This window comes from Phaenicophaeus curvirostris, chromosome 29 (assembly GCF_032191515.1).
Source record: "Phaenicophaeus curvirostris isolate KB17595 chromosome 29, BPBGC_Pcur_1.0, whole genome shotgun sequence".
In the NCBI taxonomy this organism is placed as follows: Eukaryota; Metazoa; Chordata; class Aves; order Cuculiformes; family Cuculidae; genus Phaenicophaeus; species Phaenicophaeus curvirostris.
The window spans coordinates 2,393,505-2,461,310 of record NC_091420.1 but is presented as its reverse complement, the minus strand read 5'-3'; the positions used below and the strand labels follow the sequence as shown (position 1 = coordinate 2,461,310).

Here is a 67,806-nt window from a genome sequence, read left to right as displayed (position 1 = left end):
CCCCGACCCTCCTCCTGGGTGCAGACACCCCCGTGCTGCTCCGTCTTCCCCTCCAGCTCCAAGAGAGGGTGCAGAATCGATGTCTTAGTGGAGGGCAGGAGGTTCCCAACCCAGAACACACACAGGGAGACCGAGGAGCCCATCACCAGCTCAGCCGTGAGCTGCTCCCCGTTTCTGGCTGGCAAAGAGGAGCTTGGTCGCTCGTGCAAGGCAAGGAGGGCTTTAATTTAAACCAGACGAGCTGGGAAGACAGGCTGGGCTCTGCACCTCCCAGCCCTGCTGCAGCGCCGTGCAGCCCAGGGCACGGAGCGATGCTCCAGCCCCTGGATTTGGGTTCCTGCGGGTGCCACGAGCACTCGGGGAGCAGGAGCAGCGCCCAGGATGCTGCAGCGGAGCAAGGAGGACGGGCGAGGGGTGACGGCTGGAGCTGGGTGGCTCGAGGAGAGGTTCTCAGCTCAGGCTGCCTTGCCCTCAGTGTGACTCAGAAGGCAGAAAGTCACTTCCCTGGAATTTCGAGAGCTTTTCAGCCTCCAAAACCTTTTGGCCTGCAAGAAAAAGCCACAAAAAGCCTGGAAACACTGGGTGCCTCCAAACGCCGCAACGCAAAGTCGCATGCGTGGGCAGCGATGGAAGCGCAGCTGCTCTAGGGGTCAGGGGCTGCGAGAGGAGCTGCAGCTCCAGGGACCTTCACCCAGCACGGAGGGACAGGGGAAGGGGACGTGTCCTAGATGGGAACCCGGCAGGCTGCTCTTCAAATGGCTTTTCAGCTCGTTTGGGCTCTTTGCAAGGAGCACGGGGTTCACTTTCCAGGCTGGGCACGGATTTTGTTACCTGCCTTTGCAAGCACTGAGCGATCTAGGACTGAGCCACCTCGATCCAAGTGCTCTTCCCAAGAAACGCGCTCCCCTCACTCCTGGCCCCACCTTGGGGCTGTTTCTCCAGCTATTTCCTTTCCCAGAGCTGACACGCTCCATCTCCAAGTGGGGATTTTCCTTTGCCAACCCACTCTTGTGGCCAAAAAGACATAGAAATGTTAACACTACATCCTCAACCACCCTACTGCCGGGACGAGAAGATCCCAGCCCTCAAGTTTTTTTCCTATCTGATCCCAGAGAGCTGCACTCCCTGATCCAGAGCCCCTCCCCAGCTTTCCTGGAGCCCCTTTCAGCACTGGAAGCTGCTCTAAGGTCTCCTCGGAGCCTTCTCTTCTCCAGGCTGAACAACCCCAACTCTCCCAGTGCAGCTCCAGCCCTTGGACCATCTCCGTGGCCTCCTCTGGGCTCGCTCCAACAGATTCTGCATCCCAACCCATCACATCGCCCCATGCCTCACGCTGACCTGCAAGGTCCTGACTCTGATGGGCTTCCAGTCCCCCCCGCTCCCCCCAACAATCTGTGCACATAAGGGGCTTGGGGGGTGTGTGTATAGAGGAGTTTTAATTAGCTAATAATCTTTAATAGGCTTTAATTGCCTTGTTATAAAAGGTAATTACAGCGATACATCAATTAGAGCTGTAAAATTAATAGATTTACCAGTTGTATTTATTGAGAGAGATGAAACTTGCAGCCTGGGCAGCGCTTGGTGGGTGTGATCTGCTCCACCAGCAGCAGAGATGAGAGAAGCTACGAAGCCAAATCATCATGAATCCTGCTCAAGCTCCTCTCCCCAAACCAGCCCAGAAACCACGAGCACCTGCGAGCACCTGAGATCATAGAATCATAGAATCACCAGGTTGGAAAAGACCCTCAGGATCATGGAGTCCAACCATTCCCATCAATCACTAACCCATGTCCCTCAGCACCTCGTCCACCCGGCCCTTAATCCCCTCCAGGGAAGGGGACTCAACCCCCTCCCTGGGCAGCCTGTTAATGTGTGGACAGATGGACTTCTCAAACATGAGGATGAGGCTCCATGATGCTCACAAAGTCCCTGTCGTGTCCCTCTGGGACACTGGAACAACTCAGCTCTTCAGTTTGGGTTGGAAGGGACCTTAAAGTTCATCTAGTTCCAACCCCCTGCCACGGGCAGGGACTTCCCATGGATCAGGGGCTCCGAGCCCCATCCAACCTGGCCTTGAACCCCTCCAGGGATGGGGCAAACACAAATTCTCTGGGAAACCTGTTCCAGTGTCTCACCACTCTCATGGTGAAGAAATTCTTCCTAATGTCTAGCCTAAATCTCCAGTTTATCCCCATTGCCCCTCGTCCTGTCACCACAAGACTGTATGAACAGTCCCTCCCAGCTTTCTTGTAGCCCCTTCAGGCACTGGAAGGTTGATATAAGGTCTCCTTGTCTTCTCCAGGCTGAACAACCCCAACTCTCTCAGCCTGTCCTCCTATGGGAGGTTCTCCAGCCCTCACATCATCCTTGCAGCCTCCTCTGGACCCGCTCCAACAGCTCCATCTCCTACTTAAGTTGAGGATCCCAGCACTGGACACAAAACTCCAGATGAGGTCTCTCAAGAGAGGAACAGAGGGGCAGAATCCCCTCCCTCACCCTGCTGGCCTCCGTATCCCCCTAGAACAAGACAGAACAGGGACCCTCATCTAGTGGGAGGTGTCCCTGCCCGTGTCAGGGGGTTGGAACTGGATGATCTTTGAGGTCTCTTCCAACCCAAACCATTCCACGAGTCTATGACCCCAGGGTGCAGGACCCCATGGGTGCATCCAGAGGGCTGGGACTGGGTGCGGGGGGAGCAGCGAGCTCCGTGCTCCCCAAACTCTCGCCAAACCCAAGAAAGTTGATGCTGCAGTTGGGCTGCCAAGTCACAAGCTGTCCCCGCTCCAACCAGCCCAGTGGAAAAAAGCATCTCATGGCTTCCCCACAAGGGGAGGGCTTTAAAGGAAAAGCTGGTTTGATGTCCCGTTGCTTTGCGTCCTGTTATCCAACGCACCCACGGAGCACGTTGAGTGGACGGGATGCTGAGCCCTCCTGCCTTGCTGCGAGTCGCTCGGTGGCGCAGGATCTATCAAGTCAGTGGATCACACATCCAGCCACCCCAAAATATCCCATTTCAGCGAAAGGAGCAAGTTTCTGGGGGTAAAATCCTGAGCAAGCCAGATTTCTGCTCCCCATCACCCCCCGGCGCTGCCGGCTTGGGGGTCACGATGCATTTTAATGATCGTTTTTTCCCTAAGCAGCGAGCTTGGAGCGTGAAGGAAAAGCAAAAACAATGGGCTGGCACCAACCCAGGCTGGTGTGGGGTAGAGGACAGAGACACAGCCTGGGATGTGCCCCGTTCAATGCCACCTCGGCAATGACCCCCATGGCAGGAGCCTGGGTCCCTCCCATCGATCTGGAGGCTTGAAGGGGTTAAAAATCTCTTTGGGTTTTGCCCAGACACCTGGGGTAAATTAGGGGAACCTCAACGGGGCTGGAAATGAATCTCTTCTTCCCACAGAGGCAGCAGCGGAGTCATCTCTGGGATGAGCTGGGGGATCTCCCGCGGTGGTTGCTCTCCGTACACACGTGATGCCACCAGGCAGGGCAGAGCTGGGGGGGCCAAAAAAGAAGAGCTGCTTGTGGTGATTCCTGGCCATAAAAGTGCTATAAAAAGGTCTAAAGAAGCCCTGTCCCTTACGATTCTCCTGGGCAGGGATGTTGTGGTTGCAACCAGGCTGCGTCCATGCACGGGGGCTCCATCCTGACCCCCTGGCCACAGTTCGAGCTGGGTTGAGGGTCAATCTGTGGTGTTGCCTCTCGCCCAGCCTGCAGCACCGTTGGGGATGCTCAAGCAGGGATGTGGTTTGCAGGGTTCTGAAGGTTTTCCTCCCACGCGATCGGTGCCAGCTCGCCCTGGCACGCAAAATATTGGAGCCTCCAAGCCCCGGAGCCTCCAAGCCCTGGAGCCTCCAAGCCCTGGAGCCTCCAAGCCCTGGAGTCTCCAAGACCTGGATTCTCCAAGCCCCAGAGCCTCCAAGCTCTGGATCCTCCAAGCCCTGGAGCCTCCAAGCCCTGGAGTCTCCAAGACCTGGATTCTCCAAGCCCTGGAGCCTCCAAGCCCTGGTAGATCCTGCAGCCAACACTATGTGCAGGATGCGGATCTGCCTGCCCTCATCCCAAGCCAGAGAAATCCCTGGCTGTGTTGACAGGGCAGCAGCTCTCCAGCATCCTCCCAGGGCAGTGGAGGTGCCAAAGGGGATGTTTGTGCAGGATGGAGCTGGAGAAGATCCAGGATGCTCGCGGGGCTCAGCCTGTCCCGGTTGCCAACCTAAAGCCCTGCAGGAAAGGTGGAGAAAAGTCTTTCTGCCTCCAGGCCCCGTTGAGTCAACCCAGCATCCTTCAACCCAGCCCCAAACTTGGCCTCAGAGCAAATGTCCCCAGGCTGGTGGTGACCCGACACCTTTCCTTGATCCCCAGGGAAGCCCCACGGTGCTTGCAAGGTCCTTGCACCCAAGGATGTGGGAGCAAGGAATTGCAGCCAGGAGCTGCTGCTACATCATGTGCTCAAAGGTCCCTATGGCTTGGGGCTTTCAGCAACCCATGAGATAAATATCTCCAGGGATGGGTTCAGGATGAGCTAATCCTGCCTCTAAGGTGACATCAGGCTGCTCAAGGCTCCATCCAGCCTGGCCTTGGACACCTCCAGGGATGGAGCAGCCACGATTTCCCTGGGCAACCTGTTCCAGGGCTTCACCACTCTCATAGTGAAGAAATTCTTCCTCATATCAAGCCTAAATCTGCTCCTCTCCAGTTTATATCCATTGCTCCTCGTCCTATCACTGCAAGCCTTTGTGAATAGTCCCTCTCCAGCTTTCTTGGAGCCCCTTTCAAGTACTGGAAGGTCACTGTAAGATCTCCAAGGTTGCTATAAGATCTCCAAGGTTGCTATAAGATCTCCAAGGTTGCTCTAAGATCTCCAAGGTCCCTATAAGATCTCCAAGGTTGCTCTAAGATCTCCAAGGTTGCTCTAAGATCTCCAAGGTCACTATAAGATCCTCTGGGTTCCTCCTGCAGCAGCGAACGGCTCGGAGCATCACGATTCTTCACGCTGGGGAGCGAATCCCCTTTCTTGCAGCACCACTGGGCTCTGGGAAGGGAGCCGAGCGTCTGGGTGGTGGGAGCTGCCCCGTTAGCAGCCGAACCCTCCCCTCCTCCTTGAATAGTTGGATGCGATCTACGAGGTCTCTTCCAACCTAGTGGTTCTACGATTCCTCCGCACCCCGTTGTATTTCCTGGAGACGAACCATCGCTCCCCGTAACCCATCAACGGGGGAAGCCAAACACTACGAAGCCAGACGGGTGCGTCAGGAGTCGCCTTTCATTCATTTCCCTTTACAGAATTTTCTGCAACGGGGGTGTTTTCCTGCTATTTACAACCACCCTTCCCTCCCGCCCCGCTCAGCGTTTCTCTTGGGGCAGGATGGGAGCTTGGCTGGCTTCAGCGTGATTCAATGCTGCAAAACAAGTGAAATAAAGAAAAGAAAAAAAAAAAAAACCACCCAAAAATAGTGCAGAACGGAAACGCTGGGGGAGTCCCGCAGATTAAAGGAGAAAAAGAAACAGGCTCCGTTGCAGAAATGAGAGCGGGACCTCGTACGAAGGTGTGGGCAGAGCATGGCGCAGATCGACCAGGGGAGGGGGATGAGGGATTCCTCACGTTCATAGAATCGTGGAATGGGTTGGGTTGGAATGGACCTTAAAGCCCATCCAGGCCACCTCCCACTGCATCAGGGGCTCCGAGCCCCATCCAACCTGGCCTGGAACCCCTCCAGGGATGGGGCAGCCACCCCTGCAGAAGAACATTTCTCCCCAAGATCTCATCTCAATCTCCCCTCTTGCAGCTCAAAATCATTTCCCCTTGTCCTCACCCTGCACCCCCTGATCCAGAGCCCCTCCCCAGCTTTCCTGGAGCCCCTTGCAGCACTGGAAGCTGCTCTAAGGTCTCCATGGAGCCTTCTCTTCTCCAGGCTGAACAACCCCAACTCTCCCAGCCTGCCCTCCTACGAGAGGTGCTCTAACCCTTGCATCATCTCCGTGACCTCCTCTGAACTTGTTCCACTGGTTCCATGTCCTTCTTACGTTGAGGACTCCGGAACTGGACCCAGGGCTCCAGGTGGGTCTCACCTGAGGGGCAGAATCCCCTCCCTCCCTGCTGGTCACGCTTCTCTTGACGCAGCCCAGGACACGGTTGGTTTCTGGGCTTCGAGCACACTTTGCTGGCTCATGTTGAGCTTCTCTTTCCCCAGCACCCCCAAGTCCTTCTCCTCAGGGCTGCTCCCAATCCATTCTCCACTCAGCCTGCGTTTGCGCTCGTTAGAGCAACCCTGAGGCTGCTAGGGGTGAAAAAAGATCTTTCTCCATATCAGAGCAAATAAATGTGCACCAGGAGGGGAAGCTCTGCAGGCTGGTTGCAGAGAAGGGACCAGAGCCCCCCAAAGGACCGTGGTTTGCAAGGGGAAGCCACAAATCAGCAACGTGGGGTGAAGCCCGAGCACCCACGTGGCGCTGGTTTTGCTGGCGCTGCTAATCTGAGCCGATCCCGCAGCAGCTCCGGGTCCGTGGGCGGAGGAGCAAAGGGAGGTTTCTTAATGGGGTTTGGACGTCAGAAGCAGAGGAGGCTGGAAACGACTAGATGAACATCAAAGGCAAAATGTGATGTCAAAGCGCCTCATCTCGGTTTTGTCCCTGGCAGGAGGGGCCAAGCAGCCTTTCTATCCTCACAATTAATTACGGGCTGCGCTGTGACGAAGCCCAGCGGCCGAGCTCAGCAACTGGTTGTTTGTTTGCCTGTTGCCAAGAGCCCCGTGGCCGCTGGTCAGGATTTGCAAGCCCTGTGGTTCAGCCACTTGGACTTGTAGAAGGGGTTTGGGATGGGGAAGCCAGGGAGATCCCGGCCTTTGAGGTGATGGAAGAGCTGAAACCAGAGGGCTGGGTTGGACCAGGCAGGATGGAGCCTGGAAAAGGGTCTGTGGTGGCCCTGCTGGCACTGCTGGAGATCCCAGTTGCTGCAGAGAATCATGAGGATGGAGGTAATGCACCATCAGCCAAACCAGCTCAACTGGGAGAATCCAGGGTCATAGAATCATTGAATGGTTTGAGTCAGACGGGACCTTAAAGATCATCTAATTCCAACCCCCCTGCCATGGGCAGGGACATCTCCCACTGGATCAGGGGCTCCAAGCCCCATCCAACCTGGCCTTGAACCCCTCCAGGGATGGGATCTGGGGGTTCTGGTTGATGTCAAGTGAAAATCATGGAACTATGAGATGGTTTGGGTTGGAAGGGACCTCAAAGAGCATCCAGTCCCACCCCTGCCATGGGCAGGGACACCTCCCGTTGCATCAGGGCTCCAAGGAATTCCTCTTAATGTCTAGTCTAAGGTCCCCGAGGTCTGTCAAGGTCCCCAAGAACCATTGCTCATGACGGGCTGGAGGTCAGACCACACCAGGAATGACTCACGGACAGTCAGGAAACACCCTTGGCTCTGATAACAAAGGCAAAGAAAACTAAACTGTCCTCCTGTTCCCATGCCGAAGGTGAGTTTCCCATTCCAGTTGCCTCCGCTTCTACCTTGCTCCGTGCAAAGCCTGTTCCCCCACCCCAACCAGATCTGCCACTCCAGGACTGCAGTGCTGAGCCCACCCCATAAAACATCCCTTCCACCTTCTAGTGAACCACGGAGCCCTCCAAGCTCACCTATCCATGATGCACAGGTCCGTGCCTCAGTTTCTCCACTTGCCAGACCGCGTTAAGCACCTTCTTCCGGGCTTTTCCCATCTTCGCTCTTCACCTGGGAGTCTCTCAGGATAGCGATGGTCTCTTTAAGCACAAAGAAACGTGGAATCACAGAATAGTTGGAAGGTACCTTTAAAGCCCATCCCCATCCACAGCAACATCTCCAACTCCGTCAGGTTACTCAGAATCCCATCCAACTTGACCTGGAAGGGATGAGGAATCTCCCACCTCTCCAGACCACCTGCACCAGGGCCTCATAGGAAAACAATTTTTCCTAAGATCCAGTCTGAATCTCTCCTCTTTTAGTTTAAAACCGTTCCCTTGTGTCCTGTCACTTCAGGCCCTGCTAAAAAGTCTGTCCCCATCTTCCTTATCAGCCCACCAGAGGCTTCTCTTCTCCAGGCTGAGCCACCCCAACTCTCAGTGTGTCCTCAGAGCAGAGGTTCTCCAGCCCTTGGATCATCTCCGTGGCCTCCTCTGGCCTCGCTCCAACAGCTCCAGGTCCTTCTTGCGCTGAGGACTCCAGAGCTGGACCCAGGGCTCCAGGTGGGTCTCACCTGAGGGGCAGAATCCCCTCCCTCCCTGCTGCTCCCACTGCTCTGGACGCAGCCCAGGACACGCTTGGCTTCTGGTTTCTGAGAGGAGCTGCCAGCTCTCCAAGAAGCAGTGTCACACACTCCAAAGGCGACGCTGGCTTTGTCCCCAGGAGGGGTTGTGCCCAGCAGCAATGTGCCCTCCCAGCTGGATAAGGTCTAAAGCTCAGCTCAGCACAGCTCGGTTTCCCAGGCAGGGAAGAGGAGCGAACGGCAGCACCATCTCGTGTCTGGTGTGTGCAATACAGAAGTGAGTCCAGTCTTGGGACTCCACCTCCCACAGCAGCTCCTTGCTCCACCTCATAGAATCACAGAATCACCAGGTTGGAAGAGACCCCCAGGATCATCGAGTCCAACCATTCCCATCAGTCACTAACCCATGTCCCTCAGCACCTTGTCCACCCGGCCCTTAAACCCCTCCAGGGAAGGGGACTCAACCCCCTCCCTGGGCAGCCTCGGACACTGCCCAGTCACCCTTTCCGGGAAATATTTTTTCCTAATGTCCAGCCTGACCCTCCCCTGGAGGAGCTTGAGGCCATTCCCTCTCGTCCTGTCCCCTGGCCCTTGGGAGAAGAGCCCAGCTCCCTCCTCTCCACAACCTCCTCTCAGGGAGTTGCAGAGAGCAATGAGGTCTCCCCTCAGCCTCCTCTTCTCCAGGCTAAACCCCCCCAGCTCTCTCAGCCGCTCCTCTTCTTCTCCAGCCCCCTCCCCAGCTTCGTTGCTCTTCTCTGGACTCGCTCCAGAGCCTCAACATCCTTCTTGTGGGGAGGGGCCCACAACTGACCCCAGGATTCGAGGAGCGGTCTCCCCAGGGCCGAGGCCAGAGGGAGAAGAACCTCCCTGGCCCTGCTGGCCACGCCGGGTCTGATCCAAGCCAAGATGCCCTTGGCCTTCTTGGCCCCCTGGGCCCCTGCTGGCTCCTGTTCAACCAACCCCCCCAGGTCCTTCTCCTCCAGGCAGCTTTAATGATGATCTTAATGGTCCTTTCCAACCTTGTGATTCTATGATTCTGTAGGGATGGAGTTGAACACGGCGCCCAGTGCAGGTAAGAACTCACAGCACTGGATCAAAAAAACAACGTATGGTTCTTTGGAGACTCCTGCATCCCGGCTTCTCTGCACAGAGGACACGGAGCTGAGCTTAGAATCATAGAATCATGGAATATTTTGGGTTGGAAGGGACCTCCAAGCCCACCCAGTCCCACCCCTGCCATGGGCAGGGACACCTCCCACTGCATCAGGGGCTCCAAGCCCCATCCAACCTGGCCTTGAACCCCTCCAGGGATGGAGCAACCTGTGCCAGGGCCTCCTCACCCTCACAGCAGAATGTTTCTTCCTAAGATCTCACCTCAACCTCCCCTCTTCCAGCTGAAAACCGTCCCCCTCGCCCTCTCCTGCCCTCCCTGATCCAGAGCCCCTCCGCAGCTTTCCCAGAGCCTCTTGCCGTAGGGGAAAGAAGCTTTCTGGCTCCCTGGGATGACTCCCAGTGCCCTCCCAGCGCAGCTGCACAGCCCCAGCATCCTCCCCCGAGCACAAAACCCTCCTCGGCTCCTGCGGGCACATCGCTGGCGCCGGGATCTCGTTGCTCTCGAGGCAAAGAGCCAAGAAGAGAGCTGGATGGGAAGAGCGAGCAGGCTGACAGCCGGGCTGAGCTGCAGGTGTTGGGCTGACAGCAGCACCTCCCTGCTGCTCGGGGAGGTGACAGGGGGGGCTGCGCCAAAGCTTCTCCAGTTTCCAGAAACAAGATCTCCAGGGAAGGCCGCGCGGCGCAGGCACCAACTGGCAGACGTGGCAAACGCGGCGCTGGGGACGGGTCGGCAGGGAGGTGCTGCTCGGCTGTGCCACGACCCGCCCTGGAAAAGGCTTTTTGGGGGCTGCCTGCAGGTCATAGAATCATAGAGATGTTAGGGTTGGAAGGGACCTCCAAGCCCATCCAGTCCCACCCCTGCCATGGGCAGGGACACCTCCCACTGCATCAGGGGCTCCAAACCCCATCCAACCTGGCCTTGAACCCCTCCAGGGATGGAGCAGCCACCACTGCTCTGGACAACCTGTTCCAGGGCCTCCTCACCCTCATAGTGAAGAAATTCTTCCTTATATCAAGCCTAAATCTGCTGCTCCCCAGTTTATCCCCACTGCCCCTCATCCTATCACCACAAGCCTTTACGAATAGTCCCTCCCCAGCTTTCTTGTAGCCCCTTCCGGTACTAGAAGGTCACTATAAGATCTCCTCAGAGCCTTCTCTTCTCCAGGCTGAACAACCCCAACTCTCCCAGCCTGTCCTCATACGGAAGGTTCTCCAGACATCAAATCATCTTTGTAGCCTCCTCTGGACCCGTTCCAACAGCTCCATCTCCTTCTTACACTGAGGATTCCAGGTCCTCAACCTCAAGCCCAACTCTGCCTCGAGCACCCACCCCAGTGACACTGATTTTGCAGCTTCTCTAAGCGAGGCAATCACAGAATCATAGAATCACCAGGTTGGAAGAGACTCATCGGATCATCGAGTCCAACCATTCCCATCAATCACTAACCCATGTCCCTCAGCACCTCGTCCACCCGGCCCTTAAACCCCTCCAGGGAAGGGGACTCAACCCCCTCCCTGGGCAGCCTCGGACACTGCCCAATGGCCCTTTCCATGAAAAAATTTTTTCCTGATGTTCAGCCTGACCCTCCCCTGGTGGAGCTTGAGGCCATAAATGGGTCAGGCATGACCCAGGGAGCCCAGTGCATCTCGGCTGGGGCCCCACATCTCCTGTGTGAAGAGGAACCAGGAGCTCCTGAGGGCCAGGAGGACATTCCCCCAGCATTTCACAGAGCATCCAAGCTGCCTGCAACTCCAGTTTGGATTTACACCAGGTGTAAATTTACACCCTTTGCCGCTTGCAGCGGATCTGGCCCCTTGGCAGGCTCTGAAATGATCCCAAGCCCCCCCTTGCTTTGTTATTAAATCAAATCCATCTGGCTTCCACCACGAAGGGTTGTTATTCGAGATCCCTCTCCAAGCGGAGCTGGGATTAGCTGCTGGGCATGGGGGGATTCTCCCTCCCTCTCTCCCACCCTCTCCCAGCCCCTCCTGCTCTTCTCTTTTGTGTTTCTCCACTTCTCCGAGGAGCAAGGGGGAGGCGCGGGCTCTTAAAGCTGCTTTTGTGCAGCGTGGAGCTGCCCGGGTGTCCCCATGGGACCACGATGCCACCACGCTCCCAGCAGGTCCCGTCTAGACAGGGTTTCCTGCACCTGAGAAGCCAGAGCACCCCAAATCCTGGGGACACCAACAAAGAGGGTGACACCATTTCTGACCCTGAGCAACCGCGGTTCCCCGTAGAATCACGGAGTTGTTAAGGTTGGAAAAGTCCTCGCAGCTCATCCAGTCAACCCATCAGCCCAACCCCACCGTGCCGACCAAACCATGGCCCCAAGTGCCATGGCCACAGAGTTTTTGAGCCCTCCCAGGGATGGAGACTCCCCTCTGCCCTGGGCAGCCTCTGCCAGGGCTTCACCACTCTGTAAAGACATTTTTCCCAATATCCAATCAATCCGTCCCCTGGCACAACTTGAGGCTGTTTCCTCTCATCCCATCACTCACTCCTTGGGAGAAGAGCCCAGCACCCACTTGGCTCCAACCTCCTTTCCAGGAGCTGCAGAGAGCAATGAGGTCTCCCCTCAGCCTCCTCTTCTCCAGGCTAAACACCCCCAGGTCCCTCAGCTGCTCCCACAACCCCTGGGTTCCCCAGTTGTCCGGACGCCCTCCAGCACCTCAATGTCCTTCTTGGAGTGAGGGGTCCAAAACTGAACCCAGGATTCAGGTCCAGGAGTACGAGCCCATCCTGATCCAAGCCACGAGGCTGTATCTGAAGTTTTACTGGGAGCTGCCACCTGGAGAAGAGGAGGCTGAGGGGAGACCTCATTGCTCTCTGCAACTCCCTGAGAGGAGGTTGTGGAGAGGAGGGAGCTGGGCTCTTCTCCCAAGGGACAGGGGACAGGACTGGATTCATAGAACCATAGAATCATAGAATAACCAGGTTGGAAGAGACCCACCGGATCATCAGGTCCAACCATTCCTATCAAACACTAAACCACGTCCCTTGAGGAATTATCTCTGTCACCTCCATGAAGATGACCAAGTCCCACAGCTTGGACAACACAGAAAGTGGTGGGGAAATGGGATTGCTGGTGAGCTGCCAGTGCGATACGTTGGCTGCGGACCCACTCGGTGTGGGGACACACTCCTGGTGCCACCCTCGGGGCCAGCAGATGCCCGCTCGCCGTAGCCACCTCCAGGGAGCAGGGATGAGGCGACGGCGCGTCTCGCTCCAGCCCCACAGGGACCCATCAGGTTGGGCGGCCACGGTCCCCACAGGCTCCTCAGCACCGGGTCCTGTATTGAGGTTGCCAGACAAGGTGGTAATTAGTGCACCAGCTCGTTTGGTAGAATGCCAGAATGGTGAGGGTTGGAAGGGCTCAGTGGAGCTGCTGGGGACCAGCGCTGAGGTACGTGGTTTCCAGGTTGAGCACACTCCAGTCCCCCAGAAGCTGTGGTGTCAGGCGCATCATAGAATCATAGAATCACCAGGTTGGAAAGGACCCACCGGATCATCGAGTCCAACCATTCCCATCAATCACTAACCCATGTCCCTCAGCACCTTGTCCACCCGGCCCTTAAACCCCTCCAGGGAAGGGGACTCAACCCCCTCCCTGGGCAGCCTCGGACACTGCCCAATCACCCTTTCCGGGAAACATTTTTCCCTAATGTCCATCCTGAACCTCCCCTGGTGGAGCTTGAGGCCATTCCCTCTCGTCCTGTCCCCTGGCCCTTGGGAGAAGAGCCCAGCTCCCTCCTCTCCACAACCTCCTCTCAGGGAGTTGCAGAGAGCAATGAGGTCTCCCCTCAGCCTCCTCTTCTCCAGGCTAAACCCCCCCAGCTCTCTCAGCCGCTCCTCTTCTTCTCCAGCCCCCTCCCCAGCTTCGTTGCTCTTCTCTGCACTCGCTCCAGAGCCTCAACATCCTTCTTGTGGGGAGGGGCCCACAACTGACCCCAGGATTCGAGGAGCGGTCTCCCCAGGGCTGACTCCCGAGGGAGAAGAACCTCCCTGGCCCTGCTGGCCACACCGTGTCTGATCCAAGCCAAGATGCCCTTGGCCTTCTTGGCCACCTGGCCATCCTTGCTGGGATGATCTCCCTTCACACGAGATGAATGATCACAGCAAAGGATCGAGTAAAGGCAGCTGGATACGGTGTGAGCAGGACTGGGCAAGTCCTAGAACCATAAAATCACAGAAGGGTTTGGGTTGGAAGGGACCTCCAAGCCCATCCAGTTCTACCTCTGCTGTGAGCAGGGACACCTCCCAATGGATGATGATGCTCCAAGCCCCATCCAACCTGGTCTTGAACCCCTCCAGGTGCCTTCACTCCTGGGTCACACACACAGACAAACGTTATTGCACCAGCTCTGCTCTCTTAGAGGATCCTCAACATTTAGGTGCACCCAGCAGGAACTTTTTCATGACCTTTCAGTGACAGAGATGGTGCTGCCACCTTCTCTGGATGGTCCTGCTGGTCCCGTTCCACATGGGGATCCCAGCACAGCTCCAGGGGAGCCCCAGCTCCCTCCCAGGCCGCTCCACCCCGTGCCGAGCTCTCAGCCCGTTTTGGGAACGTGTCCACTTGACGTGCCTGAAAAGCAGCACACATTTTCCCGTTGCCATGGAAACCCTTCTTTTAAAGCCAATGAATAATAATAATTAACATGATCCATTAAATAATAGTAATAAAGGCATTAGTAATGACTCCTAATTGGGAAAGCGCTCTTAATAATACACGCTCGCTCCGAGATCTCCTCCCGGTGCAGGAATCGGGGCTGGGGGCAGGATCTCCCACCCCAAGGGGAGTCCCAGGTTAGGGACTTCAGCGCCGTAAAGGCAGGAGCTTAGCGGGATTCAGGGAGGGATCAGACACTTATCTGGATAATGAGGATGTCTAGACTGATAAGAAGAAGGGTTAAATTGGCTCAGGGCCCGATTCTGCTTCAGAATCACAGAATGGTTTCAGTTGGAAAAGACCTTCAAGATCATCGAGTCCAACCATCGATGTAGCCCTACTAGATCCACCACCAAACCACGTCCCCACCTCATCTTTCAAACCCCTCCAGGGACAGTGACTCCACCACCTCCCTGGGCAGCTTCTTCCAATGCTTAACAACTTTTCCAGTAAAGAAATTCCTCCTGGAGAGGCATCATCCAACTTCAAACCATCCCCAAAATGTGCAAAACGTGGGGTCTCCTCCAAACACAACGTGCAGGATGCTGAGGTGGTGGCAACACACCTGGGTGGCTCAGCCTTCACCCCACGCTGCAATTTCCACCACCCTCCTAAAATTAGTAGCAACAGGAAGAGTTTTGGAGTACGACGGGATGATTAAAGCATCCCTCGGAAGGAGGCATCACGCGCAACCTAATGACTTTCCTCACAACGTGCAACAACCGTTGTGGAAGACGATGGGGAAAGTTAAAGAAGGGAGGAAAAGAAAGGAGCTCCTGCACAAAACTGAGGTGATGGGGCTTGTCCAGAGAAGAAAAGCCCAGATTGTGGCTTTGCTGGATGGTGCCATGGACACATCGTATGACTTTGAGCCAATTGCTTATAGGGATACTCAAAATTACCACTAGAGATCTATAAATTGAATTGGTTACAAGCAAACACCCGGATAAAAGAGGTGAAAAAACCTCTTTTACATCTATTTAACTTGGTGTGTTGAGAGCGCTTTGTGAATAACCAGCGTCACCGTTTTCCAGAACAGTTAGTTGGGATGGGGCGCTGATCTTTCCCTCCATACAAGAATGTCCAAATCCACATTTTGAGCTCTTCACGGGCCTTGTTTGGCCAAAAATATGAGCGCAACCAACCTCATCACCCCCATCAACGCAACTTACCCCCCCATAACCATAGAATTGTGGAACGGTTTGGGTTGGAAGGGACCTCAAAGCCCATCCAGTCGCACCCCCGCCATGAGCAGGGACACCTCCCACTGCATCAGGGGCTCCAAGCCCCATCCAACCTGGCCTTGAACCCCTCCAGGGATGGGGCAGCCACCTCTGCTCTGGGCAACCTGGGCCAGGGCCTCCCCACCCTCACAGCAAAATATTTCTCCCTAAGATCTCATCTCAATCTCCCCTTTTTCAGCTCAAAACTGTTCCCCCTCATCCTATTCTTGCACACCCTGATCAAGAGCTCCTCTCCAGCTTTCCTGGAGCCCCTTGGATCATCTCCTGGAAGCTGCTCTAAGGTCTCCTCAAAGCCTTCTCTTCTCCAGGCTGAACAACCCCAACTCTTCCAGTCCATCCTCATACAGGAGGTGCTCCAGCCCTTGGATCACCTCTGTGGCCTCGCCTGGATTTGCTCCAACAGGCTTGGAGCCTCCAAACAGCAAGATGTGCCGAGAGAGCTTGCTTACAGCTCAGGAAAACAGATCTGCCCCTCTGATTGTGAGCTGGTTTGACTCCACGGCTCAAATCCTTGTCCCAAAGCTGGAACTACAGCACATCCTGCTCTCCCAGGTAGACCCAGAATGACCGTGGTCATATGTTGGTGTGACAGAAGACAGGTAAGTCCCTGCGATGGGGCTGTCGTGGTTCCATTCAAGATTTCCTGGCCAGAAATACGTGCACATGAGCTGCACAGCTTGACAATGAACAGGCGGCGAATCCAACACATCCTGGACGTGTTCGATTTGCTGGGCACACACGGACCATCTGGCCAGCACACGGGCTTTGGGCTCGACACATTCAGGAAGCATCTGACTTAGCGAGGAGGCACCAGACAGCACGGGTGGGAAATCTGCCCCACTGGCAGCGCAGAGGACGGTGCGGTGCCCAGAGAGCCATCGGCACACGTGACAGAGCAGCCGCGCCAGGATTTCATGGAATCATGGAATCACCAGGTTGGAAGAAACCCATCGGATCATCGAGTCCAACCATTCCCATCAATCACTAACCCATGGCCCTCAGCACCTCGTCCACCCGGCCCTTAAACCCCTCCAGGGAAGGGGACTCAACCCCCTCCCTGGGCAGCCTCGGACACTGCCCAATCACCCTTTCCATGAAACATTTTTTCCTAATGTTCATCCTGACCCTCCCCTGGTGGAGCTTGAGGCCATTCCCTCTCGTCCTGTCCCCTGGCCCTTGGGAGAAGAGCCCAGCTCCCTCCTCTCCACAACCTCCTCTCAGGGAGTTGCAGAGAGCAATGAGGTCTCCCCTCAGCCTCCTCTTCTCCAGGCTAAACCCCCCCAGCTCTCTCAGCCGCTCCTCTTCTTCTCCAGCCCCCTCCCCAGCTTCGTTGCTCTTCTCTGCACTCGCTCCAGAGCCTCAACATCCTTCTTGTGGGGAGGGGCCCAGAACTGAACACTGAATTTCTAGGCTGATGGATATTCAGAAATCCCAAACAAGTGGCCAAAACCCTAACATCCCTCCAGACAAAACTCTGAGGACACATGCAAGGAAACGTGCCATCCAGAGAGACCTGGACAGGCTGGAAAGGTGGGCTGATGTGAACCTCATGAAGTTCAATGAAGCCAAGTGCAAGGTCCTACGCCTGGGTAAGGACAATCCCAAACCCAAATCCAGGCTGGGTGGAGAATGGATTGGGAGCAGCCCTGAGGAGAAGGACATGGGGTGCCGGCAAAGTGCTCTCACAGCCCAGAAACCAACCGTGTCCTGGGCTGCGTTCAGAGCAGTGGGACCAGCAGGGAGAGAGGGGATTCTGCCCCTCTGCTCCGCTCTGCTGAGACCCACCTGGAGCCCAGAGTCCAGCTCTGGAGTCCTCAGCACAGGGAGGACATGGAGCTGTTGGAGCGAGGCCAGAGGAGGCCATGGAGATGATGCGAGGGCTGGAGAACCTCCTGTGTGAGGCCAGGCTGGGAGAGTTGGGGTTCTTCAGCCAGGAGAAGAGAAGGCTCTGAGGAGACCTTAGAGCAACTTCCAGTGCTGAAAGGGGCTCCAGGAAAGCTGAGGAGGGGCTGTTGAGCAGAGAGAGGATGAGGAGAACAGTTTTGAGCTGCAAGAGGGGAGATCGAGATGAGATCTTAGGGAGAAATGTTTTCCTGTGAGGGTGGGGAGGCCCTGGCCCAGGTTGCCCAGAGCAGGGGTGGCTGCCCCATCCCTGGAGGGGTCCAAGGCCAGGCTGGATGGGGCTTGGAGCCCCTGATGCAAGCAGCAGGAATAAGGTGTGAATGTGACCCTGAAACTGAACCTCCCTTTCAATCTCAGACCTAAATTCTTCCAGATTTCAAGCTGTTTTTCCAAACCCCTTGTGACCAGAAGACCAAACCCTCCACACTCAAAATCCCGATCAAGCCGGGAAGTGGCTCAGCACCAGCCATCCCAGCGCCAGATTGTCCCTGTGGCTTTAGGGCTCCATCTGCAGCCAATATCCCCAGCTCTTAACCAAATTGAGGGTTTTTTTTAAATCTGGTCTCCTGGGCCTGATCCCATGGACCTCGATTCACCAAACCCAATGGACTTGAAGGAGCTTTGGATCAAAGCTTTGCAGTAATTGACTTATCTCCTAGAAGAGCTTAATTAACAAATGTTTGCAAAGCACTTTAGGATCTCTGCATGGAGAGCGAGGTGGTTCTGGCTATCGGTCCTGTCTACGAGGCAAAGAGGTTTAAAATCAGCGAGCGAATTGTGAGGACAGTTGTAGCTACAGATGGGGCTGCAGCGACGTCCCCTCGGGTGGATGAGCCGCCACGGAGGGCAGATTAATTTCTGAACCTCGTTTCGTGAGAGATGGCAGCGCACGGGGCTGCAGGACGAGCTCAGAGCTCTGCAAACCCACAGGGTGGGATCCCTTCCAGGGTTCTGGTTTCACATGTGGCCAAGCAGGTATTGAAAATTGCTGCCCAGGGGTGTGGAGATGATATTTTGGGGCTCTTGCCATGATGATACCCCAGCTCCAGCCTCACATGCTCCATCCCTGGAGGTGTTCAAGGCAAGATTGGATGGAGCCTTGAGCAGCCTGGTTTAGTGGGAGGCGTCCCAGCCCATCGCAGGGGGCTGCAACTGGAGGGTCTTTAAGGTCCAGTCCAGTCCAAACTATTCTATGACACCATGAAATGAAAATGAAGAAAAGTCTGGTCACACGCAGCATCTTTGCCTCCCTGCTGCCTGTACTGAACGTGACAGCGACTGAACAGTCGAGACAGGACGAGAGGGAGCCTCAAGCTCCACCAGGGGAGGGTCAGGCTGGACATTAGGGAAAATATTTCCCGGAAAGGGTGATTGGGCACTGTCCGAGGCTGCCCAGGGAGGGGGTTGAGTCCCCTTCCCTGGAGGGGTTTAAGGGCCGGGTGGACGAGGTGCTGAGGGACATGGGTTAGTGATTGATGGGGATGGTTGGACTCCATGATCCGGTGGGTCTCTTCCAACCTGGTGATTCTATGATTCTACGATTCTGTCCCACCCTTGGCTTTTCACAGCAGCTCGCAGGAACGGGGATGCTCACCACCTCGAAAGCTTTTTTAGCAGCTTTATCTTTCAAATACGCCTTCTCCCAGACTCAGAGAAGTTCAGGAGGAAGAGGGACGCAGCGCTGGGAAGCACCAAACTTTGCATCACTGACACAAATTAACCTAGAAAGTTTCCTCCCTGTCTTTGCTCTTGATGATGAACGCGAGTTACTGTTTTGCCTGAGGACAGTCTGCTGGCACCACCTCAGTCAATGTCAGCTTTATTCTTGCTTTCCATTTCAAGTCGCGGTGCCCGGACTCCCTCCCTGGTGGCTTTGGCATCGACAACCGGTGCCGTTTGCCGTTTCTCCCATCACTTTGATCATTCTGCAACCTAGGAAAGGGCTGAGGAGCACGTGATGCTGCTACACGATCCTCACCTCTCGCTGCTTGGCAGAGTCTTCCGTCCTCCCTGCTTTTAATTAATCCTTCTTTTCCTTTCCCTGACAGTAATTCAGGGCTGTGGATTTGAAAACATTTGGAAATACCAACTTTTTTTAACTAGAAACACCTTGTTTCTGGCAAAACCGCAGTAGGGACGCTTGCAGAGTGGATGTAGCTGAGCAGAGTCTACACCCACAGCGAACCACAGTGCTACCTGGAACCAAAAAAATAACCTTTTCCTCCCACATCCAAGGAGCTGCAAGCATCCAAGCCTCTAACGACCCCGTGATCTGAGCCCCAGTAATCTATTCCAGCTCATCAACTCAATTCAAGCCACCTGGCAGCGCTAACTTTAACCTGAATGACGACTGAAACGCAGCTTCCCCAGAGGGTAACGATGCCAGACGGTAGGTAAGATCATTCCTAAGCTGTTGCTATCACCACGAGGAGGATCAAAGTCTTGGTTGGAGCCCAGCTACGCCCCCAAAATATTGTCTGAACGGAGAAACGTTGCTATCAGGGACCCATCAGGATTAGTCATTGCCCACGGTGCCAATTCTTGCGATTTTTCTATCAGCGTTCGAGCTTGCCTGAAAATTCCCAGCTCCGTGAGTCATGTGAACATGCACGAGTAGGAATTTTTGTTATTTAAAGTCAGTTCTTAGAGCTTGTGGCTGGGCAGAAAAGCGAGGTGATGTAACTCCAAGCGAAATCCAAAAGCCCCGCGAGAAGGGAAACGAAGAGAAGCCCCAGATTCCCTATTTTTGTGGAGTCACGCAAAGTTTTTAGTGAGATTTATGATTTCCAGGCCCAGCGGAAAGCTCGGAGCTGGAGCTCTGCAGGTCTGACTGACTTTCCTCTCAATTTCTGGGGTTCAGAGGCACTTTCTCCTCCTGAAAAGTACAGGATGGAGCATAAAATGGAGGTTGGAAGCAAAACCGTGGCCCTAAAACGATGCGATACCTACAGACCAGGTGTCTTTATGGCTTTCAGGAACAAGGTGAAACTTAGACAGGTGAAAACGTTGCTCTAGAGTTTACAGGATGAACCCCAAGGGCTCCTAATGCTACCACATGAGCTTTGTTTGTAGAAGCCCCGTGTGGCACACGGGACCGAGCTGTGTGGGTGTGGACACAGAGCCACTTTCCATTGTCCCCCAGCGCAGACGCCACCCCCGAGAAGGAGGAAACCATCCCAAATGGCCAGACTTCCACAAGTCCCATCACCAGGTTAAAATAAACCCCTGAAAAAGTCAACCTCAACCCCAAAAACTTCAACCCCAACCCCAAAACCTCCAACCCCAGCCCCAAAACCTCTGAACCCAACGTCAAAACCTCCGAACCCAACGTCAAAACCTCCAGCCCCAACATCAAAACCTCCAAGACCAACCCCAAAACCTCCAACCCCAACCCCTAAAACTTCCAACCCCAACCTCAAAACCTCCAGCCTCAACATCAAAACCTCCAGCCCCAACATCAAAACCTCCAGCCCCAACATCAAAACCTTCAACCCCAACCCCTAAAACTTCAAAACCTCCAACCTCAACATCAAAACCTCCAACCCAACACCAAAACCTCCAACCTCAACATCAAAACCTCCAATTCCAACCCCCAAACCTCCAATTCCAACCCCCAAACCTCCAATTCCAACCCCCAAACCTCCAAACCCAACACCAAAACTTCCAACTCCAACATCAAAACCTCCAACTCCAACACCTCCAACCCCAACACCTCCAACCCCAACACCTCCAACCCCAACCCCAAAACCTCCAAACCAACACCAAAACCTCCAACCTCAACATCAAAACCTCCAATTCCAACCCCCAAACCTCCAAACCCAACACCAAAACCTCCAACTCCAACCCCAACACCTCCAACCCCAACACCTTCAACCCCAACCCCAAAACCTCCAAACCCAACCCCAAAACCTCCAACCCCAACATCAAAACCTCCAAACCCAACATCTCCAACCCAACACCAAAACCTTCAACCTCAACATCAAAACCTCCAATCCCAGCCCCAAAACCTCCAACCCCCAGCAGCTCCAGGTCCTGAAGCTGAGAGAACCTGCTGGTTGTCGTCCCAGCATCTCCCTGACTTTGTGAGGAGGAAACGCGGCTTCTAACCCAAACTGAAAGCGAAATTCCCGTTCCCAAAGCGCCTGAGCAAACTTGTCGGGAAAGCTACAGCAACCCCTTACCGGCTGAGTCAGTGGATGAGACATTTCCTTGTGCTGGGTGCCCCATCTGCTTCGTTCATCTGCAAGCTGAGATCTTCTGCTTGTAGACCCAGAAAGAGGAGGCGTGGGGTTGGGGGTTGGTTGGAGGAAAGAGAGAGAAACCTTGCTGCAAGGATCTGAGAGGAAATGATAGAAAATTCAGTGGGGGGGTAAAAAAAAAAAAAATTCCTGCCTGGGTGACAAGGCATCAGTGCCACCATCCCCCTCGCTCCGTCCCCAGCGAGAGCCGCAGACGTCGCCTCTGCCAGGGCTGCAGCGCGATGTGGCTCGCTGGGAGCCTCGCATCGCTCTGCATTGTCTCTCTCCAGTGGAAGCTCATGCAATCTCATTTCATGGGAGAGACATCTGGTTTGATTCAAAGGGAAGAAAGGGGAAGAGGGGAGAAACCGCGCGCGCACACACACACACAGAGAGAGAGAGAGAGAGACCAGCCTTGCTGGCAGGGAGCTGGGAAGCTATTTTCAATGCTTCCCTCCGTTAAATTATGCCTCATTTCAATGAGAAAAGCCAGCCCAGGGAGCAGGGCTGTCCCATGGCTCGCCCCCAGCATCTCCAGTTTGCAGGGGGGGTCTTGGCTGGGGCAGGGAGCCAAGGGCAGGGAGGCCAAGCCCTTGCGTGGAATCACCACAAGGCTTCGGGGTGCTGGGGGTTCCCCTTTCTCCTCTCTTCCCATGCTGGAATGCGTGGGTTCAGCCCTCAAATCCTTCTGGGTTTGGTTGGGGGTCTTCCCATCACAAGAGCAAAGACCCCGTGTTTGGGGGGACCCGGCATCTCTTTGAAGGCCGTTGTCCTCCTTCGGATGAACATGAATTCCGCGAGCTACATGGCTTACAAGGTGGGATCAGCCCCCCAGGACCTGCCCCAGCACAGCCAACCTCCTTCTCCTCACCGGTCACCCCACGGATCCTGGTGCCTCTGCCAGCCCAGTTCCACCTTGAGGTGCCCCTGCCCAGACACCCCTTCTCCCTAAGGTCCCTGCTATCCTGGTGGATCCCTCTAGGATCCCAGCACTTGACCCCTCCACATCAACCCTCACGGGAGGGCACTGAGGTCACAAAATCATAGACTGGCTTGGGTTGCAAGGGACTTCGAAGCCCATCCAGTTCCACACCTCCCTGCCCCCAGCACAGGCAGGGACACCTTCCACTGGGGCTCCAAGCCCCATCCAACCTGGCCTTGATGGGTCCCCATGCAGCTTCTCCTCCTCCTGTGAGCTCTCCAGGCTGGGGAGCACATCGCAGATGCCTCCAAAGCTTCCTTCCATTTGCACTAAGGGTCCCCCCACTGCCTCCTCCACCCATGACCCAGCAGATGCCCCCAGAGCCCCCTTCTATTTGCACAATAGGTCCCCCCATTCTCTCCTTCACCCATGATCCAGCAGATGCCCCCAAAGCCCCTTTCCATTTGCACAATGGGTCCCCCCACCCTCTCTGCCACCCATGACCCATCAGGTCCCCCCAAAGCCCCCTTCCATCAGCACAAAGGGTCTCTCCAGTTCCTCCTCCACCTATTACCCACCTGGTCCCCTGCATCTCCTCCACCCATGACCCAGCAGACGCCCCCAAAACCTCCTTCCACTTGCACAATAGATCCCCCCACTCTCTCCTCCACCCATGACCCAGCAGGTACTCCAGAGCCCTCTTCCATCTGCACAAAGGGTCCCCCCATTCTCTCCTCCACCCATGACCCAGCAGGTCCCCTGCATCCCCTCCACCCATGACCCAGCAGGTCCCCCCAAACCCCCTTTCCATTTGCACAATAGGTCTCCCCACTCTCTCCTCCTCCCACGACCCAGCAGGTCCCCCCAAAGCCCCTTTCCACTTGCACAAAGGGTCTCCCACTCTCTCCTCCATCCATGACCCAGCAGGTCCCCTGCATCCCCTCCACCCATGACCCAGCGGGTGCCCCCAAAACCTCCTTCCACTTGCACAATAAGTCCCCTCCATTCTCCCCTCCACCCATGACCCAGCAGGTCCCCTGCATCCCCCCCACTGATGACCCAGTGAGTGCCCCCAAAGCCCCTTTCCACTTGCACAAAGGGTCCCCCACTCTCTCCTTCTCCCATGACCCAGCAGGTCCCCCCAAAGCCCCTTTCCACTTGCACAAAGGGTCCCCCCACTCTCTCCTCCATCCATGACCCAGCAGGTCCCCTGCATCCCCTCCACTAATGACCCAGCAGGTCCCCTGCATCCCCTCCTCCCCTGACCCATCAGGTCCCCCCAAAGCCCCCTTCCATTTGCACAAAGGGTCCCCCCACTCTCTCCTCCTCCCCTGCCCCAGCAGGTCCCCTGCATCCCCTCCACTGATGACCCAGCGGGTGCCCCCAAAGCCCCCTTACATCTGCACAAAGGGTCCCCCACTCTCTCCTTCTCCCCTGCCCCATCAAGTCCCCTGCATCCCCTCCTCCCATGACCCAGCAGGTCCCCCCAAAGCCCCTTTCCACTCGCACAATAGCTCTCCCCACTCTCTCCTCCTCCCCTGCCCCAGCGGGTCCCCTGCACCCCCCCCCCCCCTCACCCCGCCGCCCCCCGCAGCCCTCACCCCGCAGCCCCGGGGCCGCGCCGGGCGGCGGCGTTGCGGACTCCATCCCCCAGCAGCCCCCGGGCCGGGGCCGGCTCCCGCTGCGCCCAGCCGCCTTCAAACAAAAGAGTTTTTTCCCCCCGCGGGGCTGGGCGCCCCGGCGGCCCCTCCGCACCCCCCGGCGGCGCTGGGAGCCGGGGGCGGGGGGGACCCCGGCGGGCTGGAAGCGCCTGTGGGCGAGGAGCTCGGGTTACAGAGAGAGAAAGGGGCTTGGCCAGGCGGAGGGGAGGTGGGCGGAGGGTCCTTTTTTTTTTTTTTTTTTTCCTCCTCTCTCTCTGTGTTTCTCTCCCTTCGCTTTTTTTTTTTTTTTCCCTCTCCTTTCCCTTCTCTTTGTGTCCCCCCCCCTCCTCCTCCTCCTCCTCCTCCTCCTCTCTTCCCCAACTCCCCTCCTCTCGCTCTCACACCCCCCACCCCCCCTCCCCAACCAACCCCCGCCACCCAACCCCCTCTCAAGCCTTTGTTAGCCATGCCTAGCCTGGTAGTACCAGGGATAATGGAAAGGAACGGGGGTTTCGGCGATTTAGGCTGTTTCGGTGGGAGCGGCAAAGACAGAGCCCTGCTGGAGGATGACCGGGCGCTGCAGCTCGCCCTGGACCAGCTCTGCCTGCTGGGGCTCGGCGAGCCTTCCTCCTCCTCCTCCTCCTCCGCCGTGGTGCTGGTGGAGGACACCAACAATAACAACAATAACGCGGCGCCGCCGCCTCAGCAGCCGCCGCCGCCTCAGCAGCCGCCTCAGCAGCCGCCGCCGCCGCCTCCCCCGCCGCCTCCCCCGGCCCCGAAGGGCCCGGCGGCTCCCAGCGCCGGGGCGGCCGAGCCCAAGTTGTGCGCTCTGTACAAGGAGGCCGAGCTGAGGCTCAAGAGCAGCTCCAACACCACCGAGTGCGTCCCGGTGCCCAGCTCCGAGCACGTGGCCGAGATCGTGGGGCGGCAAGGTGAGAGAGATGGGGGGGCCCGGCGCCTCCCTTCCCGGCCCCCGGCCCTCTCCCACCCCCGGCTCCCTTCCCAGTCCCCCCCCAGTCCCTTCCCTCTTCCCCCCCCCAGTCCCTTCCCAGTTCCCCCCTCAATCCCCTTCCCAGTTCCCCCTCAGTCCCTTCCCTCTCCCCCCCCAGTCCCTTCCCAGTTCCCCCCCAGTCCCCTTCCCAGTTCCCCCCAAGTCCCTTCTCTCTCCCCCCGCCCCCGGTTCCCTTCCCGCTTCCCTTCCCAGTTCTCCCCAGTTCCCTCCCGCTTCCCAGTTCCCTTCCTGCATCCCCCCAGTTCCCTCCCGCTTCTCAGTTTCCCTTCCCAGTCCCTTCTCGCTTCCCAGTCCCCCCTCCAGTTCCTCCCCGCTTCCCTCCCAGTTCCCTCCCGGCCTCCCCCAGTCCGCTCCCAGTACCCTCCCTCCCACCTCCGCTTCCTTCCCAGTCCCCCCCAGTTCTCTTCCACTTCCCAGTCCCCCCCAGTTCGCTCGCGCTTCCCCTCCCCAGTTTCCCCGCTGCTTCCCTCCCAGTTCTCCCCCAGGTCGCTCCCGCTTCCCAGTTCCTCCCAGTCCCCCCACAGCTCCCTTCCCGCTTCCTTCCCAGTTCCTCCCAGTCCCCCCCCCCTCTTCCCTCCCAGTTCGCTCCTGCTCCCCAGTCCCTCCCCAGTTCCTCCCAGTTCCCCCCTAGTTCGCTCCCGCTTCCCAGCCCCCCCCCCAGTTCCCTTCCCGCTTCCCCCCCAGTTCCCTTCCCTCTTCCCTCCCAGTTCCTCCCAGTTCCCCCCCCGGGGAGCCTCGGGGACCGCCCCAACAACTTCCCTCGCCGCTCCCCCCCCCCCCCCCAGCCCCCCCAATCCCATTGTTCGGGGCACTGGGGGGGGGGGGCTGCACCCCCCCTTCCCTGGGGATGCGGGGGGGGGGTCTATAGGAATGTTTGGCAAGCGGAGCCCCCCCCAGCCCCTTGGCTGCTCCGGTTCTGGTCCCAAATGATGCTTATTTATTGGTTATAATAAGGAAAATAAAGAGATGAGGGGGGAATAAAGAGATGGGGGGGGGAATAAAGAGATGGGGGGGTGGATAAAGAGGCTGGGGGGGGAAATAAAGAGGAAAGGGGGTGGAAATAAAGCAGGAGGAGGGAAGCAGCGAGCGGGGCTGGCAGCCAACGGGGCGCAAAATCCCCTTTGTTGGGCTCGGTGGAGCGAGGGGGTGTGGTGGCTGAGCTTGGCGAGGGTCCCGACAACCGGTTAACGGGAGTTGAACTCCATCCTCGAGCCCGTGTAAACGCTGGGGACCCCGCAAAGCTTGCTGCTTGTGTGTGTCCCCCTCCCTTCACCACCCCCAAAACCTCCTCAACACCCCCTTTTCCCAGCCAGCCCCGCCACAGGGATGCTTTTGTTCTCCTTACGGCTCGCTGGGGAGCGAGGTGGAATGGAGGAGGGCTTTAAAAAAAAAAAAAATTATATATATACACACACCACACCCACTCATAAGTCACCCCTCGCCCACCCCCATCGCTCCGCGGGGTGAGATGCGGGGTGGGCATCTCCTTGGCATCGTGGGGTCACCAGCGTGGGGCGCGAGAGAAGTTTTGCGTCGCTTCCAAAGGGTGGGAGAAAATAATAAATAGCGGGGCTAAGCGGGATATTTTTTTTTTTTTTCCTTCCTTTCTTTCTTTCTTTCTTTCTCTAAGCAAGTAACTTGACGCTCTGGAAGTGTGACGGGCAGAGACTGCGGCTCCAAATCCAGATGCTTCCTCTTGGGTTGGGAATGGAAATGGGCCAAGCTAAGGGGGGGTTGGAGTTTGACATTGAGGGGGGGCTCGTGGGGGCTCCCAGAAGGGGATGCGGAGAGGAGGAGGTGGGTGAGGGGAAGCGGCGAAGGAGAGGGCTCCAAATGGCTGATGGATGGTGCATCCTTACGCTGGAGCGTGTGGTGGGAACAATGGGGCCTCTGGTGTCTCCGCACGCTCCCAGCAGCAAAGCCAGAAGCTGGTGTCCTTGCTGGGATGGAAGAGGGAGCAGGAGGTGTCCGTGTCAGGATGGAGAAGGGGGCAGGAGATCCCTTTGCCGTGGTGGAGAAGGGGGCAGGAGGTCCCTTTTGCCAGGATGGAGAAGGGGGCAGGAGGTCCCTTTGCCATGGTGGAGAAGGGGGCAGGAGGTCCTCTTGTTCTGATGGCAAGGGGGCAGGAGGTCTCCATGATGGGATGGAGAAGAGGGGCAGGAGGTCTCCATGATGGGATGGAAGAGGGGCAGGAGGTCCCCTTGCCATGATGGAGAAGGCAGCAGGAGGTCCCCATGTCAGGATGGAAGAGGGAGCAGGAGGTCCTCATGCCAGCATGGCGAGGGATGGAAGAGGTGCCATCCTCCTCCCAAAACTCCATCTAGAGTGGAGGGAACGGCTCTTGCTCTGGTTTCCACCCGTGCCACGCTGGGATCGTGGCCCCCGCGCAAGGGAACAGGGGCTGGAGGTTGAGGTTATGGCCACAAAGGTCCCACCTGGATCCCATCCTCCCGGTCGGCCTCCCCCAGCCGCAAACAGTGGAGCTTTGCACCAACTCTGCGCCGGCGGGGAGGATCAGGCCCCCTTTGTTTAATAAAGTTAGGAAAGAGAGAGGATTCGGCAGCGGAATCGTTAGGCGACGCGGGAGGTGCCCGGGTTATTTTCTTCCTGGATCCCGCTGCCTCCTCAGCCTCCGGAGAAGGGGGTGTGTTCCTCTTCGCTCCATCCGCAGCGGCCGGAGTGATGGAGAGGAACGCGGAGACCTGGATTTTTTTCCACCATTTTTTAATTTTTTTTTATATTTTTTTAGTGTGTGTGAGGGCTTTCCCACATCTGGGAAGCTGGGAAAGGCCTATTGGAATGTCTTGGTTTTGTTGGAAAGCTGGATTCCGAGAGGCTGCTGGCGGGTGGAGCTGAGCGCAGGGCATCCCGAGGGGCCAAATCCTGCGCTCTCCTGGATCCAGGAATCCATAGGGAAAGCCAGAAACTGAGGCTTGTCCCCCTTCTTGGCAATACAGCTCATAGGGATGATGATTTTCCAAGGAACTGGGTGTTTTAGGGGTACTCATGGATGGGGTGGTGGAAGAGAGAGGGGAAAAAGGTGTAAGAGTGTGATAAAAATGTTTTCAAGGCTTGAATTGGTAACGGGGTTGAGCTTTAACTTAATATTTTCAGATCCGATGAAGCGCGCTGTTCCTTCGTGTTATTTTGCGATGGTGTTTACTGGTTTGGGAAGCGTTCCTGACGTGTGTGTCCATAAGAGGCTTGGATCCAGGATCCTTGTGTGTGGGATTCCCACCTGCTCCGGGACTGCCCTTCACTTTGCAGGATGAGCGTGAAGGCATTTGAGTGTAAATAAGACTCAAACCCCGTATATTTTTATTGGAATGTTGGTAAGCGTGACTCGCACAGGGGTTTAATTGTGGTGGAGGAGATGGCTCCACTTCAAACGAGAGATGCTGCAGGAGCTCAACCTGCGCTTGGCAGCTCCCTGTTTTCCCCGGGAACTGTTAACGTGCCCTCGCGGAGCCAATCGCCTGCTGGAAACGGCGCTCGAGTTTGCGCTGGTGCCTGGTTGTGCGCTGAATTTGAGCAGCGCTCCTGCAGCGGCGCGATGGGGGAATCGCTGGGATGAGAACGTGGGCTTCGCGGGCATCGGTGGGATGGGTGCTGGGAGCTGCTTCTCCACCCTGATCCCCCCGTGGTCCGCGATGGGGAGCTGGGTGGCTGGTGGGATGCGCCAAGGGCTGCTTTGCCAGTTGGAGCGAAGGAGATGAAACTGGGAAAGGAAGGATGAAGGAATCAAGTCATAAATCCTTTGAGTGATGTTTATGACCTCTTCCACTCTGCCCCTGGCCATGGTTGGCGATGACTACCCTTCCCTGGCTGGAAGTGGAGCCGTGACCTCCACGAGTGCCCTCCTGTTGCTGTTAGGGTGAGGAGCAAGGGTGTCCCTGTCTGCGTTGCAGCTCCTGCAGATGATTCCCTCCTTCCCTTGGTGCGTGGTGAGAACGTGAACTCCAGCAGGGCTGTGTTGTGGTGGCTGGACCTCCTGGCACGTGCTGTGGTGTGCACGGTGCTCCCTGGTTCTGGGGGTGGATCAGGGGTTTGGTGGCTCTTGTGCTTCACCTGCTGAATCTCGTCGTGTCACCTTCCCTGGAGGGGTTTAAGGGACGGGTGGACGAGGTGCTGAGGGACATGGTTTAGTATTTGATAAGAATGGTTGGACTTGATGATCCGGTGGGTCTTTTCCAACCTGGTGATTCTAGGATTCTGTGTGAGACCTTTACCACACGTGAATTTGTCAGGGTATGAAGACAAAGCACTGATGTGGTTTGCAGGTGGTTTTTGAGATGATGGGGCTGCAAAGGTTCTTGCAACCCAAGGGTGTGGGTCGAGACGAGAGAGATGCCTGGAAGAGTGGAGGTGTCTAAAGGTGTCATGCTTTGACTGTTGAGACTGTGAAGTTCAAAAGAAATCCTCAGCCACCGGCATGTCCAGGACTAGGACATCTTCTCTAGGATCTTCCCTAGAAGTCACCTGAGGCGGGTGTAGCTTGGACTCACAAAGACGTGGATCTGGCTTTTCTACTCACGTTAAATCTGCTCCCACTGCCAAACTGGGCTGCTCTTAGCGGAGCCAGGGAAGGGGCTGGTGGACTTTAAACAGGACACGTGTGAGGCTGGATGGTGTGGTTAGAGCACGGATCGTGTGGTTGGGGAGAGGTGGTCGTGGTTCTTTGTGTGCTGGCTCCGTGCAGACATGGGGAGAGGACGGTGGGTCGGTTTGTCTTCACAAGAGCGCGAGCTGCCCTCTCCCAGCAGGTCCCTTCCTCTAAGAGTATTTTTGCTCTTCTCCTTGATAGTAGCATCCATTGTCACCTGAACCCAGAGACACCCTTGGACGAAGCATCTCCCAGCCTGCTCCAACCAGCCTGTTGTCAACAGGAATGAGATTATGGGAGAGAGGAGCTTAACATAGATTGCTCCTTCTCGGCAAGGTGATGTCAAATCAAAAAGAGGCCCCACGAACCCCAGGTGATTGTTGGGCTCTTTGTGTAGCTCCAAACATGCTCTAACGCTTCCAGCATTTAAAAATAGTCCGAGGAAGCCTTTTTCATTGAGGAAGTCTGATGATTGCAGCTCCCCCACCCACCATGTGGAGGTGGGTGTAGAGCATCCAAGAAGCAGCGAGGGGGGCAGGTCTTGTTGTAAATCTTGGAGCTAAAGCCACTCGCTCTGGTGGGGCCTGAAACCCAACCTTCTTGCGTCCCTTTGGCGTCTCGGATGGGCCTTAAAGGAGGAGGGAAATTGTTCTAAAGTGAGGATCCATCTGAATTTACACGGGGGAAAAGTGTAGAACGGGCTCGACTTTGTGCGGTTTGAACTAGAGGTGGGAGGAGAGAAAATGGGTCTCGGATTGAGAGAGAGAGAGAGACAGACAAAGGGAATTTTCTAGGGAGACACGCACGCTCCTCCGCACATCGGCTGCTGGATTCCGCGCTGACCGCGTGAACCGCGCCGCAACCACCCGGAATCTAGGGCAGTGGGAAAGCGGGTTGGGTGGGGGCCCCCGATCCTGCCTTTGTCTGGCAGCCCCCTCCTCCTCCTCCTCCTTCTCCTCCTCCTCCTGGTCCCCTCTGCCTCGTCCGCTCGCCGTGCCCCCTTTTTTCCGTGCCGTGCGCCGTCCGGCTCGTAGACGCCGAGCGGCTTGTGCCATGCAGGGGTCCGCGGTCACACCCACCCCGAGATGATGCATCGCGGGCTCCTCGAGGCTGGGGGCTTCCGACACCCACTTCCCAACTTTCCGCTGCCGCACAACAAGGCAGCGATTGTCTGGGGCTTGGTGCTTTTTGTGCCTTTTTTTCACCCCCCCACCCCTCCTTTTATTTCATTTTTCCCCTAATAAACAACTTTCCTCACTGCGTGGAATCACTGCACCGTGTTGCTTTTTTTTCCTGCTTTGGTGTGGTTCTTCTTTTTTTTTTTTCCCCCTCTTGTAAACACAACTTGCATCATACAATAAAACCTCGATGCGAAGGGATTTAGTTGGTTGGTTGTGGTCCTTTTGTGTGCATTTGTTTTCTTTTTTTTTTGTGTGTGTGCGTGTGTGACACCACTTTTCATCAGAATTTTTCAATGCAGCAAAATCTTACCCCACAGATATTCAGGAGGGTTTTTATTTGTGGTGTTCTTTGTGCGTTTGTCTTTTAACACGGCTTTCATCTTCAACGGGAAAAGAATGCCCCACCTTACCAGAGATATTTGAGGGTTGTTTATTTTACGGTCCTCTTTAATTTTATGGTTACAACAGAAAAAAAAAAAAAGCCCAAGTCCTAATTTGCTTTTAGGTGCTACCAGCAATGTCAGAATGTCCTAAATGGGGTATTTACAGGTGTAATTAATGCCCGTGTGGTCTAAAGGTGCCTCAGCATCAATGAGAGGAGAGCTAGAAATCTTTTGTCTGGGGAGATGATTTTACATGTGATAGAAGGAAGCAAAATAAGGAGCTGGAGTGATGGGTGTGATGTGTTTTTAAAAGCACGCAAACCCTACTAAACAAAAAGCCCCACCTCGGGGCTGGTTCCACGGGTGGACGAGGTGCTGAGGGACGTGGGTTAGTGATTGATGGAATGGTTGGACTCGATGATCCGGTGGGTCTCTTCCAACCTGGTGATTCTATGATTCTATGATCTCAGATGCTTTCAGGTGAGGTCCACACCTCAGGCACACGCTGGCATGGTGATTTGTGCCAGAGAAAAACCTCTGGTTGGTATCACGAGCAGGATGTAACCGTGCAGGATCTGGCCTTAGAGCAGAAAGGAGAAGGTTGTCAAGGGGGTTTGACTCGGAATTCACACTTAGCCCCTGGAACCACATGCATGGTTGAATTTTATATCGCGCTGCCTTCCTGCTGGTATTTGCATGGGGCACATCCCGTGCCCACCCATCCCGTAGCCTTTTTCTGCTGCCAGGAGAATCATAGAATCACCAGGTTGGAAGAGACCCACTGGGTCATCGAGTCCAACCATTCCTATCAAACACTAACCCAGGCCGTGCAAACCCCAGCAAGGTCCCGTGGAAGCACCTTTGCACCACGCTGGGATGGGTTCGTTGGATCAGACGCATCCTACACCCTCATGAGCTGGGCAGGTAGCTCTTGAAGCTTGCCCTGTTCGTTTTGATGGATTTATTTACCCCTGAGAGAGGAGAAAGTGCCTGCGCATCCCCATCTCCCCCTGATTCCCACCCCTCCCCGGTTTGGCAACGTCTAGACTCGCTTTATTTATCTGTTTTCAGCCAGAGCGAGCTGCTCTGCGGATTAATTCCAGTGGGATAACTGGTCTGGGTGCCGGAGGCTGGGCCGTTCTCGAGGGTTTGTTCCTGTACGGTTGCATTTGTGGCTTTCTAGGGTAATTTGCAAACGCATTTACTTTGAGTCAATTGGCAATCAGTTAACTGAAGTTAAAGAGAAAACGGGGTAAGGGGGGAGGAAAGACTCTTTTGCGGAATGCTTTGGGATCTGGGTTATTGGCAAAAAGCAGAATAATAGAAGCTGGATGGTGGAAACACGACAAGAAAGGGCTTAATGCTTTCTCTGATATAAAAATCCAACTGGCAGGAGTCTATGAGGGATCAATTAGCTGATGTCTGCACGCTGCTCTAAAGAGTAGAACACTACAGCAAAGTTACAGATTATCTGAGTTTTTACCGGCCCTTTTCCGCTTAGTTTTATGTTTTTAACACCACTTCCTAAGCAGTTCACTCCCCTTTTAATAATCCAGCACGGAAAGCGGTTTGTTGCATGTTGTTCTCCAATTTCAGTTGCGCACAAAGCCTCATTTTAAAAAAAAAACAACAAGGAAACAACCCTATACAGGACAAATTCCATTTGAGTAAAGCACTTAGGACTGGCCAAGTAGGAATGGTTGGACTCGATGATCTAGGAGGTCTCTTCCAACCTAGTGATTCGAAGATTCTGTGATCAGGATCTGGTTGGGCTCGGTCGGAAGCAGCAATGTCAAAGGGAATGTTTGGTTGTGCGAAGCAAGGTCAGGGTTGGGGTTGAGATGGGTTGGGAGCCTTGGCACGAAGTGGATGAAGGAGGTTGAAGCTCAGCCTGATTTGAGGTGATGTAAATCAGTGGAGCTCTCTTGGAAGTTGGTGGAGTTGTCAGGCTTTCCGATGGCTCAACCCATCGTCTGCACCGGTTGGGAGCTGCTGGCGAGCTGGGCTACTGAACCTGCTGGCTTCTTGGCCTCGATGGAGTTGGTCTCGTTTCCCGTAGGGTTATTTTCTCCAGTTTTTCAGCCCAGGATCCCCCATCTGTCTGCCTCCGCAAAGCTGCCTTTCCTGTCTGCAGGCCTGCACGAGACCCTCCCTCCTCCTCCCCCTGCTTCTCACACCAGCGACTGCACCATGCGTCCTTTTGTCCGTTCCTACATCCTCCCTCCCCCTCTCGCCGCGCTCTCGCCTTGCCCGGCTCCCTTTTGCTCTTTGGGGGCCTCTCTCCTTTGCCTTCACCCCCAGATCCTCCTCCTCCTCCTTTGGAGGGCTGGCAGCATGCCTCTCCCTCGATTTCTATCCCCTTTCCTCCATCCCTAACTCCCTCCCACCCTCTCCAGCTCGCGTCGCTCGCTTACGTTTGCCCTCGTTCGCGTGTATTCCTCGCTTCCTCCCATCTGTCCCCAGCGTGGAGCCCCCCGTCCTTTGTCACCGCTCTGACCCTCCGTGTCGCCTCCTTGATTGTTTCCCAGCACGTTGGGCTCGGCTCCCTCTTCCCTCCGCGCGCAGTCATTGTCCCGTTGCCTCAGACGAGCACCAAACCCCAGCCCAGCCCTGACAAACGCCAACCTGAGGTCTTTCTGCAAAGGAGAACAACCCTTGTGCTTCTCAGGCTCGGAACGTGGCTCACCGAGAGCTTCAACAAACACCTCTTTGCTCCAAAGTGAGGCATTTCCAGCGCGGATGCTTGAGCTCACACCCCCTTTCTTTCCACGCGACGCTCCGGTGATATCCCCGGGGAAATGGTGGCATCTCGGTTAATCTTCCTAAGATGGAATCTCCATCTTCCGAGTGAGCAGCAGAAGAGTAGAGCAGGGAAATGTCTGCCAGGGATGGGGCAGGGAGAGGCGACCCTGCCCTGGGGCGCTGGGAGGGCCGAGGGGACCCCTCGAGGATTTTATCCCACCCTCTGCAGGCTCCTTGGGATGAACCTTTGTTGTGTGGGTTTGGCTGGTTTTATTCTACAGTCAAGTCCCATTTTTGGGTTTCTCAAGTCCTGATAATACGGCGCCGTCCATGACCATCGCTCCACGTCAACTGGTTAGAAACTTTAGCCTGGAGAAGAGGAGGCTGAGGGGAGACCTCATTGCTCTCTGCAACTCCCTGAAAGGAGGTTGTGGAGAGGAGGGAGCTGGGCTCTTCTCCCAAGGGCCAGGGGACAGGACGAGAGGGAATGGCCTCAAGCTCCACCAGGGGAGGGTCAGGCTGGACATTAGGGAAAAAAATTTCATGGAAAGCGTGATTGGTCCCTGTCCAAGGCTGCCCAGGGAGGGGGTTGAGTCCCCTTCCTTGGAGGGGTTTAAGGGCCGGGTGGACGAGGTGCTGAGGGACATGGGTTAGTGATTGATGGGAATGGTTGGACTCGATGATCTGGTGGGTCTCTTCCAACCTGGTGATTCTGTGATTCTATGAAACAAGGCATTGCGAATATACTTCAGGGTGCAAACTCAGTGCAGAGTAACGCGTGAGCCCCATCGGGCTTGGCAGGGGGTGAATTTGGTTTGGATTTTGGGGCTTTGCCCAGCTCCTCCTCTGGGTCAGCTCTGGCATTTCCATTCCGCAGGAATGTGAAATGAGCTGCTTAGAGATGGGTTTAACGCAGCGAGCGTCGCAGCGCCAAGTGTTCTAGGAAGTTTTGCGGTAACGCAGAGCGAGAGACAGCTCTTCTTCCCCCTTCCACAAAGCGAGAACTGCGTCTCGGAGAGCTGAAGCAGCTCTCGGAGTTAGAAGTCGCACCGGGAGTCGACAGCCAAGGCGGGATGGACCCGTACGCGTCCTCCAGCCATGCCCACAACCTCTGGTTGGGAAGCCGCACCGGGAGGGTTGGTGTTGATGCGTTCTCGTGGCGTTTGGTGAGGCTGCACCCCCGTGCCCGTGCGATGCTACGAGCTGCGAGCGTGACCGGGCAGGCTGAGCGTGTGCTTTGTGCAGCTCTAACTATTGGTTGTAGCGTGTGCGGCGCCCGCTGCGAGCGCAGGGAGTTCTTCTCGTCAGCTGCGGTGGCACGAGGCTCTGTTTTGATCTTTAAAGGTGTGGGATTCGATTCTTGCTGATGATAACGTGGTGATGGGAGCGTTCCATCGCTCTAAATACCCCCCTGTCACAACTCTGGGTCTCTGGAGATAAGCTGGGGAGAAGTGGCAGCGCTGAGTGAGCAGCAGCCCTGAACTCCCAGCTGGAACAGATGTTGTTATTTATTAGGATCTGTATAAATAATAATGTTCCAGCCCACAAGCTGAGGAATCTTAATTTCTCGGTGGCGGAAACATCGTTTGCGGGTTGTCTTGTATTAATGTCAGGGTAGCGTGTGGAGGAAAACTTGCTGGTGTCTGGTGGTCAGAGGAGAGGGTGAGAGTTGGGCTCCTTTTGGGGAGTGACGATGAAGTGAGGGATCTCAGAGGTGTTTCGATGCTATATCCTGATCCTCCTCTTCCATAAAGATGTCCCTGCTCGCTGCAGGGGGTTTGGACTAGATGACCTTCATGGTCCCTTCCGACACAAGGCGTTCTATGACTCAACGAGCCTTAAATCCTTGGGAAACCAGGGCAAAGCGCTTGCTTTACTCCATCTAGACCAGTAGAACGGTGATACCATGGAGAATGGCATTTTTAATTTGTTCATGGAGAGCCAAGCTCAGAGCAAACCTCCCTGCAGAGGAAGCCCCAGCAGCTTGGTGCCAGGCTTTGAAAGGGCCTTCAGGCATCGAGTGAGGCTTTTGGAGAGAGCAGTCAGAGGGACAGCAGCAAGGAGGGCTTCCAGGAGGAGTTTAGAAAGCAGTGCCACGTCTATGAATATCTTTAGCTGCTTGAATCATAGAGTCACCAGGTTGGAAGAGACCCACCGGATCATCGAGTCCAACCATTCCCATCAATCACTAACCCATGTCCCTCAGCACCTCGGCCACCCGGCCCTTAAACCCCTCCAGGGAAGGGGACTCAACCCCCTCCCTGGGCAGCCTCGGACACTGCCCAATCACCCTTCCCATGAAACATTTTTTCGTGATGTCCAGCCTGACCCTCCCCTGGTGGAGCTTGAGGCCATTCCCTCTCGTCCTGTCCCCTGTCCCTTGGGAGAAGAGCCCAGCTCCCTCCTCTCCACAACCTCCTCTCAGGGAGTTGCAGAGAGCAATGAGGTCTCCCCTCAGCCTCCTCTTCTCCAGGCTAAACCCCCCCAGCTCTCTCAGCCGCTCCTCTTCTTCTCCAGCCCCCTCCCCAGCTTCGTTGCTCTTCTCTGGACTCGCTCTGGACTCTTCTATCCTCTGGCCTTCCAGTGGGGCCAATGTTTGACTGCCACCATATCTGAGGTGGGGAGCCTGAACTGCCTCGTCTCTGCTCTTCCTCCCCAAAACTTGGCCCTCCAAAAGTGACCCAGGTCGCACCAGATTCCCCCTAAAGTCTCCACCGTAGGACAGAAACCCCCGTGGGGCGCTCTGCTCTTTTGAGTTATGGCAGACGTCTCTCCCATCCTGCTCCACGTGAGCTGGCGTGGAGAGGCAAAGGGGCTGCACGTGGGCCGTGTCTGGCCACGGACTCTGTCCTCCCGCTTTCTCCTGTCATCTCCAGCCTCTCCTGTGCCCCCATGTGCCAGCCGAGGCCTTCAAGTCCCACGGGCCACTCTGACAAGGGGGGAGCCCAGGCAGCCATCTTCTCTGAGGGCCTGAGCCTCACTGGGGCCGGGCGGCCTTGTAGGGACCGCTGGCTTGTGGAGAGGGCTTAGAACTATAGAATCATGAAATCATTAAGGTTGGAAAAGCCCTCTCAGCTCATCCAGTCCAACTGGCAGCCCAGCCCCACTGTGATGACCAAACCGTGTCCCCAAGTGCCACATCTACACGTGTTTTGAGCCCCGTCCAGGGATGGGGCCTCCCCCACTGCCCTGGGCAGCCTCTGCCAGGGCTTTACCGCCGCCACTAAAGGAATTGTTCCTGATATCCGATCTAAGCATCCCCTGGTGCAATTTGAGGCCGTTTCCTCTCATCCCATCACTTGTTCCTTGGGAGAAGAGCCCGACTCCCTCCTGGCTCCAACCTCCTTTCCAGGAGCTGCAGAGAGCGATGAGGTCTCCCCTCAGCCTCCTCTTCTTCAGGGCCCTCAGCCGCTTCCACAAGCCCTGTTCTCCAGCCCCTTCCCTGCTCTGTTCCCTTCTCTGGACTCACTCCAACCCCTCAAGGTCTTTCTTAGAGTGAGAGGCCCAAAACTGAACCAAGGATTCAAGTGCAGGAGGACAATCCCATCCCTGCTCCCGCTGGCCACCCCATGGCTGATCCAAGCCAGGATGCTGGTGGCCTTCTTGGCCACCTGGGCCACTGCTGGCTCATGTTCAGCCGCTGCCGACCAGCATCCCCAGGTCCTTTTCTCCTGGGCAGCTTTCCAGCTGCTCGCCCCCAAGCCTGGAGCTGCAGGGGGTAGTTGTGCCCCAAGTGCAGGACCCGGCACTTGGCCTTGTTGCTCCTCGGGGCCTGAATCCCCTCAGCCCAGACTCCTTGGTGCTTGGAGTGTGCAAAAGGGGGACATCTCTGCAGGGTGTTGGCTGAGGAAGGGCTGGTTTCTGAGGAGAATCGTCTGGTGGAGGGCAGCACACAAGATAGCAACACCCGCCTGAGGATGAGGGAGCAGGGAGCTCTTTTGAGGGGAGACCTCATTGCTCTCTGCAACTCCCTGGGAGGAGGTTGTGGAGAGGAGGGAGCTGGGCTCTTCTGCCAAGGGCCAGGGGACAGGACGAGAGGGAATGGCCTCAAGCTCCACCAAGGGAGGGTCAGGATGGACATCAGGAAAAAATATTTCATGGAAAGGGTCATTGGGCACTGGGAAGGGGTTGAGTCCCCTTCCCTGGAGGGGTTTAAGGGCCGGGTGGATGAGGTGCTGAGGGACGTGGGTTAGTGATTGATGGGAATGGTTGGACTCGATGATCTGGTGGGTCTTTTCCAGCCTGGTGATTCTATGATTCTCTGGGGATGGGGAAACCTTCCTCTGGTATTTCTCCTTCCAGCATTTGTGGGAAAAGAGCCTTTCTCTCATTTAAGGTTCCTAGGCAGTGGAAAGATGTTGCTGAAAACATGGCAGCCCAGCCTGGTTTCTTGAAGGATCAGGAAAGTGGTGGCAGAGCCTCTCTAACCTTCCTGCCTTGTTTTCTTTCTCTTCCCCAAGGGTGCAAGATCAAAGCCCTGCGGGCCAAGACCAACACCTACATCAAGACGCCGGTGCGGGGCGAGGAGCCGGTCTTCATGGTGACGGGACGGCGGGAGGACGTGGCCATGGCCCGGCGGGAGATCATCTCCGCCGCCGAGCACTTCTCCATGATCAGGGCCTCCCGCAATAAGGCCGGCACCACTTTTGGCAGCGCTCCCACCTTGCCGGGGCAAGTCACCATCCGGGTGCGCGTGCCCTACCGCGTGGTGGGCTTGGTGGTAGGTCCTAAAGGAGCCACCATCAAGAGGATCCAGCAACAAACCAACACCTACATCATCACGCCAAGCCGGGACCGGGATCCCGTCTTCGAAATCACTGGCGCGCCGGGGAACGTTGAACGTGCCCGGGAGGAGATCGAGACCCACATCGCGGTGAGGACGGGCAAGATCTTGGAGTACAACAACGAGAACGATTTCCTCTCCAGCAGCCCTGACTCGGGCATGGAGAACCGCTACTCCGAAGCCTGGCGGGTCCATACGCCGGCCCCGGGCTGCAAGCCCCTGTCCACCTTCCGACAGAACAGCCTGGGCTGCATCGGCGACTGCTCCGTCGACCCCGTCTACGAGACCCCGAGGCTGAACGACCAAAACGATTTCAATTATGGTTACCTCTTCCCCAACTATGGTGTGAACAAGCAAGATCTTTATTACGGAGTGCCGGAATCGGGCGCTCCCATGTGGGCCGGCCAGGAGAACACCAACCCCGTCTCGGTGCTCTTCTCGAAGCAGCAACGATCCAGCAGTACGGGTGCCATCCACCCAAATTCCCATCGCTCCCCGTCCTCTTCCATCCAAGAGCCCAATCTCTCTGGTCTCCCCAGGCGGTCGCAAGGAGAACCTCTCCAAGGGTTTTCCAAGCTGGGAACGCCTACAGCTGCCCGGACGTCTGTCTCCAGCAGCCGCGAGTGCATGGTGTGTTTCGAAAGCGAAGTGACGGCGGCTCTGGTGCCATGTGGCCACAACCTCTTCTGCATGGAATGTGCCGTCAGGATCTGCGAGAGGACTGATCCCGAGTGCCCCGTTTGCCACGCTGCAGCCACTCAGGCCATTAGAATATTTTCCTAAAGAGACAGAGCAGGGCGTTGGGGTGGGGAGGGTGGGGGTAGGAAGGGAGCGTGGGGGAAAAAAAAAAATGATGATGCTAATAATAATAATAATAATAATGATAATAATAATAATAATGACATCTGAAGAACAAACGAATGAAAGAATAAATTAATTTAAAGAAGAAGAAGAAGAAGAAAAAAATTATTTTACAAGCAATGTATGTTATTTTTTACAAAAAAAAAAGTGAATAATAAAATTAAAATGAATAGCAAAGCCAGAAATTTTGAAGGGCGAACGATGCTCCAGCCTGCAATGTCTTTTTTGGTTTTGTTTTTGTTTTTTTTAACTCTGAACGCACACTCGGATCTCGCAAGCAAAGTGGTTTAGTTCGGTTTTTTGGTTTGGTGGTGAGATTTGGGACTTCTCGGCGGGGACCAAGCCCCGAGGCAACTCAAGCGGACAGGGAAGGGAGCAGGGACGCGGGGAGGGTCCTGCCAGCCTTTCTTTTCCAGCCACGTTGGCTCTTGGTGTGAAGCCCCTACTCTCCTCCTCCCCACCCTGAGGGATGTCAACCCACCTGGGAGCTCAGAAAGAAACAACTAGAAAGGAAGGAAAACGGACGACGACGGGGATTTCGCAAAAAAAACCACAAAACAAAAAAAAAAAAAGAAACCATCAACCTCTGGGAACCTGTTAGAACGAGGGCACAACTGTATTACCTCAAAGATTTAAACAAAAAAATCCACAGCAGCTAAAGAACTTTTATTGTTTTCCTTTGTTTTCTAAAAAAAAACCAACCAAAAAACCAGAAAAAAAAAAAAGAAAATCAAAATAAAAAAAAAGAAGATGAAGAAAACAAAAACGACGCCGGTGAAACTGAAGAAGGTTTGGAAGAACCTATTGGAATCACACTGGGCGGTCAGCGTTTATTTTATTATTCTGAGCCACCGTGGAGTCTGGAACTTCGTTCTTTTTATTCTTTTTTTTTTTTTTTTTTCCGAGCAGGGATTTGTTCATCAGACGAATCGGGAGCCGCTAACAGGGTATTTCAAAATACTGAGTTCCCATCCGTGGGGGGGAGCGTCTCGACTTCCACGTTGCCGTGTAGTTCACTCTTCATCCTTCTTTCCAAGCGATGCCAGCTGGACCCCTCGCATCACCTCGTGTTTTTCTTTTCTTAAGCTTAACCTAGAGCACCAAAACCTAAGAGAGACGATCATGCAATACAACGAGCCCAAACGCAACCAACCTGCGTCCCGACAGAAAGCAAAAAAAAAAAAAAAAAAAACAAACCACCTTGAGTTTCTAGATCTAATTTTGTTGTCGTTGTTTTTAAACTGGACCAAAACTTTTGTTACCCGAAACCGAGTGGGGGGAAAAAAAATAAAGAAGAAAAAAAAGTATTTCTTTATGGACCAAAACCTCTTCAACTGTCCTTTACCTGGATCTTCCAGAGGTTGGCCGCTTTTATATATTCTATTTTTTTCAGAACGAAACGAAACAAAAAACAAAATTGCCTTGTCGAACATCCTTGAATCATTTCAAGACTCCTGGGTTTGTTCAATCAGATACTTTGGAGACCATTGGGAAGTGGGAGACGATGGTCTTCGGATCTGGCTTCTGTGCCAATCTTGACATCATCAGGTTTGTTCAACCGCTCTCTGGATGCCAAAATGCTGTGATGGTAACGATGTGTGTTGGATTAACCTATCGAAAACCAATATACCTGTCTATAAATCTATGTCTGTATATATATATATATAGGCACTTAACTCATCAAGCACCTATATATATATGTGTGTATATAAAAAATGAGATATATATAAGTTTTTCTCCCGCCTTCCCGTTTCCTACCCCTCAACTTCTGCTCACAGATCCTGGACCTTGATTTAGAACTGAACCAACAAGTTTCGCAACTTGGCAGAGATGGTTCTACAGCAAAAAGAAAAAATAATAATAATAACCGCACACACGCACACGAAAATATCACCTGAGTTTTTGATTTTTCCCTTCAGTTACAGGAGACTTTCTTTTCATCGTAATAACGTTCCTAAGGAACGTCCCCTCAGTTCAGCGCCGCTTGTTGTCTCCATCCTGTTGTGGTTTGCTCGCATCATCCTTGATCAGTAGAGATGAGGTTGAGCATCCCACTCACGGGACAGGCCGCTCCGGTGCTTTGCGTCCGTAAAAATCCACTTTTTGATCTCCAAATATTGGGTGGGGGGGCGGGAGATGATGGCCCACCAGTGTTTGGCATCAATGTTAAAATATTCCTTAGGGGCAGGAGGCGGATGGAGGGGTGGATGATGTTCCTGGGCTCTGTAGTGGATGCTGATGTTCTGAAAAAGTGAAAAATAAGGAAAAAAGCTGGGCTAACGGGACGCTATCGGGTCAAATTTGTGCTCGCCTCCTCCCCAAAGCTTTAAGAAACCTCCGGCTGCTTGGTTCTCCTGGCCCTGTGGACCAGGAGCGAGTCGGGATGGGAGTGCTTCCCGGGGGAAGGTGGCGCCGTTTGGACCCGCCGGCGTGGAATCCTGGCCTCGGCGAAGGTTTCGGAGCCCCGGTGAGGGCTTCGGAGCCTAAAACTGGCCAAGTTCAAAATCTGGCTTCGGTTTGGTCCCGGTAAAAGAAGGGGAAGGGAAAGGGGGTGGATTTTTTTCTTGTGAGGCTGGGGAGGCCCTGGCACAGGTTGCCTGGAGAAGTGGTGGCTGCTCCATCCATCCTTGGAGGTGTCCAAGGCCAGGTTGGATGGGGCTTGGAGCTCCTGATGCGGTGGGAGGTGTCCCTTCCAATGGAAGATGTTCCTTCCTGGTGGAAAGGAGTGGAATTGGATGGGCTTTGAGGTGTCTTCCAACCCAACCCATTCCATGAGTCTGTGATTCCTGTTCTCCAAGCAGCGACCTCTCCCTGCACGCCCATCGCCTCCATCCCATCCCATTCCCATCTCTCCCCTACTCCAGGGTTGGATTTTAACCCTTCCATTGTGCAAAATTCTCCGGCTAATGTCGCGAGAGCGGTCAGGGGCGAGAGCTGAGGGGTTGGGGGGGATCCAACCCCCTTCCGAGGGGCGTTTGGAGATGTTGGTGTTGGTAACGGAGGGGGATTTAGCTGGAAAAGTGCGACGGCAAATGCTTCCCTGGCCGAGTTCCCCCCACCCCGGGGGCCGATCTGTTAGTTGAGTGACTAGTTGAGTCGTTCTTGGCTTGAGTGGAGTCTCTTCGTGGTAATGTAAGCAAGTTTTTTTTTGGATCGATGTCTTTCTTTGATGCCAGGTTGGGTGGGAATGGGGAGGGGGGGACGGAGACCTTGGTGACGGGGACCTGGGGGTGGGGAGGGACTTGTTCTAGCACTGACCCTGGGGAGGGGGGAGCGGGGAAGAGGGGGCTCCTCTCTGCTCCCTTCAACTCCTCCCTCACCTTTAACAAGCAAAAAAAAATAACGATGTAAAAGCCTCCTGCATGCTGAAAAAATGGTAGAGGGGAAGAAAATTTTTTTTAAAAAAAAGGGAAAAAAAAAGAGAAAAACCTTTCTTTTTCGAAAAAAAAATAAAGGAAAAAAATGATTTAAAAAAAAAAAATAAAGGAATAATGACCCAAACGTACGTCCACGCTTGGTGATGGAACCCGAGGGGCTGTTTGTCTGTCTGTCTGTCGGTCTGTCCAGGCAGCAGCTCTGCCCCTCCCCGCAAACGAGGTTCCTACTCAAGCGTCCAAGTTGGCCTTTAATAAAATCTTCAGTTCCAATAACCTTTATATATATATATATATACACATATATATATACATATACATATATATTAAAAGAAAGCTTGATGTAGCAGTTCTAGTTTAAAATGAATAGAAGTATTTCGGCCCCCCCCTTTTATTTTCATTTCTCCTTTCCCCTTGTCCATTTACCTGTCCCCGTCCCCGTCCCCCCCAATTCCATATTTTGATGTAGCAACTTTGGAAGAAAGAAAACCAGTAAACGCACCCAGAGCTACCTCTGGCCCGAGAAGGGGCTGCACGGGGGGGCTCAGGCAGGGTCCCCCCCAGGTCCCCAACCCCTCGGAGCACCCGGAGAGGGGTCCTGCCCGTTGGCATCCGTGGGGAGCCCGGTTGCGGGGCTTAAACAGCAAAATTTACGTCATTTTTATTATTTTTTTTTCTCTGTTTTTAAATATATGTATATATATAAAAATCTTAAAACAAAAAAAAAAAATAAAATAAAAACAAAAAATGAGAAAAATGCCCATGACCTTAACTATTTGCTCTGACTTGTATCTTCCTTGATAGGTGACTAAAAAAAAAAATGGCTTGTTGGTCTAATTCACCAGCAATAACGTGAACTAAAGACAGACCCCTGCCCCCTGCCCTTCTCCGCAACGAGGTCCTCGCGGGGTTCTTGGGGGTGGTTTTCCCTTCCCTTCTTCCCACTGGGATGCCTGGGGTGTGGTGAGCAGCAGAATAATCCTCGCTGGCTTCACCTGCCCTCAGCATCCCACCCAGGAGAGCAGGAGAACCTAGTTGGATGCTAAGTGGATGTAGGACACCTTGTTTGCGTCGAGGTTCTGGGACTTGAACCACCTGGTTCTCCATCCCTCAGGTTTAGGAGAAGCCAAATCCTTGCAGGGAGCCTCAAGATCCCCATCCTGCCGTCACATCGGGGTTGAACTTCATGGTGAGCCTGCTACTTGCAGGAGCTTGGAGATCTCCATCCTCTAATCACACCAGGGTTGAACTTCGTGGCGAGCCAACTCCTTGCAGGAGCTTGGAGATCTCCATCCTCTAATCACACCAGGGTTGAACTTCATGGCGAGCCAACTCCTTGCAGGAGCTTGGAGATCTCCATCCTCTAATCACACCAGGTTTGAACTTCATGGCGAGCCAACTCCTTGCAGGAGCTTGGAGATCTCCATCCTCCAGTCACACCAGGGTTGAATTTCATGGCAAGGCAACTCCTTGCAGGAGCTTGGAGATCTCCATCCTCTAGTCACACCAGGGTTGAACTTCACGGCGAGCCTGCTCCTTGCAGGAGCTTGGAGATCTCCATCCTCCAATCACACTGGGGTTGAACTTCACGGCGAGCGAGCAGCCCACCAAACTTGGCTCTTGGCCGCGCGTCCATGCTTGCAGGATGGGACTTGGGTGCCGCTGGTTTCTCCTCCACGTGGCTAGTTTCTCCTCCACGCCGCTGGTTTCTCCTCCGCGCCACTGGCCAAGCAGGGGAGCAGGTTGTTTCTAAGCATTTTTGGGTTGGTGGAACCAGGATGGGGAGCTGAGGACCCGACCGTTCCCAGATGAATGCTGGTGGCTCTCTCCCCTCGGCTCTCATCCCGTTTCTGCTTTGGACGCGTTTTCCAAAGCCACGAGCGGTGGGACAGGAGGGCAGGTCCCCAAAATTCTGCATAGCCGCGTTGGAAGGTGCTGAGCTCTTCACAGGAGGCTTCCAGGTCCAGGAAGGCTCAGACCTTAGGGAATGGGATGGACTTGGTGCCCAACGCTCAACGCTGGGATTTCCACATGGGCTTTGCCAAAGGGCTCTTGACTCCGAAACCAAGGAGCAGGTTGAAGTTGGGGACCTGCAACCTTGGGGATGGGGCCTCCAAGAAAGCATCGGAGCTTTGGGAGCAGAAGGGATGATACTTGAGGAGAGGGGACCAACCAGAACAAAGGGAAACGGAGAGTGGAAGTAATATCGTGCTGTGATGTCATCCTCATCGACATAAATTATATAGAGAATAGCGTGTATTATAATACAGAACGAAAGAAAAAAGAAGAACCAAAATTGGATTTATATTTAATGAGGAGATACTATAAAATATCTTGTTCTAGCTCCCATTTGCAAAAGTATTTTTCAGCTGGAGGGATATCTATTATTTTTTTTTCTCTTTTCTTTCTTTCTTATAAAAAAAAAGAAATAATCTCCATACGTACAAAGGCTCAGACTGTTAAATATTGTGAACCTCTGAAATCCAAACACTCCAACCTGTTTATTTGCTATTTGAAGGGTTTATTTTGATGCATTTGCTGGTGTTTTTTAAAGAGAGAGAGAGGAGGGAAAAAAAGACTAAGATTTTAAAATTAGAACATTTCTTTATAATTTAATATTCTATTTTAATAAATGCATTTATTACATGTAAATGTAGCAAGGAACTGGGCTAATAAAAATACTTTTTATTAGGTAATTTATTATAAGAAAAAAGGATATTTTATTTTATGATAAAGTGATCCTTAAAAGTTTAGAAGGTTTAGAATATATGTAGGTTAAAAAATACATTTGTATCCAGAGTATTGCTTAAAAAGTGTTTTTAATATATGTTTCCTTTTTTTTGTGTGTGCGTGTGTGTATGTAAAAGGTGATAGTTATGGTGCAGATAGCCCTTTCCAGAAATAAGGAATTAACACAGTTGGATGTATTTAAGACAAATTAAAAAATAAATAAATAAATAGAAGACATAAGGTGATTAAAACCCAGAGAAATAGAAGAGAAAACCACTAAGACTCAAAGCCCCCGTCTTGGGTTTGCTCGGTCTCATCAATCCCTTTGGAAAATCTCCGGGTCTGGGTGCGCTGAAGCGGTTCGGAGGGTTTGGAGAGCTTGGAGGGCTTGGGTGGAGAACCTGCAGTCATTGTCACCCAACGCCAATAAGTCCCCGCAGAGCATCCCAGGAGCTCCCGTTGCTCCCACCGTTTGCTCTCGCCAGGGGCGTTGGAAGAGCTTGAGAAGAGGTCGGGTGCTCTTGGGAAGCCAAGCTTGTGTTCCTCACCTCTCCAGCCCTCGTTTTCGTGCCAACACCTCAACCCTGTCCCATCCCAGGGAGCTTTGCCATCGATTCTCTTCCCAGCAGGGTTTCAGAGAGCCCTGTATTAAACTCTTTCATGTTGGAGAAGAGAGGATTGATGGTCTTGCCAGGGGGCACCGTCGATGACTGCCAGCTCAGACCTCCCCAAGCTGAGGACGTGCTGGCAGGGCGGCTCTGTGGACACGGGGGGTGGTTGCTGTCCGTTGCATCCCTTCCAGCTTTGGCTCCGTGTCTTTGTGTGGCTGAGCAGGCTGCGAGGACAGGAATCTTTTGGCCCAGCACTCAGACCAGGCTTGATCTTCCCATCTTCTCTTTGGAGCTGAGGGCTTGTGAGGGACTGATTCTCCATCATCTTTTTGGAGCTCCAGGTTTGTGAGCAACTGGTTCACCATCATCTTTTTGGATCTGAGGGCTTGTGAGGGACTGGTTCACCACTGTCCTTCTGGAGTTGAGGGCTTGTGAGGGACTGGTTCACCATCATCCTGTTGGAGCTGAGGGCTTGTGAGGGACTGGTTCACCATCTTCCTTTTGGAGTTGAGGGACTGGTTCACCATCTTCCCTTTGGAGCTGAGGGCGTGAGGGACTGGTTCACCATCATCCTGATGCTCCGCTGCAGCAGCTTTGGGCTTGTACCCGGTGCTCCAAGCAGCCAGGGATGCGTCAGGATCCAGGAGCCCCTGGCCAGCTTTGCTCCCTCCTAGATCCATAAAACCCTTTCTTCTCCCTGTGAGCCAGCATGAGCTTGGCTTGGGACAACCTGGAGTGAGCAGGGTCCTCTTTCCAGCTGGAGCAGCTCAGAGCTTGCAAAGCCCGTTCTTTGATCCAGGAGATCATGCACTTAGCGTCACCCCCATCCTTGAATCCCTCAAGATCTTGGCCCTGAGCAACCTGGAGCTGGGGAGCGTGAGGGTCTCGTCCCTCCACCCCTTCCCAAAGCAGCAGGAAGACGGGAGGCGCTTCTGCTCTGTTGCCTTTCAAAGAAGCATTTGAAAATAAGACTTTTTTTTATTTTGTTTGTTTGTTTGTTTTTAACCAAAAAGGAGAAGAAGAAAAAAAAAAAAAAGTTGATGGGTATTAAGAAAAAAGTTAATAATAATAATAAACATTCAAATTTATTTCATATAATCCTAGAGTAAAGATTAAAAGAAAATTAACTAGTTCAAATAGTAGATGCTATCCATATTGTTTAATCTATAGTAGAGCCAAGTGATCCCAGACAGAGCGGAATGTAAAAGAAACTTGTAAACAGGATCAGTTTTTAACTTCCCCGGGAATTCCATCCTTTTTTTTCGGTCCTATTTTTTCTGCAGCGAACAAAGAAAACGAACGAAAGCCTAACGAACCAACAGCCCAGCGCCTGGTACCTTCTGCAATCAAAGTCCTGAGGTTATTTTTATAGACGGCAGGGGGGTGGGAAGGAAAGGGATCTAATAATATGTATTTTTAAAAAAGAGATTTGGGGTTTTATGTTGCTTTATTAATAAAAATAGAAAGATTTGGCTACTCACAGAACAAAAAATGAGGTTTTAGGCCATTCTTTTTGGCTTATTCTGACCTCCGGCTGCGTGCTTGGAGGGTGAAATTTCGGAATAAGTTCAAAGTTGCTGATATTTTTCTCGTGGTGTTTTCAGTTTTTGGAACCGCACACCCCAAAGGTGTTGGAAGGTCCCCAAGACGGGCTGGTGGGACCAGTTCTGGGTGGGCTAAGAAAGGACAATTGGCTCAATTCCCCTCTTTAAGGTGACAGACAGAGCTGGAAGGCAGCGAGGTGCTGGGGCTCCTCCAGGAATTTGATTTTCTACCCTCGGAGCCGGGCAGGAGACCCAGAACGTTGGGGTTGGTTCGTTCCCTTTGTGGTTTTTTGGCTTTTTGATGGTTCTCTCTCAACCCGGTGAGGAATCGCACCAGGAGCTGTTGGGCTGAGCTCACTCGCGTAGCGACCGGCGTCTTCGGGGTCGCCGGATTTAGCTTGGTGGGTGGTTTTTGGTTTTATTTTATCCTGCCGGAGCAATTGATGAGCCTCCAGTCCTCGGATTCGAGTGCTGGAGCTGCAAAGGGCTCTGCTGGGGGCGTTCTCGATGCGACTGGGCTGGACCAGAGCATCGTTGAGCCCGCAGCGTTGGTTCCCTCCAGCCAACCTCGCACCATCCCGCTCTTGGGACGGTAACGGTTTGATAGGAATGGTTGGACTCGATGATCCGGTGGGTCTCTTCCAACCTGGTTATTCTATGATTCTGTGATCCGTGCCCAGAGCCTGGTTTTCGGCCGCGGGGAGGCTGTGCTGGACATGAGTCCTTGAGATGAACGGAGCTCCGTTCGCACGGAGAAGAGCTTTTCTATTGAAGGCAGAGCCACTGTGGGTAACTGGGGACAGGATGCGTCCCATGCACCCTTTTGGTGGCTTAAACCTTGTTCCTTCCATCCCAAAGCCAGGCCAGCACGTCTCTCTGGAGCTTTTCACTGCGCCGAAATCACCGTTTACACTCTCTAACTCAAAAAATAATGACCTTAGCGTCGACTCCGTTATCCTTGGAGAAGCAGAGCGTTGCAAAGCAAAACACTCTCGTAAGGTGGTTACCTCTGGGTTTAGCCGTCGCTCCTCTCCTCCGTGGCGTGGCTCGGCCGGAGCGAAGCCAGGGATGTCCTGCACTTCAGGACCATCCACAGGGATCCCAAAGCCTTTGAGAAACGCGGCGGCTGCCCCTCAATTCCCTCTCCTACTCTGCTTTCGGAGCGGGTGGAGGCGGTGGCTCTACCAGCATTCCTTCAGCAAAGCCATGCAATAGGTTCGGATAGGAAGCGAAGCCAGTTCTCATTTCTCGGTTTCTGCGTCTAGCACTGTGAATCAACGATCGCTCCCCGCGAGCCTTCTCGCTTTCGGAAAGCAGGACACGACGTCTCCTACGCTTTCCGAGGAGGGTTCGTGCTCGGTGGAATCAAGCGCCTGGTCCTTCCCTTGGCAGGGGCGGCTCGGCGGCTCTTTCAGTTTTGTTTTACCTCATTTATTATTTTTTTTTTGTTTGGTTCTTTTTGATACTTGAAGAAGAGTCAGTGGTTGACATTGTACAGTGATGCCCTGGACTGGAGAGTGGATGCACTTTATAGTCACTTGGATACTGAGAGTGAGGCCCCATCCTGCCTCTGCCGAGCCCGCGCAAGGTTCCTCGGTGTCAGCGCCGGCAGGAGCAGAGCCAGGATGGGCTGGTTCTTCCAAAAAACACAACCTTTCTAGGATATTAGGGAGCAATCTGTATTTTCTTGTGGGTTTTCACATGCTGTAGAAACTCAAAGCTCATCCTGCAGTCGGTTGACCTGGTGGAACGTTCAACCCTGAGCGTTGGGCTTGGGTTTTGCCCACGCTGGAGGTGGTGGAGGTCGGGCAGCTCCTGGTGGAGCTCAACCCGTGTCCTTGGGGTGATTCTAGTGGAATCTGAAGTTGGTTTAGCCTCACAGGCTGCGGCGTTCCTGCTGGATCCACTCCAGCGTCGCTTCAGGGCTGCTAATGGAGCAAATTGGAAGTCAAAAAAAAAAATAAAGTGACGCTGATGGAAAATCTGGAGTCGTTCCACCGGTGTCTGTGTAGGGATTTAAAAAAAAATTGAAGTCACCTCCACCGGTGGCACCAGGCAGCTGACGGCAGGGTGTGTTTTCTCATCTTGCGATGATGCTTTGGAGATAATTTGCAGAGGGACGGAGCGGCGAGCAGAGCAGCGTGCGTGGCCACGGAGATCGATCTTCTCTTGGCTCCCTGGAGCTGGGATGAAGAAGCCGAGTCGCTGGTTGCTTTGGGAAACCATCAGCACCTTTTTTCCCTTTTTCCTGATGAATTCTGTTTGAAATAATTGTAAAAAAAAAGGGAAAGAAAAAAAATGGGGCTAAACTCCTGTTTTCCAGTTGTCCTGGGTTAAAAACAGGGTTTTGAGCATGAAAGGCTGTGGGTGTGAGACCCCCAAGCCACCCGGGGACCATCGGCAGCCGATCTCGGCGCCTTCTGAGGGCAACTCCTCGCTCTACCAGCTTTTCCTTGACCAGTAACCACGTTCGCTCGCTCTCGTCCTCGCTCCGAAAAAGAAAACACTCGACAAGTTTGTGTGTATCCGCTTTCCCCCGGCTCCGGGTGCAGGCACTCAACGGTTTCTCCTCCGCGGTTCTACCAACCTCTCGCGCTGAGCCAGCCCTTCCATTTCAAGTCCATTCCCTCTTACGTTGTGTTTGCTCTTGACTTTTTTGCTTTTATATTTTTTTTTTTCCTTTTTAACGTCATAGGAAACCTGTAGTCGGGATTGTTACTATTGGAAACCGATCACATGTTCCATCCAGGTATTTTTTTTCATCTCTCCGGCGTTACGCAAAAAAAAAAAAATTAAAAATAAAAAATAAAGGCCTGAGAGAGAGATATAACCGAAAATAGAAGTAGAGTTAGGCTCGTTGTCTGAGTTTTGAGGCATATAGTATAAGGGGAGAAGGAAAAAAAAAAAAAGGTTAAAATAAAATAAAAAATTAAAATAATGATGTTGCACAACTTGTAGAAAACAAAGAAGGGAAAGGGTTAATGTATTAAATGTGCTAAATTACATTAAGAACTTAATTTTATTAAAGTATTATTACTTAAGAAAGTCGGTGGCTGCTCTTGGTTTCTGTCTGTTGGCGCTTTAGGGGGTTGGTTGGACACGGGACCCCAACTGGGATGGGGTGGTGGGGCCATAACCTCCTTCTACCACCCCTCACGGGGCTCCTGCTGAGTTCCCTGCCTTGAGGAACGCTAGATTAGGGGTTAATCAGTGCAAAGGAGTTTAATTTGCAAGGCTACGGGCTTCTCGGTGTCCACGAGTGTTGGGTGCAAACCTGAGCTTGGTTCCACCCTTCCCACCACTTCGTTCCAGCTGAAACCTTCTAAAAACGGGAAAACCTGGAATAAAACTGAGCTGGTGAGCCTGAAAGGGTCTCGAAATGAGCTCGTCATCCTGCGTGTCCACCAGCAGCGAGCCCCGAGGGGGCTCTTGACTCAACTCCTGTCCCTCTGCGGAGCCGGATCCTTCCTCCTCGCGCCCACCTCTCGTGGTGGTGGGGCTGACATCATCTCCTGGCACCACGTCTGAGCAGATGGTGGGGTTGGTGTTTGGCAATTCCAGCCGCTCTGAGCCTTGCCAGGTCTCTCCCAGCCGGTGTGGGTGAAGGGCTGAGCCAGCTGGGGGGTAAAAGGACCGTCACCTGCTTAGGGACGATCTCCAGGTGTGGTGAGACACCAGCAGGATGGGGCCAAGGGCGGAGAGGCCAGGGATGAAGCTGCTTGCGGGGCAGAGCAGAGCTGAGGCCGGCAGGACACGCTGCCACCAGCCAAGGTTAAGATGGAAAGAAAGGACAATCCCAAACCCAAATCCAGGCTGGGTGGAGAATGGATTGGGAGCAGCTCTGGGGAGAAGGGCTTGTGTTGGTGGAGGAGAAGCTCAACATGAGCCAGCCAAGTGCGCTCACAGCTCAGGAACCAACCGTGTCCTGGGCTGCATCCAGAGCAGCGGGACCAGCAGGGAGGGAGGGGATTCTGCCCCTCAGGTGAGACCCACCTGGAGCTCTGGGTCCAGCTCTGGAGCCCTCAGCACAGGAAGGTCCATGCACCCTTGTGCTGCTCTGGTGCCGTGGCAGCAGGATCCAACCCGTCCCTCTGAGTCTTCAATCCAATCTCTTGGCCTCCAGCCTCCCTGCAGGATGCCCCCTTGCCCAGGCTCCTCTCACACCTTCCTCCCTGTCCCTCCTCCTCCTCCCTCCTCGTGCCCTTCACGGTCTGGAGATGCTGCCTGGCTGGTCCCCATCCAGCGGGCAGAGGTGTGAGGCTGGAGCTGGCGCCGTTCCTGGCCTCAAGGAAGGAGGAGCGGAAAAAAAAGAGCCTCCAAGAGCAACTTTATTTGGGGATTGTGCCCAAATTCCTCTTTCATCCGCAATCGCACCTCGTGGCAAGACCCAAGTGTGATGGGGTGACCGGAGGGAGGCTTGGAGAGCCTGAAACCCCCCAAACCCAGTGCTGTGGTGGGGAAGGAGCTCCAGGCACTGGTGTTAATGGAAAGGGACACGTCCCCACCGCGCCTGCACCCCTCAACTGACACCTCCCAGTCCCCCCCAGTCCGTGACACTGGGCTCAGCCCAGTTTGTCCCCCCCAGGAGGTCTCCCCCAGGCAGGGGGATGGGGCTGTTGTCCCCCACGGGTGCAGAAATCGCTCCATCCCGCACCATCCAGGTCCCCAGAGCAGCCTCAGGGTCCCCAGGGTGCTGGCAGCCCAGCCAGAGAAGCAGAGGGAGACACCAGGTGCTCACCTTCAGCATCCCATCCCTGCCCTCACCCCCCTCAAAGCCCCACGACCCCCTTGTCTGCTCCTTGTCCCCTCCTTGGGGCTCCCCCAAAGGTCCCCCAGGTCCCTGCTCCACCCTCTTTGGGTTGAGGCGTTAGTGGAAGAGGTGAAGCTTCTCCCCGTGCCGCAGGGAGACCTCAGGGTGCCCTGAGCACGGAAAACAAGGTCCTTGGAGGCACGAGCAGGGAGTCACCCCAGCCCGGGGTGTCCTGGCAGCACCCACAGGCGCACCCAGAGGGGCAGGGACAGGGCTGGGTGCAGGCGAGCGGGCAGAGAGGAGGGTGCAGCCCACGTGTCCCACACCCCAGCCCGAAGGTGCCGAGAAAACACGGCACTGAACAAGGGAGAATCACAGAATCACCAGGTTGGAAGAGACCCACTGGATCATCGAGTCCAACCATTCCCATCAATCACTAACCCATGTCCCTCAGCACCTCGTCCACCCGGCCCTTAAACCCCTCCAGGGAAGGGGACTCAACCCCCTCCCTGGGCAGCCTCGGACACTGCCCAATCACCCTTTCCATGAAATATTTTTTCCTGCTGTCCATCCTGACCCTCCCCTGGTGGAGCTTGAGGCCATTCCCTCTCGTCCTGTCCCCTGGCCCTTGGGAGAAGAGCCCAGCTCCCTCCTCTCCACAACCTCCTCTCAGGGAGTTGCAGAGAGCAATGAGGTCTCCCCTCAGCCTCCTCTTCTCCAGGCTAAACCCCCCCAGCTCTCTCAGCCGCTCCTCTTCTTCTCCAGCCCCCTCCCCAGCTTCGTTGCTCTTCTCTGCACTCGCTCCAGAGCCTCAACATCCTTCTTGTGGGGAGGGGCCCACAACTGACCCCAGGATTCGAGGAGCGGTCTCCCCAGGGCCGAGGCCAGAGGGAGAAGAACCTCCCTGGCCCTGCTGGCCACGCCGGGTCTGATCCAAGCCAAGATGCCCTTGGCCTTCTTGGCCCCCTGGGCCCCTGCTGGCTCCTGTTCCACCAACCCCCCCAGGTCCTTCTCCTCCAGGCACTTTCCAGCCAGACTTCTCCTAGGCTGGAGCTGCTCAGGGTTGTTGTGCCCCAAGTGCAGGACCCGCCATTTGGCCTCGTTAACCCTCCTGCCGTTGGTCTCAGCCCATGGATCCAGCCTGTTCAGATCCCTTTGGAGCCTCCCGACCCTCCAGCAGATCCAGCTTCCACCCAGCTCAGTGTCACCCACAAACTTGCTCAGGGTGCCCTCGATGCCTTCATCCAGGTCATCGATAAAGACATTGAACAGGGCTGGACCCAGCCCTGAGCCCTGGGGACACCACTTGTCACTGGCCTCCAGCTGGAGTTAACTCCATCTCCCACCACTCTCTGGGCCCTCCATCCAACCAGTTTCCCACCCAGGACAGCGTGCGCCTGGCCAGCCCAGAGGTGCCAGTTTCTGAAGCGAAATGCTCTGAGGAACTGTGTCGAAGGCTTTACTGAAGTCCATACAAACACACGGAGCAGCGGTGCAGAAGCAGCCCTGCCCGGGGGGCTGCAGCGAGCGGGAGGTAGAGGGTGAGAAAGGCGATGCCGCCGTGTTCGGGGGGCTCCGCGCCGCACGGGACCCTCCGAGGGGCTCAGATGTTCTGGCAGCACGGTGCCTGCCGGCTCTCCTGCTGCGTGGGCAGCACCCGGATGGGCTCGATGGGGGTGGTGGGACCGAACTCCGACTCCGCTTGCCCGCTGATCTGCCTCTGAGACACGATGCGGTAGATCTCTGCCAGCAGGGAGGGGGGAGAAGGGAAGAATAAACTCTTGAAGTAGGTATTGAAGTGGGAGACCCTCCTCCTCCCCGAAGACACGGCCCAAGAGGTGCAAACGCCTGCGTCTCCCCATGTGAGGGAAAAGGATTCCACCCAGAATGCGCAACCACGGCCCCAGCAGAGCCCTGGGAGGACACCGTGTCCAAAACATGGAGCTCTTAGAGGACATGGAGCTGTTGGAGCAAGTCCAGAGGAGGCCACGGAGATGATCCGAGGGCTGGAGAACCTCCTGTACGAGGAGAGGCTGGGAGAGTTGGGGTTGTTCAGGCTGGAGAAGAGAAGGCTCCAAGGAGACCTTAGAGCAGCTTCCAGTGCTGAAAGGGGCTCCAGGAAAGCTGGGATCCAGAGCTCAAGGCCAGGTTGGATGGGGCTTGGAGCCCCTGAGGCAGTGGGAGGTGTCCCCACGGCAGGGGTGGGACTGGCTGGGCTTTGAGGTCCCTTCCAACCCAAACCATTCCATGATTCTATGATTCTAAACCCGTACCTGAGAGGATGTTACGGAAAGCTGTCTCCACGTTGGTGGAATCCAGAGCAGACGTCTCGAGGAAGGACAGCCCGTTCTTCTCTGCAAGGACAGGGTGAGCTCAGGCAGGTGCCGCGAGCTCCAGCAGCCCTGGGACGGGGCCAGGTGGGGAGATACCTGCGAAGCTCCTGGCCTCGTCGGTGGGCACAGCCCGCAGGTGCCGCAGGTCACTCTTGTTGCCCACCAGCATGATGACGATGTTGGCATCAGCGTGATCCTGCAGCTCCTTCAGCCAGCGCTCGGCGTTCTCATACGTCAGGTACTTGGCGATGTCGTAGACGAGCAGAGCTCCTACGGCTCCCCGGTAGTACCTGGGGGACAGCCGAGGGACGGGGTCACCGTGGTGTCCCCGGTGAGGGACGCGGGTGGGGAGTAGAGCAACTCACGCTGAGGTGATGGCCCGGTAGCGCTCCTGCCCGGCCGTGTCCCAGATCTGAGCCTTCACGGTCTTGTTGTCCACTTGGATGCTCCTCGTGGCAAACTCCACCCCGATGGTGCTCTTGCTCTCCAGGTTGAACTCATTGCGGGTGAAGCGGGAGAGCAGGTTGCTCTTCCCCACCCCAGAGTCCCCGATGAGCACAACTGGAGAGGGAACAACCACAGTGTCAGAGCCCCCTGCACACCCCCAAAGGCGTTTGTGTCCTGCAGAGCCCACCACCCCAGCCCAGCAGAGATCGGGGACCTCCCCACGCATCTCCACTCTCCTCCGTCCATGGAGAAGCTGAGCTTGAGAAGCAGGATCAGCATCCTCGCTCATCCCAACAAATCCCCCTCGAGAGGATTCCTCACCTGGAAGTTGCTGGGGGTTTCCTTCCCATCACTGGGAGCAGGAAGGAATCTAGATTGAGATGAGATCTTAGGAGGAAATGTTTTCCTACAAGGGTTGGGAGGCCCTGGAACTTCTCTAGTTGTGGCTGCCCCATCCCTGGAGGGGTTCAAGGCCAGGCTGGATGGGGCTCGGAGCCCCTGATGCATGGGAGGTGTCCCCATGGCAGAGGTGGGACTGGCTGGGCTTTGAGGTCCCTTCCAACCCAACCCATTCCATGATTCTACGATGTGTGCGTCCATGTGCTCAGAACGAGCAGAAAACCAGAGTCAGGACCTGTGTGGAGACACAAGCAGAACTGGGGCCCCTATTTCCAGCCCAAGCTCCCACCCTGAGGGAACACAAGAGGACTTAAAGATGTAGCATCCTCATCCTCCTCCTCCTCCGCTGCTGCTGGTCCAGCCCATGAGCCGGGAGGTCCCCAAGCATTTGTTGCCTGTCTCAGACCCGACCGGTTCCTGTAAAACCCGGCGCAACAGGCTCTGAGGAGGCTTCATCACACGCCTCCCCTATCAAGTTTGTTGAGTTTATGACTCAACAGGGTTTGATTTGTTTTTAATTCCACCCCGCTTGCTGGTTCCTTCTCCAGGTTCGCTCACGCTCAACCTGCTTCTCTTCACCCACCCTAGCGGGACCAAGCTTGGGAGATGCTTCTCCTCACTGGGATCGGGGCTGTGAGCAGCCACCACGCTGAGGAGCATCCCAGAGCAGCAACACCACGATGGGACCACCGGGAACGTCATCCCAGTGCACACAACACCGAGTTTTGCAGCAAGACGCTTCTCCACTCCCTCAAGGAGCCACCATCCTGCAAGGATCATGCTCCACGTCGTGGATAACTCCGTCCCACCAGCTCCAGCTCAGAGGAACCCGGCTCCCTTGCATGGCTGGAGATGCAAAGCCTCCGATATTGAGATCACTCCCTTGCTCAGAGCCTTCTTGCAGCGCAGCCAGCAAATTGTGTCGCTCCACGAAGCCCAACAGCGCGTGGAGCAGCTCCCTGGAATCACCGAGGGCGGCTGGAGCCGTGCTGGGAACCGCTGGGGCCAGGAGGAGGGATGGGTGGCTCCTCCACGCAGCGCTGGAAGCCGCTGTGGGCTACGTGGAGGACCAGGATGGATGGAGCCCCCCCCCAGTCAAATAGGTAGAAAAACACAGGCCAGGTTCGTTAACGCTTCCTGAGCCTCAGCGCTTGGTGTTTAATCAATGGGAAGTTGTCACTTCCCTTGGCTCAACCGATCTTGGCAGGAGGTCGGCGCAGATGATGCCTGCGAGAGCTTCCAGGAGGCAGCAGAGAGGACGGTTGGGGAAACTGAGGCACGAGGGCGCCGTGCTGCATCACCACTGCAGCCAGCAGGAGGATCGGGATGGGAAAGCCTTGGGAAGCCAGGGTAGAGGAAGGAGGAATCATGGAATGGGTTGGGTTGGAAGGGACCTCCAAGCCCACCCAGTTCCACCCCTGCCATGGGCAGGGACACCTCCCGCTGCATCAGGGGCTCCAAGCCCCATCCAACCTGGCCTGGAACCCCTCCAGGGATGGGGCAACCTGTTCCAGGGTCTCCCCACCCTCACAGGAGAAGATTTCTCCCTAAGATCTCATCTCAATCTCCCCTTTTTCAGCTCCAAACTGTTCCCCCTCATCTCCCTGCCCTCCCTGATCCAGAGCCCCTCCCCAGCTTTCCTGGCCCCCCTCTCAGTGCTGGAAGATGCTCTAAGGAAGGAGCAGAGCAGACCTCAAGGCCACAGCGTGCTCCTCATGCTCTTCTGGTCTTTGCTCCACATCAGGGATGCAGGGAGGGGGTGGGATGGGACAGGGACCCTGCAGCTTCAGGGACAGCTCAATGCAGAGCTTGGAAGGACTCGAGCAGTGGCCTCCACTCCGTGCACAACCGCGTTGGATGCTCTCAGCCCTCCTCGTCTCTCCTGAAGCAGCAGGAGCTCCCTAAAGCAGAGAGCTCGCACCCATGAAGCATCCTCGATGCGTCACGTCCCACCCCAGCAGCGGGGATGGAAACAGCCTGGAGCCCCACACAGACGCCCCGAGGAAGGCTCCAAGGAGCAACCATGCCCAGGGCTGTTTCCCAGCTCTCCCAGGCCCCTCCAGCAGCACCGAGGCTCTTGCCGTGAGCGCAGCCGGAGTTGGCCTCGTGCTTCGCAACCGGAGAAGGCGGCTGATGCTCCCATGGCGGTGGAACTCAGGAGAACGCCCCTTCGAGCAGCGACATCTCCCATTTCTCAGGGGATAAGGTGGTCTCAGCGGAGCCACCTAACCCAGAGAGCCTCGCTTTGTGCCCCTAAACGCTGCCTCCCCCTCGGACTTTGCTCCTATTTCAGGAGGGATGAGCAGATCTTGCTTTTAAACCAGAGTTCTCTTGGTTTTGAAGGGCTCCAGAGATCCCCACCAGGCGAGGAGCCCAGGGCTGAGCTTCTCCGAGCTCTGGCTTCTGGAGAACCACAAGAGGACAAGGACCACCTCAGAACCACGATGCCAGTGCAACTCTGAGAAGGACGCAGCAGCCAAGGCATGACCAGCTCCATCTGCATCAGAATTTCCCCCCTCGCCAGGTCCTAGAATAACTCCAGAAAGGAGGATTTTCCTGGGCAGGGGCCAGGGGAGGTGTGCGAGGAGCCGGGGTTCTTCCGTTGTGTCGCTGGCTGGAATTACTTGGAATTACTTGGAGCCTTCGGGGCAGGGCAGCGCGGGGAGGCTGACTCAGAGCCGCCCGGCTGAGCTCACTCGCCGCGGTTTTATTGCTCGGGAGGTGCCGATGGTGCCAAGTTGTCCCCTCGCTTCTCCCAGCAACCGGTGCGAGGGGAGAGCAGCTCCCAGCAGGGAAAGCTGGAAGGCGCAGGGTCGGTGGTTCGCATGGAGATGCTCCTCAGGGATGCTGGGCTCCCACCACCGGGTAAACCAACTCAACGCCATCCTCTCTTGCACAGCAGGGAGGTCACAGCGTGACCAGCACTGGCAAGGACAACGCCGGAGCTCCGGATGCTTTTATAGACTCATAGAATCACCAGGTTGGAGAAGACCCACTGGATCATCGAGTCCAACCATTCCCACCAATCACTAACCCGTGTCCCTCAGCACCTCGTCCACCACCCCAGCCTCTTCCAAGCGAGGATACGGCCGCTCCTGGACTCTGCACCTGTGCAGGGACTCCAGCATCGCCCCCCCGCAGCACTAACGAGCTGTTTTAATTAGCACTAAACTAGCCACAGCCCAGCTCTACGCAAACCCTCAGACCACGGCAGCGTTTCAGCCTCCACCCTGAGGTGCCGGCACCACCGATACCCACGAGCAGCCCTGAGGAGAACCCCAACCAGCTCCCCACCCAGGTCCCCAGCACTGGGAACTTGCGCTGTATCCCAGTATAAACCAGAGCCCCAGCTCCCGGCTCCGTCTGGAGGGCTCTACGTGGACTTCGCATCGCTGAGAGCAAGCCCAGCTCATCGCGGGGCACCCACCTTTGAAGAGATAATCGTACTCGTCGTCCTTGCCCCGCATCTCCCCCGGCACCACAGCCTAACTGGGCTAACTGGGATTTCCAGGCCTTCTCCAGCTCTAGCAGGGGCTGAACCCCTTGAGCGCGTTGGTGGCCGCAGCCCTTCCTCCTCCGCACCCATTGGTGCGCGGGGTTGTCCATCAGCGCTCAGGTGCGCTCACCTGGCCAGGTAAGGGGGGGGGAAAGGTATGCGGCTGCTCCCATGGGCAGGGACAACCCAGATAATCTCCCCCAGGGCTTTGCTCCTTGCTCGGCACCTCCGTGCTCTCGCCAGGGCTCCTCCAGCCCAGGAGGAAGACACAGAGATATGGAAAGATACGGAGAATCCAGCAGCGATTCTGCTGGTTCCAAGAGGTTTTGGATCACTGGTTGGGGCCAAGTCATGGTATGGACTGATAAAGCACCATCTGACCCCTAAAAGTCATCGCTGGTGGGTTGGGAAAGGCTGTGAGGGCAGAAAGTACAAGGGGACCAGGGCACGGGGCTGGGCAGTTTGGGTGGCTGTGATCTCCACCGTGCCCTGGAGGTGAGGACCAAAGGCTGGGACCACAAACACGCAGGGATTCCAGCTCAGCAAACCTGCATTTCACAAATTCTTTAATGGTTGAGTCACCGTCGTGGTGGACACGGAGCTGCTCCCGCGGCCCTTGGCTCATCCATGTGCGGATGGGAGGGACCTTCATGAGGTCCTGCCACCACCCTTGTCCCCTGTCTGGGATGAGGATGGACATGTCCCAAGGGTTGCGCGCTGCCACTTTGCTCCGTAGGCTTTGGGACGGCGCCAGGGCAGTCAGAGACCCGTGGGGACGGCCACATCCCCAGCACACGGCACAGTCCCGGCCAAGAAGGTCCTGGCTCCTTCCCAGCGGCACCTGGGGGGCTCTCAGTCCTCTGCACCGTGGGTCTGGAGGGGCTTGAGGATCCACGCGTGGTGCTGGTGCTCATCAGGGTCCAGCAGAAATGAAGAAGACAGAGCAGAGCTCCTGGCACTGGCGCTTCCCACCACTTACGGCAGCACGAGAGGAGAAGGACCTTGGGGGGGTTGGTTGAACAGGAGCCAGCAGGGGCCCAGGGGGCCAAGAAGGCCAAGGGCATCTTGGCTTGGATCAGACCCGGCGTGGCCAGCAGGGCCAGGGAGGTTCTTCTCCCTCTGGCCTCGGCCCTGGGGAGACCGCTCCTCGAATCCTGGGGTCAGTGCTGGGCCCCTCCCCACAAGAAGGATGTTGAGGCTCTGGAGCGAGTGCAGAGAAGAGCAACGAAGCTGGGGAGGGGGCTGGAGAAGAAGAGGAGCGGCTGAGAGAGCTGGGGGGGTTTAGCCTGGAGAAGAGGAGGCTGAGGGGAGACCTCATTGCTCTCTGCAACTCCCTGAGAGGAGGTTGTGGAGAGGAGGGAGCTGGGCTCTTCTCCCAAGGGCCAGGGGACAGGACGAGAGGGAATGGCCTCAAGCTCCACCAGGGGAGGGTCAGGCTGGACAGCAGGAAAAAATATTTCATGGAAAGGGTGATTGGGCAGTGTCCGAGGCTGCCCAGGGAGGGGGTTGAGTCCCCTTCCCTGGAGGGGTTTAAGGGCCGGGTGGACGAGGTGCTGAGGGACATGGGTTAGTGATTGATGGGAATGGTTGGACTCCATGATCCGCTGGGTCCCTTCCAACCTGGTGATTCTGTGATTCCCTGATTTGGCCACTGCTGGTCCCCGTCGCACAGGACGGGGGGCACGGCAGGCTGGGTGACTCTCGTCTGTGCCCGTGGCCCGGTGAGTGGGTGTGGAAGCAGGGCCAGCTCTTCACCCCTGGCGTGTCCAGGGCTGGGGGGTCCCTGGGGCTCCCGGCCGGCTCAGATGGCCACGCAGCATGGCCGCTTCTCCGGCTGCGCCACGGCCGCGCTCTCCGGGCTCTCGTTGGCGAGTGACACCGTGGTGCTTTGGCCGCTCCTCTGCTTCTGCTGCTGCACTTTGTGGAAGATCTCTAGAAAACAAGAGGTGCTGGGGGAGGTCTGCGTGTCAGCGGGGACAGCTTCGAGCTTGCAGCCCCCCCGTCACTCACCCACGCTTGGTTCTCTTTCCCTTTCTGAAGCAGAGAGGACGAGTTGAGGGGCACCAAGGGTGCTTCTCCCCGAGGTTGCGTCCCCACGGTGCCTCGGGAACACCCTAATCTTGGGCAATTTCCTCTTGCCCAACCTGAGATTAGCGCCTCACCCCAAAGCGGAGCTGGCACGGCACAGGGAGGCTGCGCTCCTGCCCTGCTACCATCCCTAGAGAGGTTCTCCTGGCCAGGCATCACCCACCTCCATCCCCACGTCCCCCCAAGGTTCCCGCGGCCGGTTCAGCCGCGTGCTGGAGCCGTTGAGTCAGAAGCTCGGGAGGACAGGAAGGGAAACACGAGATTACAGGGGGGAGAAGGAGCCCCCGGGGCTTTGGAGATGCCCAAGGGCTGGGAGAACAAAGCCGTGGGGTGCGGAGAGCAAACCACCCAACGCAAAAGACCGGAAACCAAACCAGCCAGAAAGGCAACGACGCCGAAACCAGCCCGAAAGGGCTCACGTGGAGCAGGGCAGAGAAGATGTGCTGAGCATCCTCCTCCTGTTAGGGACCCTGCGATGCCCCGGGACCCTGCGATGCCCCAGGACCCTGCGATGCCCCAGGACCCTGCGATGCCCCAGGACCCTGCGGCACGTACCCTTCAGGATGGTCTCAAACGCCTGCTCCACGTTGGTGGAATCCAGCGCTGAGGTCTCAACGAAGAGCAACCCATTGTGGTCTGCAAAGAGAGACACCCCCCCTGAGACAATGCAGCCCCCAGCGAGGTCACAGCTCCATTTCTGAAGCCTTTTAGAGGTGTTTTTGGCCCAGGCTGGTGGAGGTTCTTGCTTTCAGTGAGGGTCCCAAGCCCCCAGCCCCATTACCTGCAAACATTTTCGCCTCCTCCATGGGCACCTCTCGAGACTGCGCCAGGTCGGTCTTGTTCCCCACCAGCATGACGGTGATGTTGGCCTCGGCGTGGTCGTACAGCTCCTTCAGCCAGCGGTCCACCACGTCGTACGTCTGGTGCTTGGTGATGTCGAAGACAACCAGGGCACCTACAGCCCCTCGGTAATACCTACAGGAGAACCTCACCATCACCCCACGCTTTGGATGCCTTCCCCACCCCCGCATCTCCACTCGTGAGGTTCCGCGATGAAGGTGTCACCACCCAGGTCCCAAGGAGCCCCCTGGTCTTGAGAAGCAAATCCTTACGCGGAGGTGATGGCGCGGTACCGCTCCAGCCCGGCCGTGTCCCAGATCTGAGCCTTCACCACGGCGTTTCCCACCGTGATGGTGCGGGTGGAGAACTCCACGCCGATCGTGGTGCGGCTGTCGTGGTTGAACTCGTTGCGGGTGAAGCGGGATAGCAGGTTGGTTTTGCCCACCCCGGACTCCCCGATCAGGACGACTGCGGAAGGAAGGGAGAAAACCCCCTGGAGATGTTGAGGAGGGGACAGAGCTGCTCCAAGACACTTGACAGTCATACAGAGAACCCAGCACCTCGTCACCTTGGCACTACGGTAGCCAAACCACCCACACGGCCGGCACAGGGAATCCTGGAGGGTTTTGAGGGTCTCCAAAGGGATCTGAACAGGCTGGATCCATGGGCTGAGACCAACGGCAGGAGGGTTAACGAGGCCAAATGGCGGGTCCTGCCCTTGGGGCACAACAACCCTGAGTAGCTCCAGCCTAGGAGAAGTCTGGCTGGAAACTGCCTGGAGGAGAAGGACCTGGGGGGGTTGGTGGAACAGGAGCCAGCAGGGGCCCAGGGGGCCAAGAAGGCCAAGGGCATCTTGGCTTGGATCAGAGCCGGCGTGGCCAGCAGGGCCAGGGAGGTTCTTCTCCCTCTGGCCTCGGCCCTGGGGAGACCGCTCCTCGAATCCTGGGGTCAGTTGTGGGCCCCTCCCCACAAGAAGGATGTTGAGGCTCTGGAGCGAGTGCAGAGAAGAGCAACGAAGCTGGTGAGGGGGCTGGAGAAGAAGAGGAGCGGCTGAGAGAGCTGGGGGGGTTTAGCCTGGAGAAGAGGAGGCTGAGGGGAGACCTCATTGCTCTCTGCAACTCCCTGAGAGGAGGTTGTGGAGAGGAGGGAGCTGGGCTCTTCTCCCAGGGGACAGGGGACAGGACGAGAGGGAATGGCCTCAAGCTCCACCAGGGGAGGGTCAGGCTGGACAGCAGGCTGAGACACCTCAGCATCCACATTCCCCATATGCTGGAGCAGCCCCAGTGCTCTTCAGGGGGTCCCAGCCACCAGATTTTGAGGAGGATGAGGATGCTGGGTTACCCTGCTGTGGTGGCCACCCAAGACCAACAGAACATCGAGCCTCTCCGAGGGGAGCACCGAGGTCCAGCAGGTCCGGACTGGACGAGAGGTGGGACACTGGGACCTGCAGAACTCAAGCTGGGAAGCAAAAGCTTGTGCCCCATTTCTCCAGGTGACGTTTGACCCCCACGTCCTCTGCAAGTGCCACCACCCAGGTCACTGCAGTAGAATGACTTTTAAATGCCCGAGATGGTCACCTGAGATGGTCAACATCCCAGCTGGGGCCACGGCCGCCTCGAGGGGGAAGGCACCTCAATTTCCTCCCCACAGCCCTTGACCTCCACCGCTTTTGGGGTGGGGGCTTCACGTCGAGCCCAGGACTCACCCTTGAAGACGAAGTTATAATCCTCCTCGGCGCTTCCCATGGTGCGGCCGTCGCTCGGTTTCCTCCTTCCCGCTGCGGAGCCTCAAGCGGGCGGCGCGGGGCGGGACGAGAGGCGATGGAAGGGGCAAAGGTTCTTCTGTGCTGGAGAACGAGCAGAGAAGCCAAGCGAGATGCGGGGTCCGGGGAAGGCAGCGAGACGCGGGGGAGCGACGCCAAGGCCGCTTGGGTTGGCGATGCCGCTTGGCCGGTTGACTCAAGGGGTGGGACCGGGTGTCGCAGCGCAGGTTGGGCAGGTAGTGTCACCCCTGAGCCCGTCACGGGGTGGCCGGAGGAGGAGCTGGGACCTGTTCCTGGTGGCTGCCAGCGCAAGGCAGCTCGGGCACCGTGGGCAACCAAAGCCAGAGAGCAGAAAGCCCAGCTCAGCCCAGCTCCAAGTGGTGGCAACGAAGCTGGGGAGGGGGCTGGAGAAGAAGAGGAGCGGCTGAGAGAGCTGGAGAAGCCTGGAGGAGGCTGAGGAGACCTCACTGCTCTTTACGACCACCCGAAAAGAGGTTGTGGAGAGGAGGGAGCTGGGCTCTTCTCCCAAGGGACAGGGGACAGGACGAGAGGGAATGGCCTCAAGCTCCACCAGGGGAGGGTCAGGCTGGACATTAGGAAAAAATATTTCATGAAAAGGGTCATTGGGCACTGGAACAGCCCAGGGAGGGGGTTGAGTCCCCTTCCCTGGAGGGGTTTAAGGGCCAGGTGGACAAGGTGCTGAGGGACATGGGTTAGTGATTGATGGGAATGGTTGGACTCAATGATCTGGTGGGTCTCTTCCAACCTGGTGAGTCTATGGGTCTATGAACGCATCTTTCCTTCGCCTCTGCTGCCATCGTGTGAACGCTGGGGAAAGCAGGGAAGGAAAGGACGCCTCCCCGGCACCTTCACACCCCTCCCTTCCCTTGCACCCACTCCCTTTTACCCCGTTTTTCCCCACGGTGGCCCCCCAAAGCACTGCTCAGTCCCCCCCAACCCGCTGGGTGCGCATCACCCCCCCAGCTCCTCCTTTCACCCCCCAGAGACACAAAAGGACGCGAGTATCCAACATATTTTTATTCCCCCTCAGCTATTTTGCTCCCCGCACCTCAGTTTTTGAAGGCCTCCCCCGAAGCTGGAACCAAGTCCAGGATGCTCACGGGGCCACTTGCCATCCCCCCATGGGTTGGGGTCGAAGGAAACGGGGTTCACACGGCAGCATCTCCGAGCTCCTCCGAGCTCCTCAGGATGCAGCCACCTGCGTGAGCGGCTCCTCCAGGTACTGGACCAGCGCCTGCGCCTGCGAGCAGAGAGCGGAGTGGGTTCTCCGTGCTGCTCGCGCGCTTCTCTGAATTTCGAGTTCTTTTTGAGCTTCTGCAAGGAGGACTGAGAGGGTGGGGAGGACCCGACCCAGGTTGCCCACAGCAGTGGTGGCTGCCCCATCCCTGGAGGGGTTCAAGGCCAGGTTGGATGGGGCTTGGAGCCCCTGACGCAGTGGGACGTGTCCCTGCCCAGGGCAGGGGTGGGACTGGGTAGGTTTTGAGGTCCTTAAGATGGAGAACTTGCTGCTTCCCATGGCCGAAGGAGCAAAACCTCCTTGGTCAGAGCAGCTGCAGCCTGGAGATGCTTCACTGCAGCCCATGATGAGTTACGTGGGGTTCACTTGAGCTCATCTTCAGACCAGACTGTGAATTTACCTGTCCTAATGCTCCTCAGAGCAGCTTCCAGGACTGTAAGGGGCTCCAGAAAAGCTGGGGAGGGGCTCTGGATCAGGGATTGCAGGGAGAGGATGAGGGGGAACGGTTTTGAGCTGAAAAGAGGGGAGATTGAGATGAGACCTTGGGGAGAAATGTTCTGCTGTGAGGATGGGGAGGACCTGGTTGCCCAGAGAGGGTGGCTGCTCGTTCCTGGAGGGGTTCAAGGCCAGGTTGGATGGGGCTGATGCAGTGGGAGGTGTCCCTGCCCATGACAGGGGTGGGACTGGCTGGGCTTTGAGGTCCCTTCCAACCCAAACCATCCCATGATTCTACGGCAGCTTCTTCTTTCCCAGCCCCACGATCACCCCCCCAGCTCCTCCGCACCAGCATTACCTTGGCCTTCAGCATCCCAAATCCCACTGTCTCCTTGGCGTACATGCAGAGCAGCAGGTTCGCCACCCTGGTGATGGCCACTCGCCCCTCCTGCCCAGGGAGAAAGAGCACCCGTCGCACCCCCAGCTTGGCCGGGACGACCAGCAGGGTCCTGGGGGGACCCGGGTCCCCAGGGCGGGGCGGGCAGCCCCCAGCCCCACGTACCATGCAGTCCATGAGGATGAACTTGAGGTTGTCCTCGTTGAAGGCCTGGTGGCCGTTCTTGTCGTAAGCCACCCAGATGTTGCTGGCGATGGCCGCGGTCACCCTGGCATCGGTGTCACCGTAGCCCGAGTAGGCGAGCAAGGAGCCCTCGTTGTTCAGGAGCCTGGGGAGGGGGTGGGAGCACGGATTGATGCCTCCAGCCCCACCGGGGCACCAGACCCCACAGACTCCTGCATCGCTCAGCGTCATGCACCATGCACATCCCAGCACCGTGTGTGCTCAGCACCAAACATTGCTCAGGACCACGTGCACAGCATGTACCGTGCACAGCAGCTGCACCACCCAGCCCCCGGCATGCTCAGCTCCCTGAACAGAATCATAGAATCCCCAGGTTGGAAAGGACCCACCGGATCATCGAGTCCAACCATTCCCATCAATCACTAACCCATGTCCCTCAGCACCTCGGCCACCCGGCCCTTAAACCCCTCCAGGGAAGGGGACTCAACCCCCTCCCTGGGCAGCCTCGGACACTGCCCAATCACCCTTTCCGTGAAAAATTTTTTCCTGCTGTCCAGCCTGACCCTCCCCTGGTGGAGCTTGAGGCCATTCCCTCTCGTCCTGTCCCCTGGCCCTTGGGAGAAGAGCCCAGCTCCCTCCTCTCCACAACCTCCTCTCAGGGAGTTGCAGAGAGCAATGAGGTCTCCCCTCAGCCTCCTCTTCTCCAGGCTAAACCCCCCCAGCTCTCTCAGCCGCTCCTCTTCTTCTCCAGCCCCCTCCCCAGCTTCGTTGCTCTTCTCTGCACTCGCTCCAGAGCCTCAACATCCTTCTTGTGGGGAGGGGCCCACAACTGACCCCAGGATTCGAGGAGCGGTCTCCCCAGGGCCGAGGCCAGAGGGAGAAGAACCTCCCTGGCCCTGCTGGCCACGCCGGGTCTGATCCAAGCTAAGATGCCCTTGGCCTTCTTGGCCCCCTAGGCCCCTGCTGGCTCCTGTTCCACCAACCCCCCCGGTCCCCGCGCTCTCAGCGCACTCACAAGGTGCTCTGGACGCCGCCGGTGTTCGCCTGGCTCAGCACCTGCGTCAGGGCCTTGGGGCGCAGCATGATGGCGGCGACGGGGAGGGCGGGGCCACCCGGAGGGGGCGTGGTCTATCGCTTGGGGCGTGGTCGCGTCATATCACGTGACAAGACAGGTAGTGGGGGCGTGGCCTCGCTACACGCTGTGCTATTAGAATAGGGCGCGGTCTGGTGAGGGGGCGTGGTCTAGCGGTGAGGGGCGTGGCTAATTAGGGAAGAGGGACGGGTCATCCCGGAAGAGGGTGGCTTACTGGGCGCAGGGCACGCCGGGAGTTGTAGTCCAAGCCGCCTCGTGATGGTAGAAGGAGGGGTTGGGGCTAGTACTGGGGGGCCCCCAGCACCCAGCCCAGTCCCGGAGGAGCATCCAGCACCCAGCCTGGAGGCCAGGGAGCTCCAAAGGCACTCAGAATTTAGGGGGAAGGCAGCTGGGGCAGGCAGAGAGGGACTGGGGGTGCAGGAGGTACTGGGGAGCAGGCAACAGCCCTCACTTTTCCCTGTCTTTTTTAAAATCTATGTTATTTTATCTCTATTTCTATTTTCGGGTTGTTCCCATCATAAGAAGGGTA

General features: G+C 55.9%; 4 protein-coding genes across 5 annotated transcripts; 1 reads left to right on the top strand and 3 right to left on the bottom strand.

Annotated features, from left to right (window-relative positions):
• The first annotated feature begins 24,387 nt into the window (after nucleotides 1–24,387).
• Nucleotides 24,388–39,470, top strand: MEX3A (mex-3 RNA binding family member A). The gene is made up of 2 exons (XM_069878776.1): nucleotides 24,388–24,904; nucleotides 38,354–39,470. The coding sequence occupies exons 1-2, from the start codon at nucleotides 24,439–24,441 to the stop codon at nucleotides 39,457–39,459; spliced, it is 1,572 nt and encodes a 523-aa protein (XP_069734877.1). The 5' UTR covers nucleotides 24,388–24,438; the 3' UTR covers nucleotides 39,460–39,470.
• Nucleotides 39,471–54,036: 14,566 nt separating this feature from the next.
• LOC138732299 (ras-related protein Rab-11A-like) lies at nucleotides 54,037–59,234 on the bottom strand. Its single transcript, XM_069878866.1, has 5 exons — nucleotides 59,153–59,234; nucleotides 55,245–55,440; nucleotides 54,976–55,169; nucleotides 54,820–54,900; nucleotides 54,037–54,289 (listed from the first exon to the last, which is right to left on the bottom strand). Exons 1-5 carry the CDS (start codon nucleotides 59,190–59,192, stop codon nucleotides 54,150–54,152), a joined length of 651 nt encoding a protein of 216 aa, XP_069734967.1. The 5' UTR covers nucleotides 59,193–59,234; the 3' UTR covers nucleotides 54,037–54,149.
• A 1,413-nt stretch (nucleotides 59,235–60,647) lies between these two features.
• Nucleotides 60,648–64,317, bottom strand: RAB25 (RAB25, member RAS oncogene family). 2 transcript variants are annotated; one of them, XM_069878868.1, is made up of 5 exons: nucleotides 63,855–64,315; nucleotides 62,422–62,617; nucleotides 62,091–62,284; nucleotides 61,865–61,945; nucleotides 60,651–61,153 (listed from the first exon to the last, which is right to left on the bottom strand). In XM_069878868.1, exons 1-5 carry the CDS (start codon nucleotides 63,892–63,894, stop codon nucleotides 61,023–61,025), a joined length of 642 nt encoding a protein of 213 aa, XP_069734969.1. In that variant the 5' UTR covers nucleotides 63,895–64,315; the 3' UTR covers nucleotides 60,651–61,022. The 2 variants fall into 2 exon arrangements, with proteins under 2 accessions (XP_069734970.1, XP_069734969.1); XM_069878869.1 differs by lacking the exon at nucleotides 61,865–61,945 and having other exon boundaries at nucleotides 60,648–61,153; nucleotides 63,855–64,317.
• Nucleotides 64,318–64,934: 617 nt separating this feature from the next.
• On the bottom strand, nucleotides 64,935–67,333 carry LAMTOR2 (late endosomal/lysosomal adaptor, MAPK and MTOR activator 2). The gene is made up of 4 exons (XM_069878899.1): nucleotides 67,200–67,333; nucleotides 66,167–66,329; nucleotides 65,963–66,052; nucleotides 64,935–65,172 (listed from the first exon to the last, which is right to left on the bottom strand). The coding sequence occupies exons 1-4, from the start codon at nucleotides 67,265–67,267 to the stop codon at nucleotides 65,116–65,118; spliced, it is 378 nt and encodes a 125-aa protein (XP_069735000.1). The 5' UTR covers nucleotides 67,268–67,333; the 3' UTR covers nucleotides 64,935–65,115.
• Nucleotides 67,334–67,806: the final 473 nt, after the last annotated feature.

Coding starts and splice junctions, on each gene's coding strand:
- MEX3A (XM_069878776.1), top strand. CDS start 24,439: ATGCCTAGCCTGGTAGTACCAGGGATAATGGAAAGGAACGGGGGTTTC. Junction 24,905..38,353: donor CGAGATCGTGGGGCGGCAAG/GTGAGAGAGATG, acceptor CTCTTCCCCAAG/GGTGCAAGATCAAAGCCCTG.
- RAB25 (XM_069878868.1), bottom strand. CDS start 63,894: ATGGGAAGCGCCGAGGAGGATTATAACTTCGTCTTCAAGG. Junction 62,618..63,854: donor TTATAACTTCGTCTTCAAGG/GTGAGTCCTGGG, acceptor TTCCTTCCGCAG/TCGTCCTGATCGGGGAGTCC. Junction 61,154..61,864: donor GTTTGAGACCATCCTGAAGG/GTACGTGCCGCA, acceptor CTTGTTTTCTAG/AGATCTTCCACAAAGTGCAG.
- LOC138732299 (XM_069878866.1), bottom strand. CDS start 59,192: ATGCGGGGCAAGGACGACGAGTACGATTATCTCTTCAAAG. Junction 55,441..59,152: donor GTACGATTATCTCTTCAAAG/GTGGGTGCCCCG, acceptor TTCCCTCTCCAG/TTGTGCTCATCGGGGACTCT. Junction 54,290..54,819: donor TTTCCGTAACATCCTCTCAG/GTACGGGTTTAG, acceptor CCCTGCTGGCAG/AGATCTACCGCATCGTGTCT.
- LAMTOR2 (XM_069878899.1), bottom strand. CDS start 67,267: ATGCTGCGCCCCAAGGCCCTGACGCAGGTGCTGAGCCAGGCGAACACC. Junction 66,053..66,166: donor TCATCCTCATGGACTGCATG/GTACGTGGGGCT, acceptor CTCCCTGGGCAG/GAGGGGCGAGTGGCCATCAC. Junction 65,173..65,962: donor TTGGGATGCTGAAGGCCAAG/GTAATGCTGGTG, acceptor CTCTGCTCGCAG/GCGCAGGCGCTGGTCCAGTA.